We start from the raw sequence: 61,830 nt of genomic DNA, 5'->3' as shown, positions 1-61,830 counted from the left end.
CTCTGTTTTAGGGTTCTCTTGGGCCGTCTCTTGGCAGGCAGTGGATATCTTCATGACTTAACGGGCTGTCAAAGTGACTCCAAAATGCTTTAAGAATATCCTACTGGCCAGTTCAGAAATGCCACTTGTCATTTACCTTCTTAACGTAAAAATAGTAGCATTACACATCATGCATGGTGAGATTCCCTCGGTTGCTCCAGTCTTTGCATTTGTCACTTTTAAAATCAAACAAAAGTACTATGGGTTACCCAAAGCGCAGATAAATGTTAAGGCCGGAATGTACCGGTAAGCTGGTAGAGTAATGCAGCCAGGCATATCCTGCATTTTCACACCTGAATAGTGAGGAGATAAAACAAACAAACTCAAACTGCCCGACTAAGCCAGGTCACATTTATACAGTATCAGCTCTATTCTTCTTTGATGGCAGACGTCAAACTGCATCACAGGCCATCATAAAGATGAAGTGATGATGTGCTATTTTCAGGGTCCTGGCTCTGTTTATTTCTTGGCGACTGGACATTAAAACAAACAGGCTGCACTGTAACTTAATTCTCGTGATAAATCCTTCAGCAGGATAAGTGTAGCTGAATGTGGCTGGTGTTTATCCAGTAGTCCTTCTCATCGTAATGTTGTTGATAAATGTCACAGTCTCAAAACAAAGAATGCTGGTCTGCGTGATCTCTAAGAATTGTTGTTCACGGCCCCCTGTTGGATAACATGGATCAGACTCCATGACTGATATTTAATACATACTGTATGTGTAAATATATACTGATAATATGTTGACATGAATGAAAGATGTTTTTGTTTGTTTTTTAAGGATTTCCTTAACATAGGACTAAATTAGCAGAATAAATTGATTATTTAGTTTTTTTTGTAATGCTCAATAGAAACCTATAGTTATCTAAAACTTAGAGTATACTACAACATGTCCAGGGATACTGTGTATTCAACCATACGGATTCAAAAATCACAGTTAAAGGCTGAAGTAGATTTAAAAAATCATTTAAAAACCACTGAAAACATGGTGAATGCGAAATAACTTGTTTGTCATATTAAACACCGGTCTCTTTCAGTTCTTTTCTTGAAACTTCACTATATTGTATTTTGTACTTTAAACATACTTTTTTTTTTACTGGTTACTGGTTAAATAAAGGTTGTATAAATTAAATAAATGTGGGTGGTGCCAGGTGCTTTTTTAAAATCTTGTTGTTAAACCAGAAGTCACAAACCTTCACCTGATGCAGAATCTAAATGGGATGAAACTGGTGAAATAGAAGTCATTTACTTTACTTTATTTCATGTATTTTATGTTTTATTTGTGTAATATTTAAGTTTATCTGATGAAGGCCTCATAGAGAAAGAACAATCTTTGTGAAATCACATCAGATATTAAATGTGAATTTGCAGACAATGTTAGTCGTTTAACAGCAACACTTACACAAGTCCACCGCAGGTTTTTCATCTCTCAGTGAGAATTTGAGGGGTGGGGCCTGTAATGCCCGCTGGCAGTGCTTGGGTTTGGATGCACATATCACGGCTTTGTAACTACTTGCCTGAGTTGGATGCAGTTCGACGCTCCAAAGTGGATTTAAAAAGCAACTCGCAGGAGCTTCAGTGCAAACAAGCGTCCTGCCTTGAGAAGACCAAATAATAAGTCTGAGTGACTAATGTCATCGGAATATGTATTTTTCATGCACATAGTCTTTTACTGGAGGAATTTATTTTTAATCCATTGCACATTTTCTGTCTGGGGCATCCTCTGCACGGTCTGCTAGGAATTTGCCTCGAAAATGTGACAGACGTGAAAGAAATGAAATCATATGTCTTTTTAAATGATGACAGAGGAAAGTTGCATGGGGGTATCCTGTAGGAGGAGTTCTTTGTGACCAAACAAGTAACGGATTTTCCCTTATAAAAAAGGAAATTGAGTCCCGACCGCTCAATGAGCAGCATTATTCGGGGACCCCGATGTACAGGTGGGTTTATTCTTATTTCACATCTTATTATTCGAATTAACTGATTCAAAGCTTTGCATAGCGATTTAATAAATATCCCTCTGGGATTAAACTTCGTTATAAAGAATCTAGAAATGTGTTTATGTAAAAGTTACTTTATTGCACCCTAAATAAATAACACATTTCCCGTTTAAATATGAATTGCGCATCATTATTATTATTATTATTATTATTATTATTATTATTGTTGTTATTATTATTATATGTATGTCTGTGACGATCCTAAATCATTTTATTTTGCAATCAATTACATTTTTAAACTTGAGACTGTAAGAGACCCATTTTCAGCCATCAGGAGTGCTGATGGAACTTTTTCCTGAAACGCACCCAAAACTTAACCAAATGAGTGTAATAATACTGACAATTCATTTTGACAGTTCTTTACACTGGCTAAAGTGAACTGTGCTCAGCTGAGCCATAGATATACCTTCTGACTGCTGCAGCTGTGCAGGCTTTAGTCCTACATGAAAAGTTAAAATGAGAGCGTCTAGTGGTGGTTTGATTGGTTTGATTGGAGGAAGAGGCCGATGGTGCTCTTCTCTGTTGGCTCGAGTGCGTTTAAACTGCTGCCCATTTGACCTCTCACCACCTGAACTCTTTAAGTTGCAGAGCAGAGGAAATGATTACCAAAATGGTTGAGGCTTCTGTGGGTGCTGGTGGTGCAGCCAGGTGGTTCTCCACACTCTGCAGATAGCCGATGTGGACAGGCTACTTATCAAGTACAAATTTAGATTGAAAGGTGTTGAGAGAATGGGCATGTGCTTGAGGATGTTGATGACTCTGGCTCTATTTTTCTTACAATAGCCTCAGTCAGCACCACATTTCATCATCTCTTTATGTTCTTCTTCTCTTTCTGTTTTCATTGCGGGCTTGGATAGCACCTCTACAGCTTATGGCTTGGATGTAGAAATCAAGGAATTTACGAATATCAAAATCAATTGAACATGACTGGTCACTATAACTGGGTGAAATCACCCACAAATCCCTGTTGCTTTGTTGGCTGCACGCACGAGCAGCCAGTTTTGGGGAGCAAAATGTGCTCATTTAAAAGCCAGAATTTACCACTAATTCTACTTTTGGAGTCCAGATGCGACTTAAAAATTATTTCATTTTGAAAACAAGAGGGTTTTGAGGTTAGTGTGGGGCCACATGTGACAGCGGAACAGGGAAATGTTGGCTCCAATATTTTGGTCAATCCCATGTGAGGAAAAAGACGTTAGGACTTACGTACTCACGATGAAATCTCTGAAGTTTGTGCCTTTTTTTATCCCTTCTTTGCCTTCCTGTGTCCCAGACTTGTTGCACATTACAAATGCAACTATTACACATGTGTATAACGTTAACGCCCACGTTATACACATTGATGAGCTTTGTTCAGCTCTTAAATATGTGTCAAAAAGCCATCAGGTTCAGTCAGAAAGTTCATCGACAGGTTGCATTTGAGGTGTGGGAGTTGTGGCACATTCTCCAGTTCAATAAATTCCCAGTGTGGGAGCTCCCTTTCAGCTCTTGAATTATTGATAGATCAAACTTAGGACTTACAAAGGAGGCAATTTAATCTCCTGACTATTTGATGAGCGGGGCTTAGTTTCATTGGGCTCAGCTGAATGGGGCTGATGGTGAAGAAAGGCACTCAGTTAAATGGATGAGGGAGCAGAGACAGAACTTTCAAAACACACAGGTGCCACAGCAGCTCCACAGTTTCCTGGTGAGATGACTGTGATGTGGGATGTTAAAAAAGGGCCTTGCGGCAAACAATCGCAGTAAGTTAACAGCCCGATCCTGTCTCTTATCTCAAAGCTGTGGTGAGAGCAGATACGGATGGACTGAGGTGGGCTTTTGGCAGGTTGCACAGAGTCGTGGGAGTGCTGGGTTATGAAAGAGTCTCTGGCACATGTCTTGAGTTACTCAGTGCTGGAAAGGTTGTGTTCTGAGTGATCCAGAGACTTCCCAGAGCACGTCCCATTCTCCTATCATCACTCTCCCAAGTAACCAACAGGTGCTGCAGAAGACTGGCTGCGCCACTCTTTTGGCTCTTTCCTGTAAATATGACCATAGCCCAGAGGTGTTGGTGACATTGTGAGTCATTACGTGTTAAGAAGTAAATAAACTTACTGGTGTGGAAGAGAGGCTGAAGTGTTTCCCAATTAGGAGAGGACACAAGTACCACTGTCCTTTGTTAGGTGTAACACAATGTTATGGAATTGTAATAATTAGAACGCTTTTATGAATATGAGTATAGGATTAAGAAATTCTGTGTGGTTGTGTGTTGTACTTTCTTGACTCACAGGCTTCGACAGGTGCCCCCATTAACCAGCGGCTCTATTAAACTCCATTTAGCTCAAGAATTTAAGTAATATCACCTTAATGTTTCACAATAATTAGACATTTTACAATAGACAAATAGAGTACAGCCCCTCACAAGACAGTGTGTCTCACCATTATCCTCTGGACTCGAAATCTATCTGAATCTATTTGTACCAGTGAGAAACAAATATTTATAATTTCAAAGATGGTATGTTATTTCTGGCGTCAAGCATTCTGTTCTGGATTCTCAAAATATTGTGGCTGAGTTCAGCTTAAAGGAATATGCTGAAATCTGAAATGATTTTGATTTATACTTTAACAAAGAATGTAATGTTGCCTGCTGGAATGTTTAGAAGCACCAAATGGCATTGTCCTTAGTGTGATTCAGAGCCACAACCAACTCAACAGCCAAATATGGTCCTATTTTTCTATATTGAGCTGCGAGGGAGGACCTCCCATTGCTCAGATCCTAACATGTTCTGTGTGTCCTCTTCACACAAGAGCTGTAAATACAGGCAGCGCATGACACTATCTAAAAAAGATCTCAGCACCAAATATGACAAAGGCCTTCAGTCCGAGAGTGTGCTGCATCTCCCAGGGAGAGTTGACTTCACTGTATTTTCAAAGGATAAACATGCTCAATTCATCATTCAAGTCCAAATACAACTTGAAATGCCACGAGTGTGTGTGGTTTTTAAGTTTCCTTGCACAACTGATCATTTGAATTAGCCTGTCATGAGTTCAGTTCTTTCAGATTTCTGAAGGTATGAAGTAAAAATATGTATCATACTTGAACGAATTATACATTTTATAACAAGATGTAACGTGTTATTTTGTGAGCTTTAAAAGTGGTAGGCGGATTTTGTCACCTTTGGACAGAGCCAGGCTAGCTGTTTCCCCCTGTTTCCAGTCTTTATGCAAAGCTAAGTAAATGGGTTGCTGGCTGTAGCTTTATGTACATCATACAGGCATGGCAGAGGTATCAAGCTTCTTTTCTAACCCTCAGCAAGAAAGCAAATAAACGTATGAGTATAAGTGTGTTTATCTGTGTGTAATACTTTGTGACGTCTGCTCTTGAAATAAACTTACTTATCTCTAAAAACCCTTCTCCTAAACCTGTTCCCCATCTTTCTGTCTTCACTGCCTCCTTTTTTTCTCAGCAGGTCCTGGTACAGGCAGATGTGTTGTATCCATCTTTTTTTAGTCTGCAAGCTCTTATTTTAGTGTCTCCTTACAGCATCGTTAATAAGACACATGCTTGTGAGCTCAGACACTCGCTGACAGCAAACCCTCCTCAAATAGTGAGTTCCCTGCTTCCCTGCCAGCCCACCCCAAGCTTCATGGGTTGAACCATCAGAAGTTCGACAATCTCCTCTCCATTCTGTCCTCCTCTTCATCCTCAGCACAACTCCTCAACCACCTCCCCCCTACACACCTCCATCCTACATCCTACTCCCTTTGCCAGCACTACCACCAGCGTGATGGCTTGCTGTGCCTCGGGCTTGTTTGGACTTGCAACCGCAGCATCACCCTCCACTACACAGACTTGCAGACGCAGCAGCCACTAGAGTGAAAGATACAGAGAGACAGAGGGGGGGAAAGGGAGAGACAGACAGAGAAAGACAGCAGTGCCACAGGAGAGAGGAGGGATCATCCGTCCCAGCAGCAGAGGGATTCACCTGTCCCACAGAGGAAGGGGCCCCCCCCCACCTGATCCATTTGGTTGCAGGGGGGGACCCTGCGTGGCCGGGAAGGCAACAGGGACTATGCAGCTGGGACTGGTGGCGCTGGCAATGGTCTTCCTCAGCTCCATGGGTCACAGCGATTCTCTCAAGCTCTCCAAGGCGAGAAGGCAGAGACGGGGTGAGTTCTCTGTTTCTCATATTGTTTTCATCTCCCTTTTTCTTCCTCTTCAGCACTGCTTCCTCTCGTTTCTGTGTTCTGAGTCACAGTGGTGGATGTCTTACAAACATTTAACAAGCAAAGTAAAGATAACATTTTGTTTATTTTCTCATCATTGTTATTTGTTTTTCCTTGGCGGGTTATATTAGATTCAGTGTTTCCCCCGAATGGCTCTTTTTTCTTCCTCCTTTTAAGATTATGCCTCTCTCAGTTTATGTAAAACTTTTATGGGTATTAGGATTGTTTATAAAAAGGGGTTGCGATGTATTCACCCTCCAAGCCATCACCCTTTTTGTGTCTGGCTCTGTGGGCACATAATGGAATGAGTACCTGACAGTTCTAAGCTCTCAATTGGACCGTGCTGCCGGTGTTGTTGTAAGCATTTTTCTGACCTCACGCAACCACAAAGATGGTGCTCAGGCCGACTTGCAGTGTATCTCTGGCTTCAGAGCCTCAGTGCTGGTGTTACTGTCAGCTTTGAAATAATTCTTCCTTTACACACAAGGAGCTTTCAGCCAATGCCAGCCTTAACCCTAACCTTTGTGAACTAGAATTCATATAATACCATGACTGGAGTAACAGATGTGGTGTTATTGAAATCACACATACAGAAAAGGAACTAAATATATATAAAAAATATATATATTTCTTACTGTATAAGCACTCACACATATATGCACAATGACCTTATATGCTGTCGCAGTTTGTCATGTGCCATTGTAATGAGGACAGAAGGATTTGGGTCACTCACCATATACATGAGCGCCCTCTACAGTGTCACAGTCAGATGAGGCTTTTGCCCTCCAGATATGGAAGTGGTCTTCGGTTTACATCTCTGATTTACAGCCTTTACGTCTTTGTCATCAGATTCAGTGTTTTATTCAACCTTCCCTCCTGGCAGGCAAGTAGTTGACGACAGAGGGACTTGTTTTCTTCCCCGTGGGCTTTCTGCGTTCCCTCTCTGAATGACTTCAGTGTCATGCATAGATCAGACTGAAACCATCAGAGGGGAGAGAAGCTCATATTGCTTGTCATGCTTCAGACAGCACAGACTCTCTCTTTCAACCCACCACACGTGACAAACAGTTTACAACATCACATTCTTGGATTCATACACTCCTCTCCTCTCTGGTTACCCCCCATGGAAATTACAACTTTTTTCATCATTAGTGATGGTGAGCAATATAAAACTGGTTGTAATTGTTGCATGTCAGGTTACTGTGACTCACACATGGTGTAGTCTGTTCAGAGTAGAACCCTTTTAACGCTTTCACCATCCGACTTATCTCTGGGAGGCAGGAGGGCAGATGGATTGCTGTGTGAAAGTATGTATATTTAGAGCTGATACAGTAAATGTCTCTCTGACGACTGTGGTTTTGTCTCTGAATGGCTCCTAGAAAAAGGAATTAATGTCTGATTCTGAGATCACAAGGAAGTGAAGAGTAAATGCATCTGCGGTACATTTTCGGACTTACTACAGGGGATACTTGCTGTTTGGTACCACTATAGAAAAACACTGGCAGCCATGTCCGTCACTTTTGCAGTTTTCTGATGCCCAGATCATTTCCGACTGATCCCAGTGGAAGCCCTGTGTGGTGTTAGTTGACTGTTTTTGACTGGCTCTTGGTTGGCTGTCAGCCCCAATTACCCGGGTTTCTCCAAATGAAAATCTGTTAAGGATCTCCGGCAAGCAGTTTGAAGTAAACAGTGAGTAACTGTTCAAACAAAGATGTTTGGCCTGGCCCCCAGTTAGATTAAGCTGCAAGCATTAACCCCTACTTGTTAAAAGTTCTGGTGGGTTTATGGCTGGATCTGTGGAGATGCCCGCAAAATATTAAAGTTCCCTGATGTTGTTTTCATATGCAGAATGTTGACAAATGCCCTTTATATTTCCTCATTAAAATTCATATCTGGCTGGAAACTTTACCTTTTTATGTGATGGCACTTTGTCTCTGTTTATGTTTCCACAGTTAGTACTGAGGGGCCACCATCTTGCCCCAAAGGCTGTGACAGATGCTCTGAGTATAACGGCTGCATTAAATGCAAGCCCAAGCTCTTCATCTTCCTTGAGCGCAATGACATCCGTCAGATAGGCGTGTGCCTCGCCTCCTGCCCCGTGGGATACTTTGGCATGAGGAACCCAGAAGGCAACAACAGATGCACCCGTGAGTTTTGCTTTGTGTTGTAGATTCTTGACTAAGGGACATTGCAAGTGCCACTCTGCACTCAGTGGGCACATTAGATTTGTAGATACACATCTGGGATATTCCAAATACATGCAGGCCCGAGCTAACTCGTTGGCAACAGCCCGCTTTGTAAAAATCCACACAGCTGATGTCAAATCAAGCCTGCAGGAGTGTAAACGATATGTTTATCTTTGGCTCATCATCTATACAGAATATGGTGGTATTTGGAGGAGCAGAGGGATACCCTGCTAGTTTCTTTGTCTTGTGTATCTTATCTGTATAAATCCACTTTGCTAGACCACTTTGTGTGTTTAACAAAGACCTAAAATATTAATGCAGATAGGGATCGGACCTTAATCAATATTCTCCATTTGTCACACCCTTTATATTTATGTCATTTCATGTTGCCTCGTCTTTTTGAACTAACCTGTGCTACTATTTTTCATATTTGAGAGTGAATAAGATGTACGCTCTTATTATTGAATGCACACTAACAAAACACAAGTGTCCAATAATAAGTAAATATACCACTTGATGAAATCCTTCTGTTGTTGGTACTTATCCCTGTGGAAAAGGCCACAAAAATAGCCACCAAATTTAGCATTTGAACCAGAGGAAAGTCAGTAGAATTTTTAATTGAACTGGTCTTCATTATGTTTATAGGCAGGTTTGGCTCATTTGGAAGGTGGGTGAAAGGGTGGCCACGAATTGGAACAAAATCCAAGCAAAAACATTTCTAATGCATTGTTGTTTGTCTGTGTTTTTTATTTGGCCCTCATGTGCAGGGTTCATGCCAGGCCACAGTCCATGTTTATTATGTGTTTACACATATTTTATTTTGATAGACCCTTACTAACCGTATCAAATACAGTCTATACAGTAAACAGTATATATATATATATATATATATATATATATAGTCTCTGAAGTAACCACATAAAAGGTTTACTTTGAATGTGAACAGGTTTAAAATGACTACTGATCATTCTTTGCACAATAAACGTTTAGAACCTCATTAATTACTCAAATTATTCCCTCACATTTAATGACATTCAATGACGTTCATGGCTTCAAGGTAGTTGTAGGCGTAGATGGGCAGATGCCCACCAGCCTGTAGTGATTTTCTGCTATAGGAGAAAAAATGCAGGGTATTCTTCCCATTCTTACATCACACGATATCTGCTAAATAAATCATTTAGTTTTTCAAAGTTTACGTAACCCCAAAGCAGATAAAACGATATAACTCTGGTTATGGTGATGCAATATTTTCAGTTTTTTATATTTCATATAAAAATGGTACGGTACTTTCTCATTTGAGCACAATCTCGATCTTATTTTAAATTGACAGTATAGATTATATTGAGACATTTATCTTATTTTCCTTGTGAGGTGCAAATGACACACAAATCCACAAATGGAGATTTTTACATTTTTATTGAAATATTGAATCATTTGCAACAAATCCAACCCCATGCGTTTTTTCACTGTCCCGGTTTGTTGCAGAAAGGGCTGAATTTCCTCTGCAAATTCTTTTTGGAGGCCTTCAGTGGCTAACCTGGGTTATTATCCAATCATCTGACTTTATACATGCCATCCCAGGATGTCTTGTTAGCAACATTTGTCTTACATTATAGGGCTACAAACGTCAGTACTGCCAAATTTTGCTGTCAAACAGTAATTGGGAGCAGGAAGCAAGAACATTAAGATCCCAGTGAGGATTCAGTGTTAGATAATTTCTGACCTTGGCATCGGACCAGCTGCAGAGTAGACAAAATTAGGTTTGTACACATGAATACATCGAATCTAGATCTGACTACATTTGCTATATAGAAATATTGACAGGAATCTTTCTCTACTTTTTTTGTGCCTTTCAAGAAGAAACCAAAGCTTTTAGGAGTCTTTTAGGATGTCTGTTTTTTATCCTCCTGTGTTTGCAATCACGCACATTTCAAGAAGTTGTTTGTTTGACTGGAGAGTTAAAGATTTTAATGAGTCTGAGGTGTGGAGAAACCCGCTCTTGAGAAACCCACTGAAGCAATACACTCCTGGCTGTACTCATTCTCACCCGCTTTCCAGAAAAACAAGGCCTGTGGTGCATGTGTTTTTAAGAGAAGAGTGTTTCGCCCTCTAAATAGACCCCATGTTGTTGAATCACTAATAAATCTCTCAGAGGAAATAAAATTCAAGTTCTTCTTGTCCTCTCTCTGGAGAACCATTTGTTTTTTTTCAGCCAAAAATGCAATGAATATTCCATTAAAGGAATAGTGATGTCTGTGTTTCCACTAGAAATTTTCTAGAACGAGAACAAAAATTTGAAGTGAATAAAATGAACACTCACCATCACCAGACTCAATGTGACTTAAACTGATTTGATCCTTTCATTTGATCCTCTCTTTTTGTCTCCCCTGTGTCTTTCAGAATGTAAAATAGACAATTGTGAAGCGTGTTTCAATCGCAATTTTTGCACAAAATGTAAGGAGGGCTTGTATTCACACAGTGGGCGATGTTATGTCAGCTGCCCTCCAGATCAGCACACCGCCAATGAGACCATGGAGTGTGTCGGTGAGTGACCTTTAACCTTTAACCTTAACCGTTTGCAATTTTCAGACTTTCGCCATAGCATCTCTTAAAGCTCCTGTGATGAACCAGAATGTATTATTTCAGTTCCTTTCACTTACTGAAGCAACACATAGGTGTGAGCCACATGTTCACTCAATCTTTTTTATCGCTTCATCTGAGCAGCCATCTATGTTCAATTGTCTGGCCTGGAAAAGGACAAGGAAACTCACAAGATCTCCTGTTCTTTCCTTTCTGTTCTTTTTCTTTTCTCCTTTTTTGTTGTTGAAAAGAATCCTGTCATAAGTTAGAAACGACAGCATTAACAGTGAAAACCAGGCATCTTGGAGCCTTGAACTGACTTTTTGGCATCAGTTGTTGTTGTGCTAACTTGACCCTGCTGGTCCACCAAGACTATAAACATGACCCTAAAACTAGCCTTTGTCGTGAGCACAGTATATATAATAGCCATACAATTTTCAGGTTCATAGCAGCCGTCTCCATCTGTCCCTCTTGAGTCAAAAAACAAAAAGATAAAATTGCTTTCAGATTGGGAAATTACTTAAACTCATTATTTTGAGCTGAAACTGCTGAGCTGTAAAAAGCAGACAGGAAGGCTGCGAAACAAATGTGAGATGTTGGAGCTGTGGACCATTCACTCACTAACTTAGTCTTTGTCCCATTTTTTGACCCAGGTCAGCGTGCTGCAGAGTGTGAATTTGCCGAATGGAGCCAATGGGGTTCGTGTATGAAGAAGAACAAAACATGTGGATTTAAGAAAGGCTCGCAGTCTCGGGTTCGAGTGCCCCTTCTGCAGGTCCACAGCCCAGACACCTCCCCGGCCTTTGTACCCTCACAGACATGTGCTGCACAGACAGAGAGAAAGAAGTGCATCGTGACCAAGACGCCCTGTGTGAGAGGTAAACACAAACACACGTAAAGTACAGAAAACAGATACACTGAGGAGGAAATTATTTATATTTGGGACTTTTAATTTTTGTACCAATAATAATAATAGTTATAATCAGATGGCAGTACTCAGATTACAGATGAACAAACAATAAAGTCCATGTGCTTCATGAAATGCCTCCACCAGTTAATATGGTGACTGATGGAACCATTACTCAACATCCAAAGGCCTGGCCTGTATTCCCGCTAGTGTGTCTGTGACCCGCAGCGTGTTGATTGGGTTTGGTTTGGCTGAGCTCACAGAAGGATACAGAATCTCTTGACTTCTCAGCATGTAAACAATAAACTGCATCTATGATCCAAACAGATGAAGGGCAGGCATTACGCACTGCAAAGCTGGACAAGGATCAGAGCTACAAAGAGCTATTTGTTCTGAAGACCATTGAAGCATGAGGTTTACACGGCCATGACATGTTTGCTTGGGCTCTTATCATCCACACAGCAGCATGCTCTCCAGCAGGTTAACAGTCATTCTCACCAGTAAATGGCCATTATCAGCTTTTAGAACAGCTTATTAGTCGCTCTTGGCCTCATTTGCAGCTAAGGCTAATAAATGACCGATCTGGCCAATTGGTCCAGTGCTTATTGGATAAAAAGTGCAACAAAAACAGCAATGATCCCGATTATTTGTTTTCAAAAATTTTGTCCTTAGCAGTGAGGCAAAGAAATCAAAAACTTACCAGCAGTGGCACTGGAATGACAAACCTTATGAGACACATAAATAATACGGTAAGGTAATTCGAACTCTAGGGTTGCAAAGGGATTATTTCTAATGAGGAGTCATTAGCAAATTTTTTTGTCTCTAAATGTCCCCATGTACTAATCTGTTTTGCATAATGTGCCAATTGTAACCAAAGTTGGAAACTTACACTTATTTACAAGGGCTAAGAGAGCTGTAAAAGAGCAGTACTTACAGCCTTTATTGGACGGTGGCACGCTTAGGGGATTTTGGGCACAGCAGCAACATTGCGTAACAATATTTGCACAGTGTTGGCAGCTGTACAGATGTTGCAACATGTAACAGATAATATGCCTGGATATATGTGAGTAAACATGGAGGAGGCTTGCATATTCGAGCACCATCCTCAACTCTGGAACAGTTTCCTTTAGGGCTGTGAGTCTTAAGAACAGAACATGATCTGACATTGTCCCATATAGATCTGTGGTCACGTCTAGAGGGAAGGAGGCTGGCGTGGATTGTAATTGCTCAGTGAGGAGTCGGCCCTTCGTTGGACAGTCTTTGACAGCATAATTTGAGAAATGAGAGGCAAATTTACTCTGTCTGACGCCTGCATCCTGGAGAGAATTCAGCCTTGGGTTCAGAAGAATAATTAACAGTGAAATATTATAAACTGCCCCATAAAAACTGCTATGTAGACTGCCAAATTTTTAAACTTGGAACAAAGGTAGATCATACCAGAAAGGCAAAGATGACATGAGAGGTGTCACCTGACGAGTGATGAGTCATAGACGTCGACTGTTGATGTTAAGGAGATTTTTAGTTCAGTTTTTTCTCTATTCTGCTGCTAAATACTTCAGTATGAAAATAAGACACATACTACTGCCAAAATGCACAGGAATGACTTTTCCTCTGTGAGGTAATTCATGGGTGATGGTACTATGACTCCGGTGAACCAGTTCACGTGGGTAAACTCAAAGAGCACAGCTGTGGATTCATCTGTGGGAGTTGGCTGGCAGGCTGGCTATATAAAACACAGGGGGCAGACCTTGTATAACATTAGTGATTTAGTGGTCTGCAGATCTCACGCTTTGTGTTGATTTGGCTGCAATTTTTTCCCCCTTTTCCTGAAGCTCCACAAAAGGGTCTCACGCAAAAACAGAATTTTCTGGATGTGTTATTGCATTTGTCAGGCAAAATTGTTTAGCTTGGATGGAAAGGAGGTACAATCAGGGCTGTCATAAACTGATGGAGTCCCCCTCTCTTGGCTCCATTAGTGATTTGTTAGAGAAGTAATTAAGTCCTTACACAGTAAGCACATCGGCTCAGATGCTGCAGAGTGTGTGTGAGGACCCTTTACTTCACTCAGGCTTCGCTCTCGTTCATTGTGCCTCATTGATATAAATTGAAACTATTGCTCAATATTAAGTGCTTGTTTGAATGGTTCCCATAAAAGCTCAGAAACATGTGTATCGATTCAGGACAACACATAAACGATGAACATGCTGGACATAAAATTGTCGTATATGATCACCAAATAAGGTCGGGCAGCAATGTCTTTATGTTTTTTGGCACAAATGGCTCCTGATGATAAGTTCATTCCTGTTTGTGCACTACTGTGTGGGACTGAGCCTTCTAGTTTTCAGCTGAGACTAAAGCAATTGTGACTCTGCATGGGCCTGCAGTGAATAAATGTTTTTGTGTCGAGGTCTGTCCACATTCAGCTACATCAAATCTACTTCATCACTGTGTAATGATTTTCACTGGCTGTGTAGAAACATGTTTTTGGTGAAATTTGAGAAATATTGTACCTTTGCACTTAAACCAAAGAATCATAACTGTTTGTATGACAAGTTTAAAAATGCTTGTAGGGACATAAACACAGACGTACAGTTATTGCTGCACAACAGTAGACAAACATGGTGGCGCCATAAGCCTTTGCGGTTGTCAACTGCATAGTGAACACTGTCCAGCCCTTGGCACGTGTTCACTCAGTTTCCAGGATGTGCAGAGACTCTCAACGCACAAGTTTATAACAAACATCCTCCACCGTAACTACACTCCCTCAGATATACAAAACTGAATACTTTTGAGTGTTGCCTAAACAATAGCCATCTGACACTAGACACATGTCCATGTCCACTTTGTGACAGCTCTTCACGTCCTTATGAGCCATTATGGGGCCCTTGACAATATTTAACTCATTAGGCCAGAGGTGATTTTAAAGTGATTTACGTGACAGAACATTTTGTCACTTGACTGTCCTGAGTGCTCTTACAGTCTATAGATGTGCTGCATTTTAAAATCAGCAGCAGAGTTAAGCTCTCTCCTCTTCTGAATGGGTTATGTGTGGACATTAACCACACCGTGATGGATGTTTGTATTTAGAGAATAATTATGCTCTTAAATGTGTGACAGATGTGAATCCTAATGCAAGAGTACCAACCAGGAGAGTCCTATGTGTGTATTTAGTGGGACAAGGAAGTGAGGAGCTGTTGAAATAGAAATTAACAAGCCTGAGGAATCACCAAAATTATTACAATTCTTCCTGAGGGGAACATGAATGTCTGTTCCAAATTTCCAGGCAATCCATCCGATAGTTGCCAAGATATTTCACTCAAAACTGCAAATGTGAACCTCATGGTGGCACTACATGAGAAGTCAGAGGATCACCATAATTATTAGGATTAAGCCTCTAGGGACCATGAATGGCTGTGCAAAATTTCATGGCAAGTCATCCTACAGATGTTGAGATATTTCAGTCCAGACCAGAGTGCTAGACCAACCGACTAATGTGGTTAAAAATGTTTAGATGTATTATTTTGTCCTATTAGGTTTGATTAATATTTGTTGACCGCTTGTGGCACATTGGTCACTGCTGTATCCTGCCAGCATGATTAAACATAGCATTATGTTGGCATTTATGAATAATTCTGGACTGGATGTTTATGGCTTGAACTTGCTTTGCCTGTATTAAAAACCGCACAACCATAACCACAAGTCCCGATCCAACACACATCACTTAACGTCCACTCTCATCCCTCAGGAATCCCTGTTTTTAATTTTGTTTAGCCAGGCGGAGGCACTTCGACATACAACATCCGATGATGACAGATATCTTACAAGAGTTTATTTGAGAAATTGTATAAGCTATTAATCATAATTTCGATGCATTCTCATTTCAGAGAGGAAGACCAAGGGAGACCGACAAGATGATGCAAACAGGAGAGAGAGGGAGAATGCACGCGGGCGAGGACGAGACGGCAAAGATGGTGGTAGAGGAGGCGGAGGAGGAGGAGGAGGAGGAGGGGGGAAGAGGAGAAAAGGCCAGAGCAGGACCACCACTGTTCCCACCATCACAACCAGCTCTGTCTCCTAAACTCCATCACCTGCTGGATGGGGCTGAGAGAAAAACAGAGACAATGCCTCACCCAGCAGCACCAGCCATAGACAATGATCAACGTGATGAAGGAATGGATTAATGCTGCTATGCATTGTAGAAGATGCAAAGAGAACTGGAGGATTGCTGCAACACAAAAGGCTTCTCCAAGTTTTTTGAATAGATTAACATATCTGGAAGATACTGGTGTCTTAGTGATACTCAGAAAGACTTGTTGATTTTCATTCCACGGTGAGGGATCACTGTCGGACTACAAAGTCACGTTGAAGATTATAGTTCGACATTGTTCTTGTCATCAACCGACCTATGTCACTTCTTGAACTAAGAACAGATTCCTGTGTTTCAAATGCAGCAATCAAGCTGGAAGTCTGATCATGAATGAAGGCTTTCTTCAGTCTCCTCTGGTCCATGATGTATTTTGTTCCAGTCCGATTTTAATCACAATCTGTTCTTCATTTGTTTTCATGTTTGTGAGAGGTGGCAGATGGATTTTCTCAACAGCCGCTGTACGTGATGTAAAGACAATGAATAGCATTAAGTCTTTGTACCTTTATTTCCTGTTGTGAGATGAAACAAAAAGAAAGGCACTGGAAATCATTTGCGGTTGCGGAGGACAGAAGGTCTTCTATATATTATTTTGAGGAGGGAATCTATCACAAAACCAGCTTAAGAGAAGATGTAGAGGAGGATTACTGGGAGCTCAGCTCATATCCTTCTTCGGTGTCTTGACACAAACTTTTGCCATTTGACAGCTTAGTAGTTTGTTTCAAGTTAAATGTCGGTGTTTGTATCAGAAAATAACTCTGCACAGAAAACGAGGAATAAAAACACGAGTATTTGCATGTGTACAAGGTTGCATGTGTGTGCCTTTGTGCATGCAAACGTGTGTGTGTGTGTGTGTGTGTGTGTGTGTGTGTTGTCTCTACCTAAAGTTTGGGTGTTTGTGTACTTTGTATGCATTTCTGCACGGAATCAAGTTGTTTGGCGACGGAACTTAGATGTTTGTACATGTGTGTTTACGTTTGCACATATGTGTTAATATTGGTCTCTTAGATTGAAGGAATAGGGTCTGGAATAAACGTGGAGGGAATTGTAAATGCACAGTGATATATCGAATATGCAGTAACTACAAGCCACTGATTATCATATAAGCCATCAAATCATCAGCTGCTCAGTAATCATGTCTATTTGCAACAGGGTCTGAAGATTTTGCACAACTATAATGTTCCCTACTGCTCAAGTTTCAGAACAATCATAGCATTTTACACATTTATACTCCAAAAGCTGGCTTCATGACACTGCAGATCCAGAGAAAAGTTGTTTTTTTTCTCCTAGAATGTTTTCCATGGGTCTGTTTGCTTTACACAAGATATTAGTTTCAGGAGAAGTTACACGCTTCATTATTCATTCATACTATGGATTGTGATACTGAATATGTCAAACTGTGTTTATCATCAACCATAAGAAGTATTAGTATCATCATGTATAGCTTATTCTGTGAAAGCCTAAATAAAGTTCAGATGAAGTTGATTCAGTCAGACTTCAGTCATACACTGATTTTACCTTTAGTTTGTTTGATTGCAGTTAGAACGACTTAAGTGATTTTGTTTGCAATTGATCCACCATTTATTTTAAGATCTCAGTCTATACCTGCGCCAAATATACACTGTATGTCTTCATGTATGACACGTATGGGACAAATTCTTATAAAGACTTCACTTTGTTGTGGATAATTTTGTTATCCTATAACTTTTGGATTTTTCATAATTTTAGCCAAACTTTCTGTTGGTTATCGTAACATTGCACTTGCAAGTTAATAGCTGAGATCTGGAAACTCAGTGTGCCTGATAATGGCCAAAACTATAAAGTTAAGACCCAAATTGCAGTTAACAGGAATTATAGTCTATGGGGATAATTTAATCATCAATCTGTTATTGATGAAACAACAACAGTAATCATTTATTCATATAACAGACAAGGGACGTCAGTCTCGATCAATCAGGGCTATTTTGACAATTTTGTGACAGATGTTTTACAGCAGACCTGCCGTCATAATTTTATGGGGAAAGTTTGAACCACTAAGTATCCATCTCTCATTCTGAACCTCAAATGATGAATCTGCTGGGAGTACGATGCTATCTATCTCCAGTCGAGAGCCCTCAGTAGTTATGGTATGGCCTTCCTCAGGATACAGGAAGCCATCTTGGGAGGTGGAAGAGATGGTGTGATGGTCCCGATCACCGGCCAAATGCTGGCGCCTGGGCAGAGGTTGTAAAAGCAGAGACAGAAATAAAAACTAATGGTGTGTCATAGCCAGAAGGGAGGGGGTATACCATGCCTTGGCCCTACAACAAAACAGCCGTTTCTCATTACCAAAAGGGAGGGCAGGGGGAATGGTAGAGTATGCACCGTAAATTACACATTCATCGCTCTTCCTGACCATAAATTCTTACCCTGGCTCCATCGGACAGAGCTCTCCCTCACCTCCCACTCTCTCTTTTTTCACTCTCTTGTTCCCAACTCCTGTGTTTTCCAAGAGAAATGAATGGTAAATCTTTGGAGTATATGGGTGCCCTTGATTTGCCAAGATCCATAACACTGAATGATTTCATTACTTTAGTTTGGCCTTTAAGCCAGACCCCAGGGAGTGCATCACGTCAATAGAGAACACCCAGTCCATGTCTGCTTGACTTAAACGCACAATATCTGATCCAAATGTAAACAAAAGGGTACCACCCCTAACCCAAAACTCAAAATATGAGCCTGATGTCACTCTTAAATTGACTGGCAGGTCTTTAAATACACAGATTACCACTAGACTACAACTACATTTAATTTATTAATGTTTTATGTAGTCTATGTAATCTCAGCTAAAAATGAGTTCTCATCTGCATCTCCTGGTCTTCATCAGAGAATGGAGCTGGCTCAAGTTTCAAGGTTGCTTTTATTATCCACTGAAAGAGAACATTGTCCATGACTAAAGGAATTGCTGCATTGAAAAGAGACATGTTACAAAAAGACTTGCAAACATTTGCAAAAATAAATACATAAAAGGCACCCCATCTTCTGTGTTGCCAGCAGAGCAGCGCCATTATCTCATTTGTTCCCAAGGTCAAGGTCAGGTGTATAGTTTGTTTGTATCAGTAATACTTTTAAACAGTAAATATGGAAGGAAGAAATGTTTTTTCAACTATGATAATTCAAAAAACACATCAAAATGCTGATTTTGCTCGGCTAAGTACACGTCATGCAACATAATTTTCCAGAAATGATGTACCGCGTCCTCAGGTCCTCAAGTTTCATAAAGACCTATTTCCTTTTAAATGTAGCACAAGGTCTGTGAATTAGCTCAAGTAGCAGGGACATGTTGCTGTTTAGATTGTTGTTCAATGCTGAGAGGACCACAAATAATATTTCCCCATGAGGTGTAAATAGAAACGTGACCTGACCCTTTAAACTATTTATTATTTAATTCTTTCATTTAATTCTTTCTTTTTCTTACTCAAAATGCGAGTTAGGTTGCAGCAACATTTCTTTTGTCATATTTTTCACTTCCATTATAATGCACAGCATCAGTGACATAATTCTTACAGAAATTTCCAGAAGATGTTCTGTCATCGGCCGAGTGAATAAGAGGTCTGGGATACAAGAGGCCACTGGAGTCTCCAACTGACTAACCAGTGACTGCCAGCAGCATCTACTGGACTCTTCCCTCCCAGTATGGTGGCTTCCAGCTCGTTAAAGATTAGCCTTTGGGAGATGTCCTGTCAGCAATCCCACTGATCCATGATAATTTCCATCTCTAAAGCTCCACAACCGTCCTCTCTCTATGGCTCAAGATCTGACGGGTGGAATCTGGAGATCTACAAAGAGAAAATGTCCTCTTCGATTCGAAAATATTCCAAAGAATTGTACATCAACACTGACAGGCTGGCATGTTTGATCAGCAGCAGATATCTATAAAAGTAGGCCTGCTAAATCAAAATATCAAAACTATTTCATGTTTTGAGGAAGCCAACACTCTTCTGATGATAGTTAAAAGACATAAGTCCCTTGGAAATCATAACTGAAGCATCAGGGTGGTGTAGTACAAATTTGGCAAACTATGGGCTCGATGTCAATGCCAGATGTTTAAGTCTCCTTGAGAGATTCACTGACTGTAGATCACAGATCTGTAGGGCCTGTATCTGACTCTATGCTTGAGGTTTACAGCAGAAAGAACCAAGAAATAGTAGGATTTCCCAGGGAGAAACAATGACGTATCAAGCCATTCTTTTTATAATAAGCAAGTGGAAAACCCGGGATATGAGTGGGACAAGCAGCACACCTAATGAGGTTTAGTTGCTATTTACAAAGCTTAATTTAACACAAATGTGTTTTAGGCCGAGGGAAGGGTTAGAAACTCCTGATACAGGAGACAAAAAGTTAGGAAGATGCTTGAATGGTGGATACGATACTTGATATGTACCGCCCCCTTTTGGAATTCACCAGTACTGCATGAGAAGAAACCTGGAACGAGTTAATGATGTGAGTGGTTTTGTGTGCATGTTTGTTTAGAGGGAGAGCAAAAGGGAAAAAACTGTCTGCTGTGAAATTTATTGTAACTTTGTTGTTGTTACAATAATCACATCCGTTTTTCATATGGTTGTATTAAATAAATGGAATCCCTGCTTGTAAATTTTAGTTCTACTTTACACTGTATTTGGTGTCATTGTTTGCACAGAGATGAAGTTCATCCCTGTGGAGGTCTTTTGGTCTGTGAAAATGGGTCTAACCTTGCTGTAAACCTACAGAAACCAGGATTTCTTTAAATGAAAACATGATTTCTGTTGGGCCTCTGGGGCACCATGTGAGATCTTAATAGCAAACTGCAGCTGAATGTGAATTTATATTTTATGAGCAATCATTAAGAATGATCAACATTATTTATTAAAGAATTTAATCAAAACGCTACATTCTGTTAACCAAACATCACTCTTATCACTCTCACATCCAGGTCGTTAGATCTAAGCCCAAGGATTACAACTTTAAACCAGCAATGTTAAGGGAGTATTAGTTTAGGGAGAGGATCGAGGAAGGGTGTGGATCAACAGTGGTGACAATGGTTCAGAGTGTGGAGGTAGAGATGTGGGCGACAGGACTAGGTTATTTACACAATAACATATTTTAGATTATGGTTTTACAGTGCATTTATGGTGGTATACAATTGCAGTAAAATAAATAACCACAAGAGGGGGCCATTAACACGTGAAACACTTAAACTACAAAAAAATGTATGTTTGGTTTGCTGTATTATTCATGAGATCATAGTAAATGTCATGTACAATTTGGCAAACCAAATAAGTAATAAGAAACTTTTCCAGAGGCTTGTTAAGTGAGTTCAGAAAGTTTTAGGCCAGGGACTGAGTACCGCAAAGCAAAAAGAAAAGAAAAGAGAAAAACAATAAAAGAGGGGATAATAATGAATTCAACCATAAGAATGTTAATTATCTATATCTATTTTTTCTCCCTTTTCCAGTGTATCGATCAAAAGAAGTCACAAAGAAATAGCTACATTCTTATAATGGCTTCTGCTGGTCCTTGTTGAACTTTTGATGATAGACGTGTGACTTTAATTTCTGGCCTTTAGAAGTTCTGTGTGGTCGTTTTATGGCATTATGAGAAATACTTTCTGTTAGGATTGCAATTCATGAAGTTGGTGAAAATTATGAGGATGATGCAGAAATGTATGAAATGTCCAAGTAAATCCTTTCAAATGACTGATATCAAATATATTATCACTAGATATCCAAGCTCCATGTACTCGCTTTTGTTTTTCATTCAATCCAAATCCAACTGTTATACAAGTATTTGTTTTTAAACTTAACTCAGACAGATATTTGATCGCTCCTTTACAAAGAGCTGGAGAGCTTACCTGTTTTTTTTCAATGCTAAATCTTCTTGACGTTTTGAATTACAGTCAATCATGGTCAATCCACTCCTCAAACTTTTTGCATTCCAAACATCTCATCTCCAAACAACTGTTCCAGTAGAGCTGCCCAGCTGCCAACAGTGGAGGGCTGTAGTTACACTGGGCTGCTCAAAGATGGAAAGCAAAGCAACTGTAGGTATATTATTTTGAGATTGTTTTTGCATGCTCAGCAAACTGCTATTTTACCCTTAATTCACCTCTGTTTCATAAACCCATGCAAATTCAAACACATTCTCTTGTAGAAATGTTTTCATTGACAACCTCTGATCCCATTGAAGCAGAAAGGTAATCAAGAGGTTTCTCGTTTCCCTCTCAACAGCTTTGGCTCATTTGATCCGTCTTTCATCGTCCTCACTGTTGGCCTGATTGTGACTGCTGTATTCTTTCCTAACAATCACAAAAAAAATCACTGAACTGTGAACCACGCTCAGCTGTTGTCTTGACTCCTGTCAGATGTTTTCCATCCTTCCTGTTGTAGTTCAAACCCTCCTGTTACCTACTTTTCACCAACTGACAAGTTGAATTTCAAAAACCTGCACCACTCAACCTTAAAGTCGGGTGAAAGGCGAAAAATATACTCTGAAAAACGTCATAATCAAAAAGACATTTTTGTCAGGAAAAAATATCTTTATTTGTCTCACTCTGTCTATATTGCTTTACTGCTGCCAAACGTTGGTTTTAAGCCTCCAAAATCAGTATCATTGGCTTCATCTCAGACTTTTTGAACAACATTACAAATAAACAATACATACACAACACGTACTCTCTCAAACTAAGCTGAAAGAGTAAGAAAAGGTGTAAACTAAGATGATAATCTGCTGACACAAATTGCTTTCCCATTCAGGAACAAAGAATACTGTATACTGTACATTTTAGACATTATACGTTTTAGGCTTTTCACCAGAGCAATAACCAAGAAGGGCAAAGCTCAAAACCACAGTCAGACAATGGATGTGACTAATATTCTTGTATCCCGAGGATGTCCAAGGCTAAATTGCTTCATAAGAATTTATCACATTCCCATGCTCCCACATTAATAGGCTGTTTTAGTTCCAAAACCACATCAAACCCTTAAACATGTAAAAATGTATGGGGAGGGAATAAATGGCAGCAGAACAAACAGCAGTGTGTCCTAACACATTTTGCACTGTAGAATGTGTGAAATGCAGCGTGGGTGTGAAATCTACAATGCTTATACAGTATAATTGCCTACAGAACATTTACTGGATCAGCACAGGGTGATTTTTTAACAAACTTTTCTCATAGTGGTTGTGGTGGTTTTTGTATATTCATTAAATGTTGTGTATGTGGTTAGTTACTATAGCTGAGGTGTCCGTTATGCCTTATAAGAATATTAAACAGTACAAAAACTACAATGCCATTCAGAGTTGCAGTTGACATCAGTCATTCTCAGGAAAGGGGGGATTTTAATGGAGGTTGGATCAGAATGGTGGACACATCCGACCCTGAACTCTGGAAAAACAAGGCCTTGTTTTCCTGCTGAGAGCGCTCATTACAAGACAGTATAAGAGCTTCCCACAAGCAAGCACAACTCCTTGACCTCAGATGGGAGTGAATGAAGAGGACGAGAGCTCAGGCCAAACCACAGAGGCAGACTCCAAACCTCGCCAACAAGCACCAGCCTCGTGAGTGTCAGCTTGGGACACAGATGTATGTTGTTGTTTTTTTCTTTCTCCATCCACAGCAGCACATAGGCCTTCAGTATGCCGAGAGCAGCTACAGCTTACTTTATGTTGTGGTACAGTACTTCAGCCAAGGGAACACAACAAAGTTAGACAAAAAATATAACTAGTAGACTCTCTTGTCTGGGAATTACCCACCTGGAAATGGCACGGTAACTTAAACATGTGTCTTTTGCCAGGTCTCTCTGCAGGTAGTGAACAGAGCATCTATCCACCCTCAGAAAGGACAAACAAGACTAAGACTCTTCCGTGGAAGTGGCTCTAGTAACATGTTAATATTCTTTGCAACAAACGGCTGAGGCTAATGGAAATGTCATTAGTTTTGCAGGTATCTGGTCATAAACCAAAGTATTGGACACAACCTGGTGATGGTGTTCGAAGAAAAGTCTGAGGATCACCAAAATCATTAGGATTCAGCCTCTGGGCACCATGAATGTAGACATGTGTGACAGAGCTGGGAAGTTACAGGTCAAATTTAGACAACAACACCTCCTTGGCACTTAGTACACAGTAATACTAAACAAAACAAACAAAACAAAACTAGAGCACAGGCACAGGAAAGTCCTCAAAGAAAATTAAAAAAGTGTACTTTACATATATTGAAATATCTGATCTTACAAAATACAAAATTTATTTAACTAAATACCAAATAACCAACAACAATTTTCCACTAAATAGTAGGACTACTATCAGACAAGAGGGGCTGCAGTTGACTGCAAGGGGGTTTAGTTGAGTCAATGGCCTATGTTCATGCCACACTCCATGCTAAAAAACACTGCAATATAAGAAAAAAAAGGGCGCACTTAAAATGAATGCATGCAAAAGGCTGAAGGCAAAGGTTTCACAGCACACCGTCAGTGCCATCATTGCTGCGGCCTCTCACTAGAAGGAAACACTTTAGGTAGCAGTCAACCGTGCTGTTCTACTTTACATCTACGCAAGAACTGTGTGCAGCTCAAAGTTAGCCTAAAAGTACAAAAAAAGCTGATGATATTCAACCAAAAACCAGAACAATTAACTTTCATCATGACATCATGGAGATTTTTATTGATGATGGACATGTATGTTACCTCTGAAAATGTCATGTGACCTTCGTATGCAATAATGTGTGAAACTGTAAACAAAGTTGTACAGGTAAGTGACAGAGAGCAGCAGTCTATCAGCGAACATATATATATATATATATATATATATATATATATACATGTCAATATATTTCTTTAAACTGTTGTTCGCAACTCAATTTTCGCCATATAATAGCTTCTGGAATGGAAACATTTCAGTATTTGAGTTAAACTGTAAACTGACATGTTTTGCAACTTAATTTCATTCTGACTCTGCATCATCCCATTCACCAGCTTCTCCAGTAGCAAACATGCAGTTAAGAAGTCACTGAGGTATGCTGAATTACCAATGAGAGTATAATCTCTCAGACATTTGGGGTTAACCCATGTCTACTGAGGTTACATACTACAGACATGACTGCGGTGGACCAGTGCATTTTGTCAAGTGAACACCTAACGCTAAACTGAGTAATGACACAGGCCAGGGGAGAGCAGGGTGAAACCATAGAAATGTATGGCCCGGGTTTAATTTTCTGTCTTTTGACAGCTGTGGCAGCCTCTATGTTCCGCTATGGAAAATGCTCAAAGTCAGATTTTCTGTCATAACTCATAACCTGTCTCTTTTGTCTCTCAAACTGCAGACAGTAAACACAAAATATATTGTGTTTCTGACAAATAAACATGAACTGATGTTTAGCTTTTTCATATCATAGCTCTTGTCCCTCATAGTCACAAAATGTCTTTCTACGTTGACCTATTATCCTGCATTGTACTCTCTTTATCAGATTCTTGAATTTTTTTTATCAATCAAATCTTCATTGTATGATTGAAGGTAATCCCTTTAACAACACAGAGAGCAACACTTGATTCTCACATAAATGAAACTTGTCTGTACAATGTTTTGTTACACTCACTTGCAGAGTGACTCACACACAGAACAGAAACCCAGTGATGTGTCTTGCCCACCCCCCCTCACTGGCCATTTTTCAGCTTTTGTTGTGTCACTGCTGATAACTGGGTTGTAGACTCACACACTTCCAGTTACACTCTTTGTGGTTAGATTGTTAAAGAGGTTACATGAAATTCCAGCCGACGGATCCCTAATTTATGGGAGTTAGAATGACAAGTGAGCTCCTTCCTGGAGTCATCTTCAGTGATTAAACATAGTCTTAGAAATGCTTAATCAGCCCTTCATAGCCCATGCTCACCTATCTGCAGAGTATCTAACTAATATTAACTTCACTACAGCTTTAAAAGTCACAAGAAAGGCCTGGACTCTGGTTGGGACCAGAAAAGGAGCTGTTAAATCTTAATCCCACATGTATTGCGCAGATGAAATTACATATTGCTGATGAGAGATTTGGACGTTGTGTTTTTTGTACTAATTTATGATATTTGAAATATTGAATGTTGACAACGTGCCCCAGACTTTAATCTTCAGTAAGGAATCCAATTTCAGCAGTTCTAAAGACACACCACAGTTTGAGTTGCTGCCCATTGGAGGAAATTCCCCAAACTACTCAAACTCCTTTGTCAAAACCACATCAAGGATATGAGCAACTTAAAATATAGTTTTTTGGGGGAAACTAATTTATTCACAGCAATGTTTTGATTGTTGTGGAACTCTTCACACAGCAAAAAGAGGAAATGACACACCTCACTATATTTACACACCATGTCACTCACCACTCATTTTTCCCAATCAGTAATCAAGAGGTGAGACACTCTTGACACAATTATTGCTCCTACCAGGTGTGTCAGCTGCTACGATTTCAGCCTGAAGAAAGTCAGTGGGACTAAAGAAAATGCTGTGAATAAATGATTCTGAAATGAACAAACAATATGTTAAGAGCTTAATGTGGCCATGCCTGAGGAATACAAGGGACCATACCAAGTTCATGTCCACCCCCTCATCCTGATAAATGAAAGTAATGAGCTGTATTGCCTGCAGAACTCTGGATACATGGGATGTGAACAGTAACATTGTAAAACTGACTCATGCCATGGTGTGCTTGTCTAGACATCGAACAGGACGTGACCTCAAATTGCTGTGACACTCACGCTGCTGGTACAAGCTTGATCAACTTCTTCTGGCTGTGTCTGCCTTGATGTTTGGCAAATGAAAAACAGGAGGATGGCCATTCATTCATTATTTCATTCATTGCATGCGCATGCGCCGACTGTGCATGCAGCCTGTTACAGTCGCTCCTGTTTGTTTTCTTATTTTTCTTACTTTTCTCCTTTTATTCCTTCGTATAATTTCCCCCCGGGGATCAATAAAGTATTTCTGATTCTGATTCTGATTCAGGGTCATGCAAGGAAACATGCTGAATAGTTTGCCAGACAACCACAAAGTGGCTAATATAGATGAACAATTAGTCACATTTTTACTGGAGGAAAATCAAAAGTCACGTCATTTTAAACACCAAGGTTACAGTTATGAACTCGGGAATACTCGGGAGTAGAAGCTGACATGGGAAGAGATGTTTTATTTGAAACCCATGTTGGCAGTGCTCACTTACTTTCTGACCTCTCTCATTTACAAAAGAATAGACGGCTTCCATTTATTGTCAATAGCATATCTTGCCAGAGGATCAAGATACATTATTATTCAAGTTAAGTTTAAATTCACAACCAGACTAGACTAGAAATCCTGACCAATTCTGATATAGTACAAGCATACAAAACTAAATACAATATGCAGTTTACTTTTTGTTAAAACACTCCTGTGTTCCCCAAGCATGAATTATGTACAAGAAGAATGGAGCAAGAAAAATGACTTAAAATTACAGCTCAATTTGATACTTTGGGAGTTAGTGTACATTCTCTGAGATTTTAGGGCACTGAGGCAACAGTATACCCAGAATGCAGTGCAATTAATGGACGAAAGTTTGTCGCAATAGAAGGCTTATTTAGACACAGTGCCTCCCAATTGCTTTAAAGGCCCCACACACCCACACAGGTGTTTCCACTCACTGTAGCTAATGAGGCCTCTGCTCAGTTCACTATTGGTGGAGCTATGCTGGGAATAACCTCAGGTCACAAAACTTCATGAACAAATAAGAATTGCACAAAGGAGCACAGTAAGTTGTCCTGTCCTAGCAGGTGCAATGCAACTGAGAGAGCAGCAGAAAGAGTTGCAATGACATTTTAACAAGGCTTTACTGCTACCTCCTTGTTAGTTCCCCTTGCTAATATACCTGTGTGTAATCACAGCTCCTTAATGGCTGGCCACCTGGGGTAGAATTTGTAGATTTCTCTCACAGCAAAGACTGCATATTGTGACCTCAGATGCTGCTTGACATTTTCAGTTTGAAAGTGATAAACCTCATCTGTTGCCAAACTGCAGGAAAAGGACGTTATCAGTTTGCAGTGTATCTGGTAAATCTGTGCAGATACACATGGAATCAGCTTATCAAATTAATTCAATCACACGATCAAAAAAATGTGTGACATGGATTAAGCAAATGTTCTCATATCACGTCAGGCATCAGTTCAACTAGCTCCACACAGTCTGATGCCTACTGAGAGAAATTTGATTTAGTTTTTGTTTTAGGTTCTTATGAAACTCCTTTATTGTTTCACAAACAAGTGTTGCATTCATAAAAATGTATTTAGTATAATTCAATCTACACAATTAAATCTAAAATTTAAACCTCAATCTGATTTGTTATGTAAGACAGAAACCCTAAATGTCCACAAATAGATTTAAAAAAAAGAGGGGAGGAGATTGTCAAATTGACCACACCGTACAGATTTAAAAAAATCATTTTATCACATTTACCTTGGATTCTGATGATTTACTGGCCTCTGAAGCTGTGATTAGTAATTCTGATTTTAGTGATCCAGCTGGGTGAAAACAGGGCAGAGCAGACATCTGGGAATGATATGGATGGGGTCTGTGCTAATCATCCCTCACTGCTGTTTTTATGGAGCCAACTTTCTATAAACCTTTGGGATCTAAGCCTGTATTAACATGATTCTATCAGCCTCACTCCTCTTCTGAGGTTTTGGTACTTTGGCTGGGGCTACCTTATAAGTAGCTATTCAGGAGCACTGAGTCGTGCTGTACTGTGCGTTCTATAACTGATCTGTAATTTCGAAAGGCCTGGTGATGCATGGTGTAGTAAAGACCAGAGACATGTTTGTTTATAATCTAATATTCAAAATGAGATGTATTTATTCACCACTATTGTCCATAGATTTTGCATTGGAGGCATGAATGGCATTGACTTCTCTAAGCACTAAATATTATTTAAATATAGGTTTTGTTTATTCTGTTCATCAAAAGCGGCAACAGGCAACGCTACATACTGGGCCACAAATGGCAAACATGTTTGACTTGCCTTTAAACCCACACATCCTGTAATAATTAAATGATTAAAATTAAATTAATTTAAAACAATGTATATAAAGATTTTCTTTCTTTCTTTACGAAACATGATAGTCTGTAATCACAAAGGACCGCATGTTGCGCTAAATAGCAACAACTTGCCACTGTTTATGATTCAGTGTGTATTTTACAAAAATGTTTTTATATGTTTGGTGAGGAAAACTAAGCTTGTGTCTCCATTAGAAAGTCAAGTGTCCTTCAGCAGTCAAGTTCCACTTTGTGATTTAGGCTGATAAGGCAAGTTTAGTTTTACATACAGTAGCCTATAAACACGTGCAGCTCTGATTAAATTACACTGAGCTGTGTTTAGTGTCTCTTTTTGGTAAAATTGTAAATGACATTACTGGCAGTCATCCTAACATGTTATAGCAACTGTAGATGGCTGATGGAGTCTGGCTTGGTCTGCTTCTGTTAGCCGTGTTCGAGAGCTGACATTTTAGAGAAATGTTAGGCCTAGCAGCAAAATTGTGAGCCTTATATCTTTCGTGTGAAATGACCAACCTCTTGTAAGAGAGCGCAAGAAGCCAGCTTTGCAGCTGTTGGCTCACTTCAGGCCAAATCAAAGGCCACACTTTCTCAGACATGTCCTGTTTCCCAGGAACTTCTGTTGGGTAAACAAACAAATTGATTCTGGGTGACAGTGATAACACAGACATTGGACAAATTCAAGGAGAAAGACTGTGAGAGAACATATTGTTGCTGAAAATCAAAAAAACAGGAGGCAGCTTGTCAAATGAAAAAGCACATTTCCCCTCTCACTGGTAATAGCTGTTAAAGTTGAACCTGTTCGTAGAGGCCATGTACCATATGATACAGTTAACATCTCCACAGCTCTTCCTCTGACCCTTCCTGCTAGCCGTCACCTCCCCGCCCGCCTCCTCCTTCTAATAAATCCAAAGGGGGCCTTGTGTGGAGCTGACCCCCCAGTGAAAGTGCCATGGAGCAACTCCAGATGTGAACATCCTCTCTCTCCTCTCTCTCTCCCACACTCTTTTCTCTCTCACTTCCACCACCAGTCATCCCCTCCCCCTCCTCCTCCCTCCCCCATGCAGCTACGAGTTTTCCATTTCCTTTTTTGGTGAAAAAATCTCAAACGGAGGCAGGGAGGAGGACATTTAACCAATGCTGACAGGAAAGTGTATCTGGCCCTCTTTGCATGTGTGCTTCATCAAGGCGATGAAACAGTCAACTCATCATAAACAACAGTGTGTGTATATGTGTGTGTATATACACACACACATTCAGGTGAACACACATGTATACACAGATATGTGCTCACTCTTCCTTTTTTTACTCAGTCTCTTGCGAAACACTCACACAAATATATTAAACCTTCAGAAATACAAACTTTTTACTCTCTTTTATTACACTCGCTTGGTTTCTCTTGCGAACACTTTCTCACACTCACACACTTTCATGCCCTTCCCCCTGTGCACTCACTCTCTCTCTCTCTCACACACACACACTGATCGTTCCTAGAAAGACTTTATAAACACACTAGAAGGGTTTTCTCTAGCTTAGACAGTAAACACAAATCCACAAAAAAGCTATGACCTGAAACCAGTAATGCATATTTCACTATAACCACAAATACACACAGAACATAAAAATTGCCCAGCAAAGATCAGTCAGTGTAAATTTATTTAATAAGACTTCACAAACAAAACTAAACATGTAGCATTAGGCGTATCAATTATCATCTTTTTTTTTTTTACAGTAAGTTCATACTGTTATTGCCTCAATGGCATATTTTCCATCTTAAAATGTATATTTTGCCAACTCTGACTCACCAGCATCAAAGCTGAAATAATGAAATATAGGTTTGTTTGTTTGTTTTGTTTTTTTTATCATTTTTCACAGACATGTTACAAACTGACAATGAAAAAACAAAATACTAACAGCGTTAACAGCCACAAAATAATTATTGAGGCAAATCATGGCAGATTAAGACATGCATACTCCTGCAATACACAACAATATTGCATTTCATTTCAGCTTCTGTAGGGTTATAAATGCTGGCTCTTTGAGCAACGGCGACAAAAAAGATTCATTGCAACAAATGAAAAAGACAGAAATAAGAAGAAACTTTATGTAAAAATAAGTGTCATTGCAAAGTTCAACAAAAGCAGATACATGACAAAAAAGTGGTCTGTGTGCCATTTTTTAAAATTGTGTTTTTATGTGCACATAATATGGTAGCAAGAGAATATTTTATCCAAAGTGCAAATTACTTTATTGATCACAACTACCATAAACTGACTACGTCACTGAAAGCATAATCAGCAAAGTTAAAATTTGCTTCTTGCTTTTACTTTCTGACATATTTCAATTAAAATGCTTAAAACTGCAGTTATAAGAGCATCACAACAGTACCTCCACCATACTTTGAAATACAGACTGTAAAGTTTACATACTATACTGTATCAGTGTTCTGTGTCTTCTCTTCTACCTGAAGTGGCAATTTTTTAATATAAAATATGAAGGAATTTGTGGAATGAAGTGACTCGCAAGTGACTAGCATTTTGCGTTTCTTTGGTTCATTAGTACATAACATATACGTAATGTTATTCTTAAGGCACTCCATAAACTTTGTTTCACAAAATCATGAACTCTCTGGTTAAAGAGGAAATCTTTGTGGTGGTTCATTCAAACAATACAGCATCAAAACAGGATTCTGAGCGCAAGCTCCCGGATGAAAATCTGACCCAGACAGGGACCACGAGGATCTGATCTCTTTATATAAAAACAACCTGAGAGGCAGCATTTGTTAGCCTGCGTTACCTTCCTCGGTAATGACTTGGGGTTCTTGAAATGCTGTGACGGAGGGTGAAAGGTAAGTCAAGGGGAGGGTGAGGATGTGATACATGACTCTATAGGTTGCTGTTGCAGTCGCGGCACAAGATCCTGTCACCATCAGGGAAAAAGCCGGCGCCCACCAGTGAAACAGAGCACTGGGAGCAGGTGAAGCATGGCTGATGCCACTGGCGATCCTCAAATGAGATGTACTTTCCTCCTCCAAAACCTAGGATGAGAAGAGCAACGAGACAGAGATTAAACTGTATGTCAAGCTTTAGAGGGCTGTCTTTGAATTCAACACGACTGAAGATGCAAATCATGCATGCTTCACAACATAGAAAAGCTTTTTCAACACATACAGAGTTTAAACATTTAAAGCCCCTCTCTATAACACTGATATTCATGACTAAATTAGCAAAAAGTTAAAAAGCATCTTTCTATTTTACATACAACAACCCTGTCATCAGATTCTGATTCAAATCCTCCTAAATCCTGATTGGTGCACAGAAGAATGTGACATCACCTTTTCCCAACTAAGCACCACCCACTTCAAAGAAGAGCACAGGAAAAAACAGAAATACAGAAACCTCTACTGTCATAACCAAAACTGTTCTAGCTTTGTCAGAGAATTCTGTGTTCATGTAGGATCCCACCTCTCACAGTACGAAGCTGACTGAGAAAATCGGGTTTCAGGGCCTTTAAGTGAGGTTCTCAGTAAACTGCAGTAGCATTCCAGCATTCTATTGGGGTCTAGAGGGTTAAGACATTTCCCATGAATGTTTTACTTCCTGGAATTGAACTGGTGTGTATGATCCTTTTATTGGCTGTGTGCTATAAAGCAATCTTTTGTGATTTACATACATACATCTAGAAGAGTCCGAGAGAATTCAACCAGGTGGCACACAATGTAAAATGCACAAACTGGCTGCCAGTCTTAGAGTAAATCTTGTTCACAGTATTAATAGCATTTAGCGTTTAACCCTAACCCAATATCAAAAGTAGCACCTGGGGGAGCACAAATCAATATTATTGTGTCAAACATAGTGATGTAATCTTGCCTGTGATTGGTTTGCAGCAGGCCTCGCACTTCTTGGCGTAAAGGCTGCCAAAGCACTTGAGGCAGTAAGGGCTTTCATCTCGGGAGGTGAAGTGTTGACCTGCCAGCTGTGTCTTACAGCTGGTGCACACAAAACACTCCTTATGCCACGGCTCGTCCCGATAGGTCACACCACCTTTAGCCAGGGTCTGAAAATGAGACAGGTCAAAGGTCATGAAGTGATCCTTTTAATTCACTTCAAAGATCTATTCCCATGCACGTTCCTGCAGACCGAGGATCAATCCCACTCATGTCTCCCATGCATCAAAAGCATGTACCATGCGAGGGTGAGCGGGAATTCAACTAGCAATTCTGGCAGCTATTTGATAACTTAACTGACCTTTTTACAGCGTGTGCAGCGTGGAGCGAACTTGTCCTCATAGCAGGACACACAGTAGTGTTCATCCTTGTCAGGGATGAAGGACTTCGAGCCAATCGGCTGTTCGCAGCTGTGACAGATGAAGCAGCCCTCATGCCATGTAGAGCCTGCGTACTCTAACTTCCTCGTACCTAGAAGAGAAAAAGACAGATGACAGGAGGCCGAGATAGAAAGAAGAATGGAAAGAATGACAGAGAGCAGATGAAGACTTCACTTTTTTTGTGTAGAATGAATCTCTTACCATCCTTCAAAGGATTGTTATGGCCATTTTGGTATTTTCTGGTGGTAATTTTATTGAACTGAAATAATACACTTGAACTGCATGAAGTCGTATAAAGCTCATTTTGTTTCAGTGAGATTTATTTTATCTTAAAGCATAATACCACAGGTCCCACACTTCTTTCCTACTGCTGGAAACTGGCGGCAGAAAGGGATAATGCCATTTTCCCCTTCGTGTCCCCAACCAATCCATCTTCTATCCCTTAGCTGTTGAGTTTTTTATTATACTGGTTGGTTTATTCTATGGTGACGTAGTGGTTTGTGTGGGGGCCGACATTTTGTACTCCTGCTGTCTGGATTGCTAACGTTTCACTGCTTCAGGCTGTGTGCTGTGGTGTTCTATAGTCAAAAAACTGCAAGAAATCCCCTGCAAAAACATTCCAGGTTATAAGCTTACAGGAATTACAGTGGCTCAAGGAGGACAATATTAGCAGTTAGGTATGAGTATTTGACAAGCGGAAAAAAAGTGAGCAAGCTCAAATGCTAAATAGAGTATGAATAATTTTTGGGGGCAATTTCACAAGCATTCCAACAAGCTTAAAGAGCTTTGAAAATAATTGGTGTAATATCCAGTAGGATGCCAACAAAACACAAAATCTCTGCACAGAAAACAGCCTTTGCACACATTAGAAGTTTTATTATGCTCACAAAGTATTTTTATCAAATGCATCTCCTCGATTTAAGTATCTCAATCCTTACTTTGCAAATACACCTGGAAGCAAATTCTACAGCATGCTCTCTGCATATACTGCATATACATATTGTCAATATGCTTTGAACTGTCTCTTTGCCCTACAGGTCCTCTTGTCCTTGAGCCACATGCTCATATTGTATGTTTTCATCAATGGATTTCCTATATATATTTATTCTTGGCAAATAAAGTGTTTCAAACTTCAACATAAAGCTCAAATAAGATTCTTAGTCACAGTTGACGGGGACAACAACAGAAATGCTTACTGTGTCAACCGAGGATTTTCCAACAGAATAAAATGTGACATAGAGGTCCATTGTCTGGGAGAACACACCAATACCCCCACTTGCATGACCATCTCTGGCAATGACATTGCTGCATTGCAGCAATTTCGAGAGCTTTCTTTTTAACCAAATCAATTTACATGGTGTTGATATTAAGTTTCTTCTCTCCTTTTGTCACCGACATAAACCACTTCAGCCTAGCATCCAGTTGTAAAACAAAGCTAAGTGTGTGTGTCTGTTTTTGAGGGTGTAGTTCTTTTGTTAGAGGAGAGTTTGCAGTATTGTATACTAGTAAATCCTGGGAGCTTCCTTAGTTAAGATGTCAGATCCTCTGATCACTCTACATAACAATTTTTACTTCTCAAGGTGACGCACTTGAGCATGTAATGCAAACGTGTTATCTTCATAGGAAAACATGATGTAGCCTACAGTAGAAATAAAGGGGAATGTCGTACTCTTCCTGGAATCATTTGCTGCTTCATGAGGGTTGTGTAAGCTGCTACAGGAGCGCTGGAATAACTGACTTGCTTATCTCTTAATATCATCAGTCCTCTGGCAGCCCAACAGCCCTGGGGATCCGGCTTACAGACAACAAGTCAAGCAGACTGGCAATTACACTGTCATGTTCAGCCCTGGCTGCTGCTCAATTGTGGACCCTCGCCTTCACCTCTTTCTTGTCTCCTTTTTTTCTAAAAACTCCTCTTTATCTGCCGGATCTGTTACTTTATACTATTCATTTGTCCCCATTTCCTGGAGTTTGCCATGTCATCATTTTCCAAAGCCATTTGCTTATCTATCTTGAAATTTTAATTAGTGTACTAAATGGAAAGTAAAATGTGGTGCAATGAGACTAATATTTAGTGGGTGAGTGAAGTACCATAATATATGGCACTGTCAAATGTATTATGTGCTATTTATATTAAGATATTTCTCAAGTCACTCCCTCTTTTATTTTATTTTAATCAACTCTCTCTTCCTGGATTTTAAGATAAGCTAGTTCAAGGTAGTTCAGAATCCTATTTCTCTAACCTCTACTGTGAGAATATTCTACGCACAAAAAAATGAAATAGTTGGAAGTCAGAGAGCGCAAATGAAATGAGCCTTAAATCTCAACAACCAAATCTCTCTATGCACTAATGCCTTGCACCTTTACCTGGCATGACGACCTTGTCGCAGGCTACACACTTGGAGGAGAACTCATTGCAGTAGCAGTCATTGCAGAGCAACGCCTCGTCCTGGCTGGTGAAAGGCTCATCTGCCAACGAGCGATCACAGCGGAAACAGCGGAAGCAGTGCTCATGATAATGGCGGTCCTCGTAAAAGAGCTCCTGGCAGCAGAGCAAGAGGAGACAACAAGGAATTGGAGGTAATTTCATGAATACGCCACAGGAATTAAATCACCTTAATTATTGTGAGTCTATTCCAAATGTAATTTTTATGTTTTAAGGTTTACAGAATTGCAGTAATCTAAAGGATGACTGCAAGACTAAATGACAAAGGTTTCTGCTTGCAACAGGAGCAGAGAGGAGAGTTGGATTGGTCGGGGTCAAACTGACCCATGTATTGTCTGCATAGGCAGTAAGCAGTATGTGGTGTACATGTACAGGCAGCACTGTACTTGTGTGCATGCTTCTGTTTAAAAAAGGTCTCACAAGGATGTTGAAGCGAGTGTAAAGGGCACTGAGCCAAGAAAATGTGGGCCTTATTTATTGTCCACTGCCTATGAGGGTGTTGATAACTCATTGGCCTTCTTAGCTAAGCAAACTACTAAGCACTGTAGCATGCCCCATTCTGTAAACACCACTAAGTAGCGTATGTCAGTCTTAAATGATCCACTTCATGTTTAACTTGACTGTGGGGAGGAGGGAGACATTGTCTTATACTGCAGTTTTACAATCTTAGACAAAATTAGCCCGTTGGCTTATGTGGACTTAGTGGAAATTGCCTGTATAATTGCATGTTAAATTAGCCTTTACTGTGTCTTGCCACACAAAATATATAGAACACGCCTCATTTAGCATGAATTATGCATCATTAACACGACATAACTTCTGTTTCAGCTATCCAAGGCCATGTCAAAACATGGTAAAAAAATGGCTTAAAGCTAATTAGGGCAGATGTTTGATGTGCTTTATCTTTGTTTAAACTGTTAATATGTGGCTCACAGTGTGGAAAGACTATGGTCATATGTGGGCTTCATCCCAGTGCATGCAGTACAGAAAATAATTGTTACCTGTTATATTTAGGTACATGTTTTTTATTTTAATGAAATCTAAAAATGACTGTTACTGTTGTGCGGCAGATAGCTGATTGCATGTCTGATCATGTCAAAATGGATGCCTTACCCTTGCGTCATGGCCGATCAGCTCTTTGCACTCATCACATGTGTTTGAGAACAGGCTGTCGTAACAAGGGATGCAGTAGGGACTGTCATCTGACTGGATGTACTTGCGGCCATACAAAGACTCCTTGCAGTTGTCACAGTCAAAACGGTCAGCCATTGTAATTTTCTGTAAGCCTGAAACACAGAAAGGAGGGTCAGCAACATTTGAAAAGAACAGACTTTCACTGCCAATATTTATGCTGTTAATGTTTCGGCTTGTACCAGCGATGAAGCTGAGCTCAAACAAAACAGGCAGTGCAATTGGGAGCAAGTGGAAAAAGAAAGAGAGACAGAGAAAAAGAGTGAGAGAGAGCGACGAGAGAGGCAGTACAAAATGCCATTTAACTTTTATTGCTGTGTGATGAAAGTGTGGTGGATGCAGAGGGAGGGAACAAGAGAGGGGGAGCTGTCACTTTGCTTTCTCTCAGTAACTACCAAACTCCTTCCTGTTGCTGTCAACCGCTAAAAATCTGCAACCTAAAGATTAAAGCACTTATGCAAACTGAGCGACCTCTCTCGTGACTAAGTGGGAATAAAGTAGTGTACTCTTGCATGTGAAGCTCACACATCACACACCTGTAAATATTTATGAGGCAAACATTTGTGAGTAGAGTGTGGACCACCAACAGATACAGAAACCCCATGAAGAGAGGGGTTTGTGAGTTTGTGTGTGTCAAAAGCACAGAAGCTGTTTGAACATGACTCCCTAACAAGTGGCTTCCTTTCAGCATAAAGATGCAACTACAGTAACATGCATATACAGATAGAGGAGGTATACTGTCAAGTACATGGTTTTCACTGTGCAATAGGCCCCTTGATAATGACTGAGCACACAACAAAGTGACAGAATAATATTGTGAGAACAATATCAGGTTGCCAAAACATTACAGCATGGCTGGAGGAAAGCCCAGTGATAAGTGATACAGCCCTCTGGCAGAGTGCACTGCTGGCTATTCATTCCCACCACCCAGTAATAATAATCACCTCTGATATGATAATCAATCAAACATCAAACTGGCCCTGTGCTGCCTGTCTTACACCTACACACACATGCACAAACCGCCCCTATGCAAGTGCACAAACAACATATGCACACAGCACATAGGAGGCATGCAAACACACCCACACACTCTCACATTAAAACACAGGGTGACACAGAAAAGGGAACAAAGACTAAAAGCCAAATCACACAAGATCCATCATCAAAGAAAACATTAGTCCCAGACTCTCATGTTTCATCTGTCTCAGCTCTTTGCCAGACGAAAGCTTTTATTGAGTCGGGGTGAGAAAGTCAAGATCCAACAGACCTCACCTGCTCACAGTCCTCATATTTAACCCAGTGACAGGCTTTTTGCTAGCACACCACCACTTCCCCAAACTGGAGAGACACTCTCCCTTCGATAACCTTAAGACATAAATTAGAAAGTGTAAATGCTCGACAGGCCCGTAGCCATGTGTATACTCTGGCTCGCATCATTAGACTGCCATATCTCTCGATCTCATGACTGAATGGACACATCTTTAAAATCTGATGTTTCATATTACAGTATCCATCTGGAGGTTATGGCAAAATGTCAGAATAAGCAGCTGTGGTTGGCCTGTGTAATGTACAGCAAGGTGCTGAACTTGCGAGTCTGCGTTTTTAACATCAATTTCTGTACATTTGACACACCATCCGTCAGAAAATTCCAGCGACGTTGCCATCAGCCCACATAACCACAACGTCAAGATTAGATCAGCAGAGTATAGAGCTGAAAATGAGCACTGTGACCTTAATGTTATCTGCAGTACCAGGTAGGTATGTGCTGCCTTTGCTTGCCAGGTAAGAGAACGAGACGAGGCATGATTCACAAAGCTGGGAGGCCAGTGCTATGACGTCTGATGTCAGCTTTAATTTTCAAAGCAAATCAGGCAGCTGTTTATTGCCCTCCCCAAATTCATACGTATCATCCACATATTCACGTACTAAAAGGCTGCAGAAAGTAGGTCAGGGAACTTTATCGGATAAGCAGAAATACATACTGCACTGTACCTGAGATGGATCACTCAGGATGTTCCTGGTTACATTACTTCTCCACTAGTCCCATGCAGCTTTGTCTAGTCTGATTTTAGTGTTTTTATAGTCTCCAGAGAGACGTGTTTTTGAAAAGGAAGTTAGTTAGTTTGCCAGCAATCAGGTTAAGATTGAGTAACGGAGAACTCACTAAAGCACAAATGGGAACGTTACACTCAATTGCAAAGATTCCAAAGTCTGATACATAAATATGTATTTCTTTACAAATCAGCAGAAGGGCTTGTTTTGACCTCCAGCTCTTGTAGTGTTTCCATTTCAGAGAGATTCACTTTGAATGGTATTTAAGTTGCCAATGCAGAGCCTGAAATGAACTCCTGATGGCACAGGCTCTCACAGAGAGGGGCATGACGTCAGTGCACTGACCCCCGGGGCGATGGACTAAGACGTGACTGCATGCAGAAATTGCTGGCCCAAAACCCACTATCCCAAATTGGAGAGAAGAGAAGAGTTGGATCTGGGTCACAGTGAACTCCAGTCCGGAGGCCGTTTCTCACAGGGCTTTGTATCTGCTACTGTATATGCTGACTTCCCAGCAGAGGTCCATCTCCTTCATGTCCAGGACCCAGTGACTAAGAACCCCACTCTGGGTTAATAAAGTTCCCAAATACCAGAGCTGTGACTGAATTCAGCCCCCTGGGAAAAGTGTGGGCTTCAAGGAAATCACCACTGCCTCCACACAGGACAATGGTCCAGAAATATTGTGCTGAGTTTAATTATGGTATTGCAGCACAAAGTAGTGATCTCTGTTTAATATACAGTGCATTCCATTCTATATAATGATCCAGAGGGAGTTCATCTGAGAGAGCCTAAAATATATATTAAATGCAGCTATATGGGTCAGTATGACTCTGCAGAAATGTCTCTATCTGGTTTTCTTAACCCTCGCAAGGCCATAGTTTGTTGGATGAAAGGCCTTACAATGACACTCTGATTGGTCAGTCTGTTTGTCAAAAGCAAGGTATTGCCAAAACAGATGGATCTTGAGATTGACAGCAGTTTTTCTTTCTCTCCTGGTTTCAAAACTTGATTCGGGACTTCAGGATTTTAAAACAGAAATTCTGAGGCTCAGGAAGTACATTCACATACAGCTCAAAATTAGTTGTATGTGCTAATTAACGACTTATATTTTCATTACATATGAATATATGGCTTTTTGTTGCAAGTGGCTATGGTATTAGTAGGGTAATACCCTTCAGGTGGATCTTAGCCCCCATGTCATCCATTACAACATACATTTATTGTGGGGTGTGATGAACCTTGAATCTTCCTGGAGCCGCACACCGGCATTTAAGACATCCTGCTATAAGATAGCAGAGGAATGCCAAGGCTACGTTCTACTAGTCATCACAACCCTCCCTGACTGGCATAAGGGGGTGAAGTTCAGGGCCAATTGTGAGACACCACAGAGCAACCAACCAATGCAAGCAAGCAGACTGTATGCTGTTGCTGGGCAACATAGTCATGGATGGTTACTAAAGGGCTAGCAAACACCCTGTCCAGTCCAGTCCCACAGGCAGGCCTGTTAATCCCCAGCCCAAACTTTGCTTACGCTCTGGTTGATTCCAAATGAACAGTCCGCACAGCCTGCTGGGAACAAGCCTGCCTGTTCCCCCCCCCTTCCCTGCTGAGCATTAGAAGAATCTGCTTGTAAAATATCTGTTTTACTGAGGCTAGACAAAGCACTTGTCATCAAGAGATCATCTTGACCGCAGATGTCTGTGTACTGCACAAGCAAACAACAAAATGTCTTCTTCTCTAGTGTCTCTCACTGCCATTAAGTTCTACCTTACACTAGAGGAGAAAATGTATTTCACTACTGTGTATAGGCTATTCATGAATCGCATTGACAATGTTCATGGAATGTCATTGTGAAAGTCATGAAAAACAGACTTTGCAAGATTTATTATATCTAAATGTCTAGTTGAAGGTCTGAAGACACCTATTGTGGATCAGTGTGTGTTTGTGTGAGTCAGTGCCGCTAAAGATGGGCTAACAATGAAAATATGGCCTTGGGACAAGAGCTCATCTTAGTGAAATCCCACGAATTATATACATTAGTGAACGGGTGCTCGGTGCTTAGCAGTAGACCAGACAGAGGCATGTACAGTATGTATTATGCACAGTATGAACACAATACAAAGTCAACATTCACGGTGTATACAAAAACACATGTATACATGTTGCTGACTATCTTAAAGAGAATTGTTCCTGTGCTCATGGATTTTCAATGTTTTGGGCACATTGTCCTTTTGGTTATATATAGTGCTACAATGAAATTTTAAATGCTAAGGATTTTCCACAAGTCCATAATGTCAGTGGAGCAGCTGTTTTTGTCACTTGTTGACATTGTGTCAATAAGGGACAACAGCAAAGTCTGTCTTTGTTTCTTCTTCACAACAAAGCACATTTTGAGGTCATGATATTGCAGGGACAATGTGGGAATGCCATATCTCCAACATAAAAAAAGTCAGTGCGGAAGTGGTGCAACTGTATCCACCCTGATAAGACAACATGGCCGTTGGTGGAAATAGCATCACAGTCTGCCAATGAGGCCTTGGCAGATGATTTTAAAACATTTATTGCCAAGTGGGAAACTATACAGAAGTTGTGGCTGTGGCTGTATGAGGTCTGCAAGCAATACAGTTAAGAAGAAACCATTCAATACCAGGGCAACTGCTCTATTTGTTAGGTTTGGGTTTATAGGTCCATTGTGACTGACTGGTGTGCTTTTATGTCCAAGTGGATACTTTAACAAGTGTGGATTTTACTGTGCGTAGTAAGGTCTGATTTACTTTAAGAAAGTACCGGCTACAAAAGCCACTCAGTCACCTTTAGCTGTCTGATCTTTTGGCAGCAAATACATTCACACACCAGAGGAAGGAGTGTGTTGTTGAGCAGGTCCCCTTAAAGTACAAATGACTCTGTTTCCTTTTATACAGGTCCAAGAGAGATGAAGGAACGGAGGAGAAATCAAACACAAAAGTGAGACAATAAAAGAGAGAAAGACAAAAAAATGAAGAAGGTGACATTTAGCGGCAAGTGAATGCTGGAGCAGGAACTTAAACATATGACAAGTCTTAAATCAAATTAGAGGAAAAGTGAAATGGCTGCGTTTGGATAAACACATACCATCACACAGCCCTCTGTCTGGTGCCTGGACATCTTCCAAACACAGTAAGGCTCCTTGGCTGGCTTTGAGATGGGGAAAAAGTACAGCACTGGACACTTAAGTATATCATTTGAGGGCCTGGTTGAGCATATCAAAAATAAAGCACAATGTCAAAAGCACACTTCAGAAAAGTTCATATGTGTCTCAGTCCAGTGGCCACTTGAAAGGAGCCTGATGGAGATGTCGTCTGATCTTGTTTATTCCAGCGCCTTATGACCGTGGAAGACTAATTGCAGACTTCTTAAAGACTTTTTTTAATGGTTCAGAACTTGTGTTTATGACACAGTGTCAGAGGGATTACATTCATGTTTTTCTTCAAGGTACTGGAAACCGAGGCCAGGTCCTTCGGGAGAAGCTTCCAGATCCACATAGTCTGTGAGACTAGTCACTCCACAAGCTGAATGACATTAACATGACTAACTGTGCGCATGAACATCATCTAAAGTGGTCAGAACCATTCAGAGGTCACAATAAAACAACACAAGAGTTGGACATATTTGTTATATATTAGTCAAGTATTTGGTGTGCTGCTCCTTCTGGCTTTCACCGCATCAGATAAATGAAGTTCAGTAATCGAATGGACACACTGAGGCAATGAATCTTATCACAGGAAGAGGAGGAAATTGCTCATGAAGGAGAGATATTGCTGCAGCTCCATTCATAAACAGATGCTCTGCTTATTTAAACAAGTACTGGTTATGGAAATACAAAAAACATCTTAATACTTATGTTAAGAAAGAATTTTATTTACTTAAAAGCAATAAAATTCTTTACTGAAATGGCAGTTTAGTTTAGCATCATGCTTTTTAGTGTAGTTGTGACACTGATTCTAAGCTAGAAAACCAAAACTGCAACCATCATCATGACATTTAAGACTTTGAGCAATCTGCGGTCATCAAAGTTTATAGGATGGGGCCGGCAGTCAGCCACTGTTAAGAAGCTGTTGGTAAACAACCAGTGGCTCTACTATGAGTGTTGTCATTTTTGTAATCTCTCTGTCCTGCATTTGAGGAGAACCTGGGCCACCCACATTCTCAGGACACTACATGAGGCTATAAGCAGGAAGCTACGAGAGCAGTTTCATTTACTGAGTTTCTTTGAACAACATCAATGAGCGAGCTGTGGCAGGGCGGAGGGGAGCAGGGGTGGGGGTTGTTGCGGGGGCACCTGAGACTGCTCCTCTCTGGGAGCTTGGACTTGACGACAGGGTACAGGCTGCAGGACCAGACACTGGAACGCAAACCTGTTATTGTCCCTGAGCGTTTAAACACCGCCTGGTGTGGAGTGGGAGGGGACCGAGGGCTCAAATGAAAGCCAACATCATAAACATAAAGGAGGGAAATGACTACCTGCAGCAGAAAATGTCACCACGGCCTTTGTAATTTGTCCGTTCTTGGCAACTTTTAATGACCATGCAAGTGTAGGGATATGACTTGATGACTTTTAATAATACCTTCATTCTGTTGTGTAGCACAGCATTAGAGGAGAGCTACGAGCGAATAGCAGCTGGCCTCGAAGAACTTTATGTCAAACCTTCTGGACTCAATTATTAAAAGGATTTGATGCGGTGATTTTAAATGTGTACAAAAGATAAACAAAAGCACAGCACAAGCCTGCACTGACGTATGTTTAGTTATACTTAAAACATAAATTTGTCATAATCTGACAGTCACTTGGCACACTGAGACTTGAGGACGTGCTAGCAAGGAGGACTCCACGTGCATATGGATGACAAAGCGCAGCTGAAAATGCAATTGTCACATCTCACATGTCACATCTTCCACAAACTGGTCTCAATCCCAAAGTTCCACAATACTCCACCAACACCAAACAATAACATTGCAATTATTCTAAATCATACAGTACTGTCCCAACCACCATGGGGGAAAGTTTGGAACTCCGGAATGAATCTGAATTTATTTTTATATCACTGTGTGCGGATGGCCAAAAGACTACATTTTTGGCCTACTTTTGTCTTCCTTTGAAGAAAAAAAAATGCTGCCATACATTAGTGCTTCACATCTGGTTTGCATTGAGGAAACTATGCAGTCAACTCCTGTGTGCCAGTGGAGGTTTTGGAGAGTCACTGCCTGGAGAATGCAAGAAAGGTTGTCTTTTTTTCTCTCTCTGTGCTGGTATTTGCCGGTAAATGTTTAGATGGCAGAGGGAAAACTGGAGCGAGAGTGAGAAAAGAGAAAGCAAATCTTGAAAGCAAGCAAGAAAAAAAAAAATCTTGACAGTCTGCTAGCTGATCTTTGGATACACTTTGAGGTGGTAAACAGTGTGGTGAGACGAGAGGAAGGTAAGGAATGCAGAAACAATGGAGTTAAAGAGAATGTGTGATAAACAATAATTCAACAAAAGGATAAGCATACTGTATATAGTAAAAGGAAAACTGAGAAAGGTGCTGAAAGATCCCAGGGTAACAGTTACATTTTCTGGGGGTCTCACTCAGTGCTTTGGTGTGGCAGCTGGTTTTAGAATAAATAAGTTGTGTGGGGTTGTTCTAAGGCCTCTGTGCAGCCGTATGAGTGGAAGAGTATATTATTTCTCTTTGAACAAACATGGCCATTAATCCCAGGAACCCCTTTACTCCAAAGTTTCCCAGGGCAGATTTGTGCCCAAAAATGGTTATCTTAGTCACTGTCCTGATATCTTCACATCCTCCCTGTCATTCTCTACTCTGTGATCCAAGGGATAGGGCATCCCTTTGAAATCTGAAGCTTTTACTGTTTAGTGGAGATCTCAGTTTTGACACCTGCTTTGTTTTGTTGAGGACTGTGGACCTGCACATTGTTAAAATAAATGTATGCAATTTTAAAGCGCCCTGCTTTACACACATACTGTACTCAACATGTGTAACACAACCCAGTATCCATTCAAATCTGAGCAGAATGAGAAGTATGCATAGTGAGGTCAGGGTACTTTCACTTGCAAGCTGGGTGATTCAGTTACTGGTTTGCGAGCCCCTGGAGAGGATGTTGTTTTCACAAGACCAACCTCCAGAGGGGGAACAGAAGGAGCCCTTCTGATGCAATGTCTTCAGTGGCAAAACAGAAATATCAACTTCTGTCTGTGTCTTTGTGCCTTTGCTACTGGACAGGCAGACACAGCAAATGTCTCGCAAGTCACCACAATGGAAAATTACCTCTGGACTGCTCCTATAAGTAAAACAAACTTCTTTAAACTGTCAGACCCGGGAGATGTCGGGGCCAATTTGGCCTCCTTTGATTTACACAGGCCCTAATATGGATTTGAGGCACGTGTCTTTCAGCTGTTGCTATGGAGTTTTGGACTATGAAATGTGATCATAGAGGATATTGAGGATGCTTTGACTTTGTTGTCTCTGATTTTGATATGATAGAAAGTCGGTCATGGACTTTTCTCTTTTTCTTGTCATTCTGTTATGGCTATGTCTTTATTGTTGCACTTTGGTAGAACTGTGTGTATGTTGTACAGCTTTATGGCCTTGATATAAGTCCAAATACTGTCAGTTGTCTTTATCAGTTCTTCCTGTGCTTTGTCATTGGAAAATGGAGAATTTCACTCTAATTTCATGGTACGTCATCATCTCAAAAACTACACCTAAAATAAAGAAATAGAAGCAAGGCAGATTCTGTCATTAAATACATTTATATCGAGGTATATCACTCAGTCGTGGAGGGGGAGAAGGTTTGCGAACACCAAGGCTAACTGTGAACCAGAAGACACAAAATGCCTTCCATGGACTGGTCATTCCCAGGTGGTCTCCTAATGTTGCTGTGTCAGCACAACTAGCCAGGACATCAAGGAGCTGGGCTAAGGTTTCACAGGCCGCACACTCAGCAATCTAAGCATGCCACACACAACTGTTCAGTACACACCCACAACTGCTAGCAATTATTTATAACTCGTTCAGACTTGCGGCTCGTGGCTGCAGTGATGGCATCTGACCCTGAGGTTAATGCCCAGACAAGAAGCGTATTCTTTTTAAGCATACATCCCAACATCCCCAGACATGAATATTCAGGATGTTGTTATAAGCAGGTGGATGTTTCCAATCACTGGGTGCAGAGGGCTTTCATGGGTATTATACATTATAAGCAGTATGAACAATCTACGTTCTTGACAACAGCTGCACGAATTATCTCCCAAAAACCACAACAGACCAAAATACTCACCTCTCTCTCTGTCCAGCTCCGTGACCCAGAGAAGATGGGTTCATATGAAGAAAAAAAAAAAAAAAAAAAGAGCATTACGTTGCCTCAGAAAAGCGAGGGGGGCCTGCCAAATGTGAAACGACTGGGATGAATATCTAAGAAGTCATTTCCAGTATATGCAGCCATTTTTTCCCTTCTCAGGCACATCTCCCTGGCAACGTGTAAACAGTGCCCTCATTCCCCCGGACCATAAACCTCTTGGCAGTGACGTTTAGCTCTCGTTTCATCCTGCGCGGCACTGACTGAGGGCACAACCCAGCGTTTTATTAGGGATGCTGTGGCAATGTGAAAATGGATGTTTTGTGCCATAATAAACTTTGAACCCATCAGGGAACTCAGATACCATATGAATACATCCCAAACTTAGACCATTCAGGGAGATTTTAGACTTCCTAATGATTTCTACAGTGGAGCCTGTAATGCAGATGTAAAAATAAATTTGACTATTCACCAGTGCATACAGTTAAATGTATACTATTATATGTGTGTTTTGCATCACCACACAGTAAAATCCCACAGCATAAAACCAAAGATCTAAAAATAGAAGTGATAATGTGGGTTGACCTCTGAAACATCCCTGTGCACCATTTTCCAATCATAAAAACATGTCTTCTTCCTTTAGTTTGGTATGTGCTGCGAGCTGGGCAACGACCCCTTTCACCACTGTGAGGTTGATAACAATGAGGAGTCCAAGTCCGTATGCACACACACTGTGCTTCTTCCTGTTAGCCCAAACAGAGACATCTCTGGGACTTCTCAGAAAGGCGGTTACACACATTTGCAAACACACAGTTACAATGAAAAACGGGCGAATTATGTCTACACACAATGACACAGTCCTGCAGAGGGACAACATCGCAGAGACACAGACACAACTACAGCCTCGTGCAGGAGCAGTCACACACCTACTGTAGTAGACACATGTGAACACACAAAGCTGAGGGTAGATAGAGGGATCAAACAAAAAAAATAAACACAGCGGCCAAACTGGGGGACAATGGGTGACTTGTGCAGGAAGAGCAGACACAGTGAGCGGTTTGTTTAAGTCTCTTTGTGGGGACTTCCCGTCTAGTGTAATTACCACTCATATTTACAATCCCCGGCTTTTCTGCTCACATAAATGAAGCTGATAAGATCAAACAATTTGATGTATTTAGGAAATGAGTTTCAAACAAAGTGGGAAGATCTTGGTTACAACTATCCAAACCAGACTGACCCACTGGGATTGACTAGTGCCAAACCACCCTCCTTAGTCTTCAATCCTCACCAGCAGAACACAAGATGGAAGCTTTGCTTGTTCAAACAATGATGTCATCATTGGTGAGACTACTGGAGAGAGAGACTGCAAAGGATGATAAAAATCAGTTTCCATTCAGACTCTACTGGAGATACTATAAATTTCCCCTGATAATTCTGCACACTGCAGCAAAAGAAGGAAACTAGCTGGACTATGTAGGAAGATCTCTCTTGACCTATTTTTTATGATCCCAGTGAGGGACCACCTCCTTTTCCTCTTTGTCACTCTCCCCGTTTGCTTTGACCTCTAAGTAGGTTACTGAGGAGTGAACCACGTGTCCGTCGGATGCCCTGGCATCTCCTTTTGGCTTGTTGGAAACCAAACACACTCTGATGAATTGCCACATAATCAGGAAGCGCATATGTGAGTGGTACACTAGTGGAGGTTACTGACCTAAGGGTCATTTATCCCCCTCGCCGTACCGCCAGGAGAATGTCCCTGCTCTGAAATGCAGCAGGCAGCCCGTGTGGCTGGAATGAGCTCACTTCAAAGGTGTCCATAAATCATGCTGCCATGCATCCCAGGACTGCCTCAACCCTCCACGTCCCAGTCTCTCACCCACTTACCCTTTCTCTTTTTCTCTGCTGTCCTCCAGTCTAGGTTCAGACCTTGCGCCTTTGTGCGTTACTAGTTCTTACTTGTCATTTGTGTTTTGAGCTTTTGCATCCACTCACACTGCCAGGATTGTTGAATTTGATTGTGTGGTAGCCTGGCGGTGAGCAGGTCATGTAGAAATCAATCGTAGCAGAAGAACAGGAGAGCGGTGAAGTGGTAGTGGTAGATGTACACATGTACTCATCTAAAACCGATTAGTATTGGTATCAAAAAGCAATACTCCTTTTGGTAGACAATGGTTTTATCTGAGGTTCATTTAAGTCTTGAGAAGAGCTGCAAGTTCAGAAATCCTATAGCTAGTTTCTCGACTTTGCCAGAACAGAGCTGTAATCCGTCAGGTCCTTATCTCCCAGTGTCACACACTGGGATCTCTTTATCATGCAGCCATGCAAAACACCATTCATCTTCCCCACCTAATTCATTATCAGTGATAAAATGCAAAGTCCCAGCTCCAGTTGTTAAATGGAGAGACGACGTGAAAACAGGTGCTTTGGTAAACACTGATAGCGTGGTTGAATTATGTTGCTTCCCAAGCAGACCTGTCTATCTCTTTCAATCTATTAACCACGACTCTCGCCCGACTCTTGTCCGACCTCATCCTGCTTTTATCCTGCTTCTACTTTCCTATATAGGAGTATTCTTGGCGTCGAGAGATGCGGGGACAGTGCTGAACACAAAACAGACACAAACAAAGTGAGAAGCTAGTTGAAGGCACACGGTTCTCATCACAGCTCCACAGCCTCCTCATCGATCAAGCGACGTGTAAATGTGTGTCACGCGTCGTGTAAATTAACAGGACATATGGCCCTGCCTTGATTACTGGACTAGCAGAATCCAGTGGCACTGGTAGATGAATGTTAAAGGCTAAATGGCACTAACTTACACACAGTGCTGTGCAGAGGCACTGTAATACTCCTGTGACAGATCACCACAAGCATGACATGGTGTGACCAATGACCATCATCGTGCATGACTTTTCATTCTACCGGGCACTTTTTCTCCAGCAATCATTAAACCTTAAACAGTTTCCACTCACCACTGTTGAGAAAGCGTGCGATGGGATGAGGGATGGGGGTTTTTAAGGGGGGTTGAATACTTCCACAGTGAAGTCATGGTGCTTGTGTCATTGGCCCTCTGCTGTGCTTTGCTCACCGTCTGGCCCCCATTTTACCCATTGATCTAATTTCCATTGCCAACATTGGATGTGGTTCTGTTTGAAGCTGAATGTTTAGGCCCATTAAAGCACTGACAGAATTGCAAACGTATGGTGGACCTTAGGAAAAGTAAAGAAAAAAACAACTTAGTGATGTTTGCCAGACTCTTGAGAGGATTGGAGTAAACAGAATGTACAGTTTTGAGCAGCGTTCAGTGAGGGTGGGAAAATCTACAACCCTGTTTACACCTGGTGTTAACGAGCTTCTTGCATCCTAGCTCTGAGCTGGTTTTAAATCATGTTTGGCACGAAAATGTAACAAAATCTGAATTCTCTTTCACTCATGAGATGACAAATATCACCTCATCTTATAAAAGTGAGAGTTCATGTGGTCTATCTGAAAATCTTTTTTGATTCTATCTGAATGCCGGAGCAGCCTGCTGCCTGTTGGAACTGCTTGCGCTTCTCGTTGGGTCAGCATGTAACAGTTTATGTCCATTTATATAATGCCTATATGTAGATTGGTGGCAGGGATGTGTTACATCTGCACTTTGCTGCTGCTTATGCGGTCAAGCCTCATCTCTGTAGGTGGTTTGGCTGAATGCCCGAGACATATACACTACATCAAGCTGCCAGTTGTAATGGGGGTCTGTATCTGTCACATAATTACTCCAACATCACAGAGACAGCTTAATTTCTAGGCATTACTGCAAAGAACTATACGGGAACTCTTAATGCTCAGATAAGACAAAAAACAGCACACTATCGAAAACTTCAAGAAGTGAAATACACACCTGAGTGACGACTTTATTAAGTGCATTAAGTTTCTTTTGTTTCTTTAGTGATGTTCCAGAAGATAAAAGGTTTTGAATGGCAGGATGAAAGACTTTTCCATAGACACAAAAATATATCTCTTTCAAGGCTGAAGCTATCATTGATGGCAATGAAGTCCAGACATACAGTATGTCATTTCAAATAAAATAAAATTGCTACAAAAGCTCACTGTTTTTCTTCTTCACTGTACCATCTGTATATGTATTTCTGCACCACATGCACAGCAGCAAGTGCTCTTGTGTGTACCCATCTGTCCTTTTTTTCTAGCTGTGGAAGAGTTTGCTTCATATGTCTTAAACACTGTATGTAGCTAAAAACACTGAATATATATTTAAAAAGTATTCTAACTTACAGCCTTGGTAGATTCCAGAGTTTTCTATATGCACCTTCAGGGAAATATATGGACTATAAGACGGTCTTTTGCTTCATATATCTAAGATACATATACATATGTACATATATATCAGGAAAATGCAGGGAGTCAAATTCAAAATGCAACAATTGTCCCGGGGATGACCTCCACACTCAGTGCTGCATGTGGACTGTTGAAGCTTGTTAAAAAAAAACCTTGGGCTACAGCGCCAATGGATGATTCTACTACATAACAGTCAAAGCAACAACAATAACAGGAACAGTATTCTCTGGTACTGGAGGTCTGTGAGTGATTTGGTAATTATGTTGGATGTAAATGCTCTGATCTCCCTCTGGACTGAGTTATGTCCGATTACTACAAACATCCTGAGCTCAATATGATCTACTGGTCGTGAACACGCTGTCAAACAAAGCAGTACTTCACTGTAATGATCTCACTGCACCACTTTCAAGAGCTTTAATTACATAAGGTGAACGAGAGCTGACGCCGGATGCTTCGGGGGAGTCACAACATGTCTTTTCTCTTGTGTACATTTGTTGTGATAAGGGTAAATAGTTTCTGCACAGTAATAGAAACTTTTCCAAGATGGAGAGGTGGTACACGCAGAGTAAACTATACACAGTAGGGACTTGCATTTGTCTTCGATTACACTTTTCTGTGACAGCCCGTTGACAGATGCCCCCACAGGAAATAATAGTGTGCTCGGGCCACTCCTCTCTCCATCTTGTCCTTTCATTCCCCCTCTTAACTTCAACTGAAGAAGCCAAAAAATCCCTCCTTAGCTCTCTGTTACTCGTCTCTGTCATAAATCAACGTCATCTTCTCATCGAGAAGCTGACGTCCTTTTATAGCCACACCAAAGACGCTTTCTGCCATTTATGGCTCCTCCAAGGCACCGTACGAGGGCCGGTCAGTATCCCATGAAGGTGAGAGAACACAGGGAGGCAAAGGAGGCCAGGAAACATCCTTCCCACTTCCGACTCCTATTCAGTGCAACTTTGACAGCTTTACAAATTAGTGCCAAAGTGTGCCCGAGCAGTGCCAAATGCACTCTTCTCTCTGTGACTGACATAAATCCACACCTCAGTGTATGTAGCACGTCTGGCTTGTCTCAGCCTGTCTTCTCTGTGGAGACTATTGTCTCTCCAACAGAGCCATAGAGAGGAAAGTGAGAGGGTGAGACAAAGTGTGTGTGTGTGTGTGTGTGTGTGTGCACGCCTGTAAATACTGGTGAGCAGAAAGACAGAAAAAACTACGAGAGAGAGATGGTGTAAGACATTCTGGGTAAGGAGTCACATTCTTGATCGCTTGCTAGTTTCATCATGCAGAGCAGGCATTTTAACAGTGTTTACTTTCAGCGAGGGGAATGCTCTCACTCACAGCTGCACTCCAAATAAACAGTCTTGTATTTATCAGTGACAAGATAATACACATCTTATCTGAACAAGTAACAGCTTTTCATGCCGTCCAACAAGTCAGGTCCTTCTGGTTCATCCCTGGAAGACAGTTGTGCAACACAGAGAACATTCACGCACATTTGAATGAAAATGTGCACATACTAAACACAGACACCTTGCCATACACCCACACTCTCATGACTGCACTTCCTCTGCCATGATGTCACTGTCTGGGTTCATTCTTTGCAGATGTGGGAGCCAAACCTATTACGTGTTTGGGAAGCAATCAACACTAATGCAGTTGGCATTATGGCAAACTGAAGTTACCAGCCATATAAAGACACAACTACCGCAGCAGCAGGGGGTGAACGTGGGGATACAGTAGTGGCATGGTGGAACAAATAACGTAAACAGTGCCAAGGCTAAATGACCTGTCCAAGACATCTGTTATGAGAACAGAGTCCTGCTAGCATGCTGTTGCGGAGAAATACTCTCTCAGGGTTTACAGTGTTTTGATTGGTGACATTTTGAGCCTCCGGTATTGTTGCTCCGTTTGAGGCCTGCTGTGTATCACTGCGTGGTTAAGGAGTGCATGCCACATGGTCTCAAATTATTGCCCAATTAAGCCAGTGCGCAAGAACATCCAGTGGGAAGGATGACGACATTGCTACTCCCATAGAAATAAAACCACTCTGTCACTTCTATGTAGGCGGGTGGTTGCTGTCAGATTATTGTAGACTTGCTCACACTATAGCAATTAATTTATTACAAGCCCCAATTAAAAGATACCACAGAGGGTGGGGGTCTCAGTCAGCGTCAAATAGTTGATATTAAATTCTAAGTAAAGCATACAGCAATTTAATAGCGATCCACTTCTGACAGAAGCCATGATAATTGTAGGTCAGTGGACCGGCGATTCCCTCAATAACAACATTATCCAGAGGAAGGTCACTCTGTTGACCCAGATATGAAGATGTGGTGTTACAGTATGAAGTGTAAGCCTTGGATCTTTACTTTGTCGTCTCTCTTAGCAGAGATCTATTAGGGTGAAATAACATCCTATTATACAGGAGAAATTCTCCTCACCCAACATTCTTCTGCTCAAGTGCCTCCATTAACTATAGGTTCTCCTATGATTTAGCCATTTGCCACAGCCCAACATAGCCATTAGTTATATGAATTCATAATACACATCACATTACCAGTTGTATAAAAACCACTGCAATTTGTCCGCAGACTAGTGCTTCCCTCTCAATCCTCCCTTCTCCCTGCTGCTTGATGTGACTTGCTTCGCTGGTTTTGGAGGCCAGTTTGCTGACAAAATATATCCAGCTGTCATGCTTATTTATGGACATTTATTCCTTGTGTAGAAATCTTTAATCTTTTATGGGTGCCAATGTATTGGGTAACGTTAAGAAATTCTATATAGATTTTCTCACTTTTTGGCAAAGAGTCTTTCAACCCACAGCAGAGGTGAGGGGAGTTCCATAGAAATACAGACATGTTTATCTGGGATCTCGTTCCCATGAGAAAACCAAGGCAGGTTAGTTGCTAAACATCGAACACTTTGCATCATAGCATTTCTTTCATCAAATCCTGTGAATTTGTACGCTTCTGTTGGAGCATGACCCTACCCTCTTACCTTTAGGCGAGGGTGCTGGGAAACAGTCACGGCTGACTCACTCCTTTCCCCCTGTTCAAGTTCATAACATGACAGAATATTATGATGCAGCAGTGAATCAGCAGGATTTCTGCACCCAAACAACATCTGTTTCATGTGAGAAACACTGATAAAGGTAGAGGGGGGTACCATTAATTCAATGTGTAATAAACATGACATACAGATGAGGCAAAATGGAGTAGTGAAAGATGAATGAAAGGTGGAGTGAGACAAAGCAAAGCCCCATTCTTTCAAAACATATAATTAGCTTGTATTAAACTAGTCAAGTGTGTAGTTATGAGGCATCTGAAATTCAGTGCTTACAATTTGGCATTTCCTTTGAAAACAGCATTTCCTTTGAGAGCAGCAGGTAAGTGCTAGGTATAGACCTGTAATTGTATCCCAAGAAGAATATAATTACCCCATTAGCACAGAGCCCGTTACCTTTTACACTCCTTAGCTGCCTATATAAAGTTTATATTCTCTTTACAAAAAATCTCACATGGAGGGGACACTGTGGCAGAGAGTGTACAGAGAGGGAGAAATAACAGAGAGAAAGAGAGCGAGGCAGGATGACTGGATTGTGAGAGGGGCATATTACCTCCCACAGGGGCCCTGGCTCAAAGGATCAAGTTTCAGACGTTTACCAACAAAGCATCCATGGAGGAAGTCTTGCGCCCCTCACAACAACACCACAGCACCTGGCCATCCCCACACAGGAAACCTGAGGTCACTTCCCCCCTTTCAGGGATTCAGACACACTCCTGCTGCCAGCCACGTGCCCCCAATGCCTGATGAAGAGGGGGCTGACTACCAGTGGGAAAGACATGGAGACACACATACAACAAACTAAAAAGAACATCTGAATAATGACAAAATATATAGCTGGAGATGTACGATTTTTTTCAATGATGCAGTTCACAGAAGTGCATGAGGGTTGTGTGCCAGACAGGTTCTGCTAACACCAAAGCAGAAAGAGTTCCAATTTCCCTTTTTTGGTCTCACATGTAACACAGATGTGATGTTTTTGTGATCAGTCTGAACAGCTAAAAGCTGGATTGGGTTGCATTGTTTAATTCTGGTTGGAACCACATGAATAAGATGTTGAAAACACGGAATGCACCCAAATAACTGCTGGAATGTTCAGATTGTCAAAAATTACCAAAAATTAGGACACCAAGACACAACAAAGAAAATAGTAAGAGAGCAAGCCGTTGATTAGAGAAACACCCCCATATATCTTTTAGAATCTGACAAACATGCCATGACCAATTGTGTTTGAAACAAGCAGAAGGCGCATTATAGTCTGTAAAAATCATCAGATATGACCAGCAGTTTGGAACTCAGCTTGAAAACCTGCTGATTGAGCGTAGACTTGCACAGAATGTGACAGAAAGTAATGGGAACAATACAAACTTTGTCCAGTGTCCTCTGAAACACCATGGAGGGACGGACAGCTGCAGAACGTCAAAAGAGAACTGCTTCAACACAAATCTAAATTCTGCTCCCTAACCACCTGCAACCACTTGACCGCCGATTCTCCATCATTATCGTTGGCCTGGTTTCAAACGATGCCAACCCATAAAACCAGCCACAGCCAGTCCGAGTCATTTAGCTGCAGTCCCACTGCAGTTTAGAGCTGGCCAGGGTCCAACCACCACGCGGGGCTAACCTTTGGAAAACACTGAGACCTCCGAAGAATGTGACCATGGTCAATGAAACAGAGAGGGAGAGAGGAAGAGGAAGAAAGCAAACAAATACATTATACAGCCCGTGGGCTCTGTCAAGGCAAACTTCCCAGATGCTAAATGGGACAGAATGACTGGCTTTTGGCTGCTAGGGGATTATTTATGCTCATTACTGTGACAAACAGTTTGTGTGTCAGTGGTGAAAGCACAGTGTGATGCATAGGAGACAGAAGTCCTCCAAGGTGTCATTTGTGTTGCAACAGACAGAAAAAAGAGGTGTAAATGTTGCTGTTGTGATTTGAGAATTTGTAGCCTTCATCTTCAAATCTGCATCATTCAAGCCACAACTTTAGTAATGGCCATGACGTGCAGTTTCAGGAACCGGGCGGTTTTATATCAGAAATGTTCTATTTAGTCCGTCACTCTAAATCAAACCTGCCTGAATCTATATTTTGATATTACCAATGGATCAAGCGACTATGTGTAATGTTAAACGTGTTGCTCATAGTGACAAACCCACAGAGAATCTCCCAACTCTGCAGTTCCCCTCATCTCTACAGAGCATTTTAGCATCTTTAAACTCACTGTTTTTGTTCAGTCTCACCGCTCTCGTCAGCCTCATTTCCAGCAGCAACAGCAGGCAGCTGTTTTCAGCATAAAAGCTCTGATAAATCCACTGTAGTAAGCTAAAGATATTTCCCTCAGGAGTTGGTAGGGACCAAAAACAGAGCTAGAAGGAACTCAAATTCTAGGATTTTCTTCAGTTTGTCAAACCTTGAATTTTAATATATTGTCAGCACAAGTAGTAAATGGGTATCACATGCTTAAAACTGAACTGTGAAGCTTCACAAAATCTCAAAAAGTTAAATAAACACTTTCTGACATAATATTCTTTTTGTGTGTCTGAGTACCAAGTCAAGTGTTATGACTTCAAATCTGAAACCAAAGACAAAACATGACAGTCTTTTAGTGAACTGCAGACAATCTCTATTATTTCATCCTCTCCAAAAGTATTGGAAAATAACGTAAAAGGAGATACATCCCCGAGAAAACATGTAAAATCTTGATCAAAGTTTCTCTTTTGACAAGCCCCAATACTTTTTGTTCCCACCGTGCCCACTGCACCCAGATGACGCACCAGGTGAAACACCAAGCAACCGTCATGAGGATGACACTTCTACTATGCGACGTGATGCGATGATGTACGGCCAAAACAAATCTAGAAGCTGCAGCACAGACACACCCTTCCCAGACACTCGGTGCCGTATGCCGCTTCCTGCTGCCGAAGAAAAGACAAGTTTAGCCTGAGGGACTTTGCTCTCTGAGGCCTTCACACAAACGCTCAGCTGGGAGCTTCTGTGACACAACAGTTGTTCCCTAATCCTTCTTCCACACAGTCAAATACAGTCTGGTCCTCCACTGACGGGATGTTGTTTATTTGTTTTTGGCTTACTTGTGTGTGTGTGCATTATATAACAAAGAGACAGGAGTGCATGTGTGAGACTGTGATTAGAGTGACGGAGAAAAGAGACAAATGCATTTAAGGAAAGCAGAAAAACAGAAAACGTCCAGATCCCCTCACTTGTCACAGGAAGTGGTGTTTGACTAAGGTGTGAAGTATTAAGGCTTGTCAAGATGTCGAGCCCACGCCTGCTTTAATCTCTACACTCACAGATTTTTACTAGTAGTACTACTACTACATACTAAGTATAGAGTAAATATGATCTTAAGGTGTTAAATCATTCATTTACAGATCATAATCACTGTACTACTACCACTGCTAATAATAATAACAATAAAAACAATACTAAAATCATAATTAAGCCTCAAGTTTTTTATTGCTTTTAATCTGTTGATTTTTGGCAAACTTTGTCCAGAGGAAACAACTTTTTCCTCCAAATACTGTTATTTCCATTAATTACAGTTTCAAATAGTTGTACTATTATTAGTAATCACAATGTGTGAAGTTAACAGACCTCTGAGATTATTTATGTCATTCATTCATTTTCGCTGGAAACCCTCAACTACAATCACTATGAGGCTTTAAATGACATTAGGGATACACTTGTTTATTTTCCCATCAAATAAAACACTTTTCTAAGTCATGTCCTTAATATTGGACGTCAGAGGAGTTTTCATTGTTTTGTGAAGCCTCACTGAGGTCGAAGAAGTGAACACGTTCAGATAGGTAGAAGAAAAAACGTCCTACCAGGAGTAATGTCTGAAGTCTGGAGGCAACTTCTGCAGCAACAGTGGTAACCCGCCTCCCTCTCTGTCAGCAGACACTCGCTAAGATCAGGACTGGGATCAGTTTGCAGGTCGCTACTCCGGCGGCTCAGAAGTGTCGCCCGTCAACAGTAAAACTTTTTGTGTTTCTTCTGACAGTAGTCAAATCTCTGCAGCGGAGTGTGATGCAGTTTGCCGGCTACATTTGTTCTACTACTGAGGAAGTTGCTGGTGAGTCACAAGATCCCGCCCCCCCAAAAAAACCCATTCCTCCCTCCCTCTCTCCAGCGACTTCAAACGGTACCATTGAAGTCCAGGCAGTGGAGCTCCCAGCAGGGCCCTCCGTGTTCTGGAGAAGTTTATTTTCAGTCGGTTCTAATAGAATTATGTGTTATTGGTGACTATTGGTGGATAGGCCTTGCGTGCCTTTCATACGGTTTCTGAATAAGTGTTGAGCCCTTAGGTACGTTTGAGCTTCTTTTTAAACGATTTTGTCAATCAATCATCCAATAAATCAATGAATACATCAGCCATCCACAAGATAGGCAATGAAACATTTGACCTTTATAGTGATGCAAACACGCGAGTTTGTAGATATGTTGCAAGTATCTGCAAAAAAAATTGATTTCAAAATAAAATGTCATCTTTTTATGTGTATTGATATTAGTCTGATAATGGTCTTCTGCTCAAACTCTTTCATGGGTGGTGCAGCATACTCCTTCCTGTTATTTGGTAAATGTTCCTATTTAAACAGTGACAATGGTGCAATGAGTTTAATTTATGCTTCTTTTATTTATTTATTTTTTGTTTACAATTAAGACATTCTTAAGTTTCACCTGTGTATCAGTGATGGTGGGTGAATGGTCTCAGAGCTACCAATTACCCACAACAATGTAATTACAATTTTTCAGCTCACTTTGCTTGGAAAGTCTGAATCTTTACTTTCTTTCAAGTGACCACTGAATGTCAGTAAAATGTCTTTAGTTTAAATGCTGTTTCAGACACTATGAATATTCTAGGGGAAACCTTAAACATTAACTTCCATATCACTTGTATCTACTTTGCTCTTACTTGATCTTTGTTGACTATCCTTTGCCCACACTGACATTACCATACAGGGTAAAGACCAACCCAACTGTTAATTTTCACTTCCCTGTTTTACAGTGTGGGTCCTTTCTCCAGTCCTGACATTTCATTTTTGTCATGACTCAACAAGTGGGAGTGACATTTATCCTGGATGCAGCTGGCTGCCGTTACACCGTCATACATGGACGGGTTCTTACATCTGATCATTTGAGTCACTGCTGTTAATCAGTGTGTGCCCACCCTATTAAAACAGTATTGTTGGCAGGAGCACCACCCTGTATGATAGATAGCATTGTTCCACTGCTTCTCATGACATTAAGGATTCGGAGTGGTTGCCAGTATCCAGCTTACCAGCCACCCTGTGCTTTCTGTGGTTGGTGTTATCGGCTGTAACTCAAACAGAACAACACTACAGTTTGACCGACATGAGATTAAGTAGGCTGATACCGAGACCGTGGTCACCCAGAGAAAAAATACTTTGTTTTACATGAATTCAATGTTTCACAAATAATTATGTTCATGGAGGAGTAAAGAAACATCTGCAAGACCAATTCGACTGTCTGTACACCTGGCCAAACGCTGCGTGAAGTGGGTTGAACTACATCACCCTTGTTGAATTAAACCTTTTAAGTCAAAGTTTTGTGAATGAAGATTTACATCACTCAACATCTGTGTACATTATGTAAAGCCCACTGGGCACACTAAATTAAAAGCATTAAAACACTATCACGTGAATATGATTTGATTGATTTGGCATCAATGTTATTTTTTGGTTTTGTTATGTTTTTGGAAATAAGCAGTTGCGAAACGTTACATATGAAATATGTCATATCTCATTAAACACTGACTTTTTTAACTGCCCGAACATTTGACTCTTTCATGGTCCTGTGACAACTGAAAGAGTGCCATCCGTATTGGTCTGACCCCTGTATTCCCCACAACCCCCTAATTATAAATTCTAATTTTGCACTCTGAGGCGTGGTCCTGTCAGACTGCGTGCAACAAATTAGAGGATAGATGCCTGTCAATTCATCAAGGCAGAAATGGCCTGATGACTCCCTCACTGTCCCTCACTAGCTCCTTTTTCCCTACAACATAAAAAAAAAGTTTTGGAAAACAAGAGGTTAATAGGGGTTAACGGAGTAATCCATGAAGGTGAAGAATACAATACAATCTAAAGTACTTCACCTTTTTAACCAGTGTGTAAACAGTAATGACATGTCAGGTGACTGTCATGCTCTGCTAAATTAAATTTGTGTAATGAGTTTGTGTAAAATTAACTCTAATGAGCATCATGGCCCTGAGCAGCAGACTAATGAGGCAATTAAACTGTTAAACGTCCCACCTTGAGTAATATGTAGGTATGACTTGTAACTGTTGTCACCACATACATGATGGTGAGTGGAAATTGTGGCATGCTGCTATTATGTAACTTTATTTTATAGAGTGGTGTGATGTACAAAACGTCACATAATCAAATGGAGTATGAATACAGAGAATGCATTTACAATGTATTTGTAGATTTTGCATATGAGGATGATACAGAGGGACGTATGAGGATGATACAGAGGGAAATCATGTGCTGGCTTTTAAAGATAAGTTCAAAACAAACCATCAACTGAAAGATCCCTTTGATGATATTGACGATTAAAGCTTTTTTTACAGAGCACTTCAAGTATGCTTTGCCGCATCTGAAACCCATCCACTTCTCGCCACTTCACCACTGTATAAAACAGGTTATGCTACAATACACACTTCAAAACTCAAGCAGGGAAAATAACCACCGTATTGGAACTTAATTGTAGACAGTTTTTGTTTTACAAGAATTTGTGGTTAAGGGGCTATGGTGAGAATCCCACCCAGGAGAGCACCTACTGTATGGCTGGGGAATCGAGAAGTAGAGAGGAAGGCTGGGAATGTCCAATAACCAGTGGTGGAAGATGTATTCAGATCCTTTACTTAAGTAAAAGTAAAAAGCATTCAAATTTTTACAAAGGTAAAAGTACAAAGTAAGTATCAAAAGTAAATGGCCCCTATGAGTGTTAAATTATTAGATTTTTTAATATATAAAATATATTTATATAATTATATTATTAGATTGTTAATATTGATGCATGTGGAGTTAGTTTTAACTACTTTATATACTGTTTGGGCATTTAGTTCAGCGTATACATATGTCATTTAAATTAAACTAACTGAGAAGTTTAGAGGGGGAAACACTCTTGATGCAACTGCTAACAACATGCACACATCTGAAATGTGGCAAGGGGCTCCGACTACACACTGCTTGTGAGGTCACACGACAAAAAGGTTGGGAGTCCCTGGTGTAATCTTTGAAAATGCATTGTATCTTATAAACTAATCACATGTTTCTTTATGTAAATTCTTAATCTGAAAAATAATGACTAACTGTAACTCAAAAAATGTATTGGAGTAAAAGGTACAATATTTGATATTGTAGTGGAGAAGGTAGCAGAAAATGGAAATTAGTAAAGTATTAGTACCTCAAAATTGTACTTAAGTACAGTACTAAAGTGTTCCACTACAGCCAACAACGATTAATGTAACAAGCTGACTTCTGAATCCGTCTGATGTTGTCTTTCTGCCTTGTATGAATTGTGGGAGATGCAACTAAATAATCCCACAGGAGGAACTTCTGGCTCATGCATTTTTCAACTGGGCTGGTCTGGCGGCTCGCTGCATATGAGGACCAACCATGGTCAGGGGAGACATACCAAAGCCCTGAGCTCAGCCCAAGTGCAGCAGTCTTACAATTCTGTCAGCAGTGTTATTTTTACAGGGTCATATTAGAAAACCAAATGGATCTGCATCTGTCCCACAAGGGCATTCCTCCATTGCTGACCCTGAGCAAACCCACAATCTCTTGTCATCCGTCTCTTGCATCAGCTTGTTACAAGCCCCTGATTTCCAAAGTAGTATTTACCCCTGCCGTGGCTCACCAGGCATTTCACTTGTAATGATAAATACTCCCATGAATTAAAC

The 61,830-nt window shown here is 40.8% G+C and overlaps 2 protein-coding genes across 2 annotated transcripts; one reads left to right on the top strand and one right to left on the bottom strand.

Moving 5' to 3' along the window:
- The first annotated feature begins 5,968 nt into the window (after positions 1 to 5,968).
- Positions 5,969 to 15,996, top strand: rspo1 (R-spondin 1). Its single transcript, XM_070912485.1, has 5 exons — positions 5,969 to 6,188; positions 8,198 to 8,392; positions 10,832 to 10,975; positions 11,665 to 11,889; positions 15,803 to 15,996. Exons 1-5 carry the CDS (start codon positions 6,092 to 6,094, stop codon positions 15,994 to 15,996), a joined length of 855 nt encoding a protein of 284 aa, XP_070768586.1. The 5' UTR covers positions 5,969 to 6,091.
- A 14,775-nt stretch (positions 15,997 to 30,771) lies between these two features.
- Positions 30,772 to 57,904, bottom strand: fhl3a (four and a half LIM domains 3a). The gene is made up of 6 exons (XM_070911308.1): positions 57,725 to 57,904; positions 37,019 to 37,191; positions 35,827 to 36,001; positions 33,381 to 33,550; positions 33,003 to 33,189; positions 30,772 to 32,170 (listed from the first exon to the last, which is right to left on the bottom strand). Exons 2-6 carry the CDS (start codon positions 37,172 to 37,174, stop codon positions 32,019 to 32,021), a joined length of 840 nt encoding a protein of 279 aa, XP_070767409.1. The 5' UTR covers positions 37,175 to 37,191; positions 57,725 to 57,904; the 3' UTR covers positions 30,772 to 32,018.
- Positions 57,905 to 61,830: the final 3,926 nt, after the last annotated feature.

Source organism: Enoplosus armatus, chromosome 9, assembly GCF_043641665.1.
Source record: "Enoplosus armatus isolate fEnoArm2 chromosome 9, fEnoArm2.hap1, whole genome shotgun sequence".
Taxonomy (NCBI): Eukaryota; Metazoa; Chordata; class Actinopteri; order Centrarchiformes; family Enoplosidae; genus Enoplosus; species Enoplosus armatus.
The sequence above is the reverse complement of the archived record's forward strand: the minus strand, read 5'-3'. Positions and strand labels throughout refer to the sequence as shown.

Coding starts and splice junctions, on each gene's coding strand:
- fhl3a (XM_070911308.1), bottom strand. CDS start 37,174: ATGGCTGACCGTTTTGACTGTGACAACTGCAAGGAGTCTTTGTATGGC. Junction 33,551..35,826: donor CGACAAGGTCGTCATGCCAG/GTAAAGGTGCAA, acceptor TTTCTCTTCTAG/GTACGAGGAAGTTAGAGTAC. Junction 32,171..33,002: donor CTGCTGCAAACCAATCACAG/GCAAGATTACAT, acceptor TTCTCATCCTAG/GTTTTGGAGGAGGAAAGTAC.
- rspo1 (XM_070912485.1), top strand. CDS start 6,092: ATGCAGCTGGGACTGGTGGCGCTGGCAATGGTCTTCCTCAGCTCCATG. Junction 8,393..10,831: donor AGGCAACAACAGATGCACCC/GTGAGTTTTGCT, acceptor TGTGTCTTTCAG/AATGTAAAATAGACAATTGT. Junction 11,890..15,802: donor CAAGACGCCCTGTGTGAGAG/GTAAACACAAAC, acceptor TTCTCATTTCAG/AGAGGAAGACCAAGGGAGAC.